This window comes from Lissotriton vulgaris, chromosome 1_1, assembly GCF_964263255.1.
Source record: "Lissotriton vulgaris chromosome 1_1, aLisVul1.2, whole genome shotgun sequence".
In the NCBI taxonomy this organism is placed as follows: Eukaryota; Metazoa; Chordata; class Amphibia; order Caudata; family Salamandridae; genus Lissotriton; species Lissotriton vulgaris.
Window position 1 is genome coordinate 2,011,342,485 of NC_141685.1, and position 72,089 is coordinate 2,011,414,573.

A 72,089-nucleotide genomic window follows, 5' to 3' on the forward strand; every position below is an offset into this window, starting at 1 on the left:
GTCTGTAAAAACAGCGGGGCTCCTTCCGCGGTCCAGGCGGAACCGCTAAACATCCAAAACAACAAGGTGCCTGCTGAGGAAGAGCCCACTACTGGAAGGTATTTGTCTGAATAATCTTTAATGAAGGTACTGCATGCAAAAAAGATCGCTGCTCACACTGAAATTGTCCTGCTCCCCCGACACGTTTCGTGACAAATACCTTCCAGTAGTGGGCTCTTCCTCAGCAGGCACCTTGTTGTTTTGGATATATATATATATATATATATATATATATATATATATATATATATATATATATATATATATACATATATATATATATATATATATATATATATATATATATATATTCACTGAAAAAACCATAGGTTATAGACCATATATAGTTAGGAATTCGCATTTACAAAACCTTATTTTACTCACACAAAACCATTGAAATTCCATATATAGTTAGTTGCACTAACTATATATCGCGCACCCGCAATCCACTGCTGATGATGTCACATATTACATCATTCATGACATGGTCAGTGACATCACTGATGACATCACTGATGACATCTCAAATGACATCACTGATGACATCTCAAATGACATCACTGATGACATCACTGATGACATCTCATTTGACATTACTGATCACATCACTGATGATATCATTCATGTGATAATACGATGAACCTCTTCAGACTCTAATATAACTTTAGATACAATCAGTGTAAACAGACACTCACAGACTGTCACTCATCCATGGAGTTACTCACACACCTAGTCAGTCATGCAAAGAATCAATCACACCTCCATTTCCTCAACTATACAGTTATACAAACTTTACTTATTCAAACATATACTAACACATATTTACTCTCTTATACAATCCCTGATACAAGTTCACAATGATCCATACAGCCACTCACACATTCACTGGCTCTTATGCACAGTTATTTATATATGTCAACTCTCACATGTACTGTGTTTTACATATGTACATTACTTTGACATGTAGCACTGAGATATCCATTCACTCACCAATACACTCATGCACACAGTCAACCGCCCATACAGCTGTTTCCACATGCACTTTTGAAACCATACATCTAGTGAATCAACTGCTCACACATCTATGCACAGAGTCATACACCTCCCAGCCACCCACACACACACTCAGTCTCCCATACAAATACTTGGGCAACCAATCAATAACCCATATAGTTACTCATATAGCTACTTATCAACACATGCAACAGTTTACAGAACAACAGACATACTGATGCACAAATTAAGACGGTTTAGTCACTAACCCATGCACTCAGTGAGACACATTTAATCACTCACTCATACAGTCAGTCATGCACCTACTAAATCCTTCATCCAGACACTTATAAATCCACTCATTCTTCAATATGTAAGACATATTTTAACTTTACAGAAACATACAGTCACTGGATGTTGTCATCAGTGATGTCATCAGTGATGTCATTTGAGATGTCATCAGTGATGTCATCAGTGATGTCACTGACCATGTCATGAATGATGTAATATGTGACATCATCAGCAGTGGATTGCGGGTGCGCGATATATAGTTAGTGCAACTAACTATATATGGAATTTCAATGGTTTTGTGTGAGTAAAATAAGGTTTTGTAAATGCGAATTCCTAACTATATCTGGTCTATAACCTATGGTTTTTTCAGTGAATTTTCAAGGTTTTGTAAATGCTAATTCCTAACTATATATGGTCTATAACCTATGGTTTTTTCAGTGAATTTTCAAGGTTTTGTAAATGCTAATTCCTAACTATATATGGTCTATAGCCTATGGTTTTTTCAGTGAATATATATATATACATACATATATAAACATATATCATCTGTATATCTATATAAATACAAACATAAATGCATGCATGCATATACTTATATGCATACAGATGCATGTTATTTACATGAAAGTTGAAAAAACACTAATAAAAGCAAAGCTAAAAAGCCACCTCATTACAAACAGAATGGCTTTAACTTAAACGAGGGCGAGATCTATTGCATTTTCAATGCTTGTTTACTTTGGTTCCATCAAGAAGGCATTCAGATGTGTCACACATTTGCCATAAATTCTGAATGTTAGCACTCTAGTTGCACATTAGATCACTGTAGTAAAGCTACTGCTCACCAGGGACGTCTGCTGCTGGTATTCAAAGTGCATGTTTCAGTCTGCATGTCAGAATTTTTTTAATGAAATAGAAGAGGATTTGAGAAGTCACTCAAAATGATCCCTAATTTTTCTTTCTGAAGCACTAATCATACTTTCTATGGCAAAATTAACCCCCTCATGTTGTTCCTTTTTAAATTGAGTGTTTTCAGACTTACCACTTCATTCCAATCAAGATGGCTTCTGGTGTGCCATACTTTTGTCATAAGTAAGACTGTTAGCGCTCTAGTTGTTCTTTAGAACACTCTGGGACATTCTGTCATTGGGCTATACTTGGGGTACATCTGGGTGATATTTGGGCTACATTTAGGCTCTTTTGTCTCTGGTGGCCATCTTGGGAGACTGTATGTCAGAATTTTTTAATGAAATTGAAGAGGGTTTGAGAAGTCACTCAAAATGTGGCCTAATTTTTCTTTCTGCAGCACTAATCATAATTCATATGGCAAAATATACCCCCTCATTTTGTTCCTTTTTAAATTAAATGTTTTAAGAGTTACCACTTTATTCCAATCAAGATGGCTTCAGGTGTGCCATACCTTTGTAATAAGTAGGACTGTTAGCGCTCTAGTTGTTCTTTAGAACACTCTGGGACATTCTGTCATTGGGCTATACTTGGGCTACATCTGGGTGATATTTGGGCTACATTTGGGCTCTTTTGTCTCTGGTGGCCATTTTGGGAGACTGCATGTCAGAATGTTTTAATGAAATAGAAAAGGATTTGAGAAGTCACTCAAAATGTGCCCTAATTTTTCATTCTGCAGCACTAATCATACTTTCTATGGCAAAATATACCCCCTCATGTTGTTTCTTTTTAAATTAAATGTTTTAAGAGTTACCACTTTATTCCAATCAAGATGGCTTCAGGTGTGCCATACCTTTGTAATAAGTAGGACTGTTAGCGCTCTAGTTGTTCTTTAGAACACTCTAGGAGGCTGCAGTAGAACACAAAGGAATCAACTGACAGTCTCTGTCCTTGTTGGATGTACATGTTTTACTGAGAATGTCAGACTTCATTTTCACATGACTGAGAAAGATAATGTGAATTTACAGAAAATATGCTTTCAGTTTAGCTTATAGATCCCCTTCCAAACCACTGTGGGAAAATCATGAGATATTAGTTTTCTTTCAAACAATATTCATGATATCACAGCAGAAGGTTTTTTCACATGGTAAAATCACCTTAGAACCCACCACAATTCCTAAAACGAGTATGGTACCATCAACAAATGATTTATAATGTAACTAAAGTCCTAAAACCCTCTATTAACTACAATGCTTTTTAATGAGGTGCTATCATGTATATTGGTCCCAAGATGGCTGCCAACACTTCTTGGATGAAGTGCTGACAGCCAATCAGATCAGATGTGTGGTTAGGCTCCGCCCAGATATATATCTTTTTTTGAACCTAAATTACTCAAAATCCACTGGAGCACATATATTGAGACCTAGCAAAGGCACATCGGGCTAACAGTCCCTACAATTTTGCCAAGTTTCGTGCAAATCCATTCAGCCGTTCGAGCTAAAAGTGAGGCCAACCGCCCTATGGAAATTAACATGGGGAAAACGCGTTTTGGGACCCCCCTTTTTTCTCAGCCCCCCCTTAATGAAACCCCCCCAAATTGTCAGGGGCTGCTCAGAAACAAAATGTTCCATTTTCCTGAAAATTTCAGCCAATTCCGTCCACAAACGCCAAAGTTATTAGACATAGAATTTTCAAAAATCCCATAGAGAAAAAATCCTAACTATATATACCTACTGGCGACCGCCAGTAGGTAATATATATATATATATATATATATATATTACCTACTGGCTATCGCCAGTAGGTATATATAGTTAGGATTAATTCCCTATGGCATTTCTGAAAATTCTATGTCTAATAACTTTGGCGTTTGTGGACGGAATCGGCTGAAATTTTCAGGAAAATGGCACATTTTGTTTCTGAGCAGCCCCTGAAAATTTGGGGGGGTTTCGTCAAGGGGGGGCCAAGAAAAAAGGGGGGTCCCAAAACGCGTTTTTCCCAAGTTAATTTCCATAGGGCGGTTGGACTCACTTTTAGCTCGAACGGCTGAATGGATTTGCACGAAACTTGGCAAAATTGTAGGGACTGTTAGCCCGATGTGCCTTTGCTAGGTCTCAATATATGTGCTTCAGTGGATTTTGAGAAATTAACGTTTAAATCAAGATATATATCTGTAACAGCGCTCCGGGCAGCGATCCGGTCCGCTTACTTTTCGCGTTTCGGAACTTTGCGCGCAGAAAGCTGATTGGCTCTCCGGTGTCTGTCAACATTCTAAACAGTCCGGAGCGGCCGCCATCTTGTCTCTCGGTAGGATCGAGAGAGAAGAAGAGGTGAAAAACGAAGGGGGAATTTAATGAAAGGGGGCAAGGTATCCCCCTCTTGACCCCCTAGGAATGTTGTTGGGGTTATTAAAGGGTCCCGTGGGGAAAAGAAAAAAAAAATGATTTTTCACGGTAGAAGCGCTTCACGGGCCGCGAACTGGGCCGTAAACTGGTAGCGAAACGGGAATTCGCCATTTTGTGCTTCGTTAATTAAATTACTAGGTATAAGGGGGTGCGGGAGACGTATCCTAATCCCCTATGTTTCCTGAGGGTGGCTGAGGAGGCTGATATATGTTGATACATCTCTTCCAGCGGCTGTGCGTGAGCTTTTTTTTTTTTTTGCTGCGTGACAGTCCGGAGCGGCCGCCATCTTGTCTCTCGGTAGGATCGAGAGAGAAGAAGAGGTGAAAAACGAAGGGGGAATTTAATGAAAGGGGGCAAGGTATCACCCTCTTGACCCCCTAGGAATGTTGTTGGGGTTATTAAAGGGTCCCGTGGGGAAAATAAAAAAAAAAATGATTTTTCACGGTAGAAGCGCTTCACGGGCCGCGAACTGGGCCGCAAACTGGTAGCGAAATGGGAATTCGCCATTTTGTGCTTCGTTAATTAAATTACTAGGTATAAGGGGGTGCGGGAGACGTATCCTAATCCCCTATGTTTCCTGAGGGTGGCTGAGGAGGCTGATATATGTTGATACATCTCTTCCAGCGGCTGCGCCATCTTGCCTTTTTTCCAATGCCACAATTTTGTCGTGCACGGCAGCCATTTTAGATGCCAGGCTGGTCCCAGGCTATCACCTACCCCTGCGGATGTAGTTTATGGCCCCAGCTGTAGAGAATTCAGACATGCCAACCCTCCCGATTCAGGCGTGTGACTACTGATTTCAGTGCTAGTCTCCCGCCTCCCGATTTCTGCAAGCAAAAACCCGGGGGCATATCACGAACAACTAGCGATAACTTTTGTCTCTAACTTGTTTAGAGACAAAAATTATCGCCGCACATCGGTGATTTTTATCGCAGATAAACCTTGCTATTATCGCAGAAAAGTCAGCGATATTCATGTATTATCGAGCAAATGCTCTTAGCCATGTTATCCACCTCCCATTGGATAACATGTCTAAGAACTGCTCAGGGCAGGTGTTACATTTTGGAGATATTCGCGCTTAGCGCGAATATCTCCAAAAGTTGGTAATAGGAGATAGCGATGTTAGGGACTGTTTCCAGTCGCTAACATCTTGGCACGCCACTTTGCATGTCATTAGTGATAAGTATCACTGACATGCAAAGCGGGGCCCAAGATGGTCGCTATCTCCTTTTAGCTGTCACTAACTGGTGTTAGCGACAGCTTGGTAATAGGGATATAATTTTATCTCAGCTTTCATGGCTTTTAAAGCCAAAAAAGCGGAGATAAACCCTCTTGATAATATGCCCCACGATTCCTTGGGGGTTTCAGCTGACAGGGCTTGGTATTGTGTTACATGGTAATTTTTCCAGGAAACGTCAGAGGGTCGATGCAGGAGTTCTAGAAGAGGTGATAAACCATTTAAGCCTCATGAACAAGCGCATGGTCTTTTAAAGATTTGTGAAGTACTCGGGGCGGCGGTGTGTGTGTGCCCTCTTTCAGGAGCGGGCGGGGGGGGGCACTGCCAGCAACTTGCCAGGTCAGGTAGTGTTCAACACGTGCATCACCCTTTCTCTGCCTGCTATTGCGCTCCATGCTTCGGAAAGGTAAGAAAAAGAACGTGCATTTGAGTTTGAAATGTCCGATCCTGCAGCAGCACACTTCCAAAGCCCACACATGACAATAACCCGATTCAAGGCCCTATTCACCCGTTTTTTAAAAAATAGATAACACTCCAAGAAAGTAAGATTATAAAACTTTATTAACTTTTAACTATAATGAACGGAACAAAAACTAAAAACATTTAAACATTTTTCAACTCAAAAAGCAACAATGGTTAGAAGCTGTCTTTTGTGCGAATAGTCCCAAGGCAGCACAACGTGCAGAGTTCTGGACGGCACCCAGGTGATGTCGCCTGGGTGCCGCACTGGTTTTGGGATCCTACAATGCAGCACAGAAAAACAGCGTGGGGCGTCCCGGGTGGTGCGGGGGGAGGCCTCGTCAGTAGCGGTCTGTTGTGCGAATAGTCCCAAGGCAGCAGAACGCGTTGAGATGTTGATGGGACTGTGTCCAGTGTCCCATGGCTGACACAACATGTACGACAGGCACCCAGGTGATGTCCAGTAAACTGCCGCACTGGTTTTGGTATCCTACAATGCTGCTCCGAAAATTGGCGTGCGGCGCCCCGGGGGGGGGAGGCGGCGTGAACGGGCCTCCCCAGGTGGCGGCCATCTAGCTGAGTTGCGCCCGCTCTTGCGGCTACAGCGTCTCGCTCACCATGTTGTTGAGTTGCTCCCACTCTTGCAGTGCAGCGATAGACGGCTGCCACATGGCTCTTAAAATGGCGGACGGCTCCTCGGTTTTGGGCCTGGTCCACTGAAATGGCCCTGGGACACCTTGGAACTCGGACGCTTGCCTGCTAGGGCTTGGGCTCCATTCTCGAAAAGCGTCCCCTCAGCCGTGAAGATTCTACAAAAGTCTTGGGGGCCCCCGACTCCCGCAGGCTTCCGGTGGGGAGCGGCTGCCATGATTGCTCGCGGAATGACCACGACGGAGCCACGATATGGTGGTGCTCTCATGCTGACGCCAGCTTCAGTCTGAATGATCCAGAAACAAGGTGGGGCTTTCATCGTTTGGGAAAAAAAAATGTTCTAAACCAATGAAAAGTGTTATTTTTAGGTCATATGACCAAGCCTTCCATCTTTAGGAAACTAAAAGTAAAATGAACCAATGAAAAGTTTTATAAACAAGTCACATGACCTGTTATGCGGCATAGGGCTACAAAAAGCGTAGAAAATCCGTTGGCACGTGAGGCGGCGTCAGTAGCGGACCGATGTGCGAATAGGCCGAAGGCAGCACAACGCGCCGAGATTCGGATGGCACCGAGGTGGTGTCCAGCAAATTGCCGCACTGGTGTGGCCATCCTACAATGCTGCGCCGAAAGACGGCGTGTCCAGCTGAGTTTCTCCCGCTCTTGCGGTACAGTGACTCGAACGCGCCGAGATCCGGATGGCACCGAGGTGGTGTCCAGCAAATTTCCGCACTGGTGTGGCCATCCTACAATGCTGCGCCGAAAGATGGCGTGTCCAGCTGAGTTCCGGTCACTCTTGTGGTACAGTGACTCGAACGCGCCGAGATCCGGATGGCACCGAGGTGGTGTCCAGCAAATTGCCGCACTGGTGTGGCCATCCTACAATGCTGCGCCGAAAGACGGCATGTCCAGCTGAGTTCCGGTCACTCTTGCGGTACAGTGAGTCGAACGCGCCGAGATCTGGATGGCCCCGATGTTGTGTCCAGCAAGTTGCCGCACTGGTGTGGCCATCCTACAATGCTGCGCCGAAAGTCGGCGTGGGGTGCCCCGTTGGCTTATGAGGTGATGTCAGTAGTGGACCGATGTGTGAATAGGTCGGAACCAGCACCAGGCGCCAAGATCCGAATGGCAAGTCCTGGATGTTGAGTGCCTCAGTTGAGAGTTCTGAGCAGTGCTTGTAAGACTGTCTGAAGCTTATTTGCACCTGCTGCAGCTTCACTATTGCCCTGGTGTGGCCAAAGGTGGCACATGACATAGGCGGCCGGCTCCCGAGGTCCGGGGGAACTTTTTTCCTTTTCCTTTCTGCTTCTTTTCCTACAATCCGTTTCATCTGAAGACACGACCAGGTCCCTGAATGTGTGCAGGGGGACGCTATTGATTGAATGAAAATGGCGGCTTGACACAAAGCTGACTCAAGCGTTACTGTTGATGCTATACAGACAAAAATTGGTTTTCAGTGTGTACATTCTTCAGGTTTTTTTTTTCCATCCAAGTCTGATTGAGAGTTTGTAGAAAAATGGCTTCAGATTTTCCACATACTACTCTTCAACATTCTTCCTAAATGTAACAATGTGAAACTCACTAGGAGAACGGCTGTTTCTGTTTCCTTTCAAAATGCTGCCAACAATATTTTCTGAATGGAAGACACCATCTTGTAGCATAAAGGGCCGAAAGGGGTTCTGGTCTGGCCGATGGTTGGTGGAGACATTTTGACTATATCTTGGACCTGCCCGGCCTCGCCCAAAATGGCGCCGGTATAAATGGGACTCGTAACTCCTTGCCCGCAAATGTATATCTAGAAAATGTTATTGTAAGTGGCCCTGTCGTATTTTAATTACAAAATGTACGTCCACCGATTCCGCAACTGTTAGACACCTTTGTTCTTGCAACCTAATGGCCCGCTCGTTACGTTCTTCTACAGTGTAAATGTCTCCTCTTCATATACGATTTCAGTTTGCTCCGTGGCCGGCCCACGTGGTTATAGGCCCGTATTTGTATACTGACATTTTCACAATAAAGGTTTTTAAAACAAAACACGGTAGTAGTATTTACATTGGTAAAGTTTTTACTTTTAGTCACTGTTTTCGAATCAGTAAAGGCAAGTGAAATAAAGCAGTCCAATTACATGACGGATAAAAGGTATAATATGTAGGAACGCAGTAAAGATAAATGCTTAAGGGCAGTTGTGTTTTTCATGTCTGCAATATAAAGTGATCGATAAGAATCTGATAATCAGGCGTATCGGCGACTAAGACAGCAGGCCGAATCTCTTTTACTCAACGGCTCCGTCATGGAAGGAAGAAACGCCCTTTTTCTCGAAAAAGGAATATATTTTACTTACAAGACAGTTGTAAATTTTCCGGGAAAGTACATTAGCCTGGAATATTATAACATATGTTTGAAAAAAAAATATTGTTCGAAAACAATAAAAAGCGTAATTTTTAGGTCATATGACCAAGCTTTTCATCATTAAATTAACAAAAGTAAAATGAACCAATGAAAAGTTTTATTAACAAGTCACATGACCTGTTATGCTTACGTTACGCGCTGCGCGCCGCGCCTCGGATCACTTCCGGGTGCGGTAACGCGGCGTGTCATATAACGCATTACGCGACAACGTAGGTCAAGAATATAGTCAAAATGTCTCCACCAACCAGCGTTCGGAACACAACTCCTTTCAGCAGTCCAAAAAGTTCTGTTAAATGACAACAGAGGGGACAGGCAACAAGAACCATCAGTCAAAGAGGGGAGGGCAAGTTCTTCTCTTCCGGGTCATGTTGGGGCGCTACCGGAACTGATCGAATTGGTAGTCTACAGTGTTTCTGGATGTTTCAGACTAAAGCTGGCGTCAGCATGAGACCACTACCATCTCGTAGCTCCGTCGTGGCCATTCCACGAGCAGACATGGCAGCCGCTCCCCACCAGAAACCTGCGGGAGTCGGGGGCCCCCAAGACTTTTGTAGAATCTTCACGGCTGAGGGGACGCTTTTCGAGAATGGGACCCAAGCCCTATCAGGGAAGCGTCCAAGTTCAAAGGTGTCCCAGGGCCATTTTAGTGGACCAGGCCCAAAACCGAAGAGCCGGCCGCCATTTTGAGAGTCCTGTGGCAGCCGCCTATCGCTGCACCGCAAGAGTGGGCGCAATTCAGCTGGATGGTGGGCAAGACGCTGGAGCCGCAAGAGTGGGCGCAACTCAGCTGGATGGGACAAGGTTCAGAATTGAAGAGTCATCAAAAGGCAAAAAGTTCCGCCGGACCCCGGGAGCCGGCCGCCTATGTCGGGGGCGATCTCAGGCTACACCAGTGCTATAAGACTTGGGGAGGGTGTCGGAGCCAAGCGTCTTCTCCGAGTCCATGGCCATCACACCGCCCCTCAGGGGCCTCCGTCAAGCTGTTTAGGAAGGTAACATATCACATTGTTTTCTAATGCAGTCAGGTCCACAAACGACACTCACTTACTTTGAGAATAGTGAAGTTGCAGTAGGTGGAAATAAGCTTCAGACAGTGTTACAAGCGCTGCTCAGAACTCTTAACTATGGCACCCAACATCCAGAACTTATGCCATTTGAGAATGGCAGTGACATCGAAGCAACTCAGGGACCAAAACCATTAACGTACTTTCACGTATGAAAATCTTACTTGGGGAGGGGGCAGGAGCGAAGCGCCCCCTCCCAGTCAGCGCCACCACACCGTATGTTGAAAATTTGAAGCCATCGTTCTACAAAGTCAACCAAACTTGGATTGAAAAATCTAGAAAAATGTACAAACTGAAAACCAGTTTTGGTCTGCATAGCATCAGTAGCAACGCTTGAGTCAGCTTTGTGTCAAGCCGCCATTTTGATTCAACAAAGCACAGGCATTGAAAAAGGCTCAAAGTCAGAACTTTGAACTATGGCACCCAACATCCAGGAGCTTGCCATCCGGATCTTGGAGCCTTGTGCTGCTTTCGACCTATTCACACATCGGTCCACTACTGACATCATCTTATAAACCAACGTTATGTAAATAGTTTTTTAATAAAATGTTTTACCCTGTTTCTTTGCTGGTGTGTTGTCTATATTTTTAATATTTGCATAGGGTTTGTCGTTATTTTGGGCGGGATGGGTGACGGAGCCGAGCTGTCTTGCAGCCCTCATGGTGTGGAGCTCAGTTCATCTCACTATTTTCGTATTTCTCATGAAGGGTTGTTCCTAATATTTCTATTTTAGCGAGGTCAAAAAGAGATCCAATTAGTGGCCTACTGATTTTGCTCGATTACTTTTATTTTTTTACACGATTTTTCACTATCTGCAAAGACTAAACAGAGTATTGCGACTTTGTGCTTGTTTGTAAATAGAGAATGATCCAAAGAGAACCAATTCTAAAACAGTAAATGCTTGGACAACAATCAATCAAATGGAGAGACAAGCAGGCACGACGGATTACAACGGGGGTAAAGGCCTGCGTTAACTACCCTTCAGTATCTGCAAAGAGAGAGTACTACTAAGACAAAAGAGGGGAGGGGGGGGGGTGCAGCGTTCAAAGCACATCAGCGTGCATAAATACAAAAATGTTTTTATCTATCACGTACTTGACATTTTAAAGCTTTTCATATTTGCTATTAAAAAACCAATGAAATTCACAGAAAAAAACATAGGTTATAGTGGATATATAGTTAGGAATTTGCATTTACAAAACCTTGAAAATTCAATGAAAAAACCATTGGTTTTAGGCCATATATAGTTAGGGATTTGCATTTACAAAACCTTATTTTACTCGCATAAAACCATTGAAATTCCATATATAGTTATAAGCGCTAACTATATATCGCGCACCCGCAATCCACTGCTGATGATGTCACATATTACATCATTCATGACATGGTTAGTGACATCACTGATGACATCACTGATGACATCTCAAATGACATCACTGATGACATCACTGAAAACATCTCATTTGTCATGACTGATAACATCACTGATGATATCATTCATGTGATAATACGATGAACCTTTTCAGACTCTAATATAACCTTAGATACAATCAGTGTAAACAGACACTCACAGACTGTCACTCATCCATGGAGTTACTCACACACCTAGTCAGTCATGCAAAGAATCAATCACACCTCCATTTCCTCAAATATACAGTTATACAAACTTTACTTATTCAAACATATACTAACACATATTTACTCTCTTATACAATCCCTGATACAAGTTCACAATGATCCATACAGCCACTCACACATTCACTGGCTCTTATGCACAGTTATTTATATATGTCAACTCTCACATGTACTGTGTTTTACATATGTACTTACTTTGACATGTAGCACTGAGATATCCATTCACTCACCAATACACTCATGCACACAGTCAACCGCCCATACAGCTGTTTCCACATGCACTTTTGAAACCATACATCTAGTGAATCAACTGCTTACAGATTTATGCACAGACTCACACACCTCCCAGCCACCCACACACACACTCAATATCCCATACAAATACTTGGGCAACCAATCAATAACCCATATAGTTACTCATATAGCTACTTATCAACACATGCAACAGTTTACAGAACAACAGACATAATGATGCACAAATTAAGACAGTTTAGTCACTAACCCATGCACTCAGTGAGACACATTTAATCACTCACTCATACAGTCAGTCATGCACCTACTAAATCCTTCATCCAGACACTTATATATCCACTCATTCTTCAATATGTAAGAGATATTTTAACTTTACAGAAACATACAGTCACTGGATGATGTCATCAGTGATGTCATCAGTGATGTCATTTGAGATGTCATCAGTGATGTCATCAGTGATGTCACTAACCATGTCATGAATGATGTAATATGTGACATCATCAGCAGTGGATTGCGGGTGCGCGCTATATAGTTAGCGCTTATAACTATATATGGAATTTCAATGGTTTTATGCGAGTAAAATAAGGTTTTGTAAATGCAAATCCCTAACTATATATGGCCTAAAACCAATGGTTTTTTCATTGAATTTTCAAGGTTTTGTAAATGCAAATTCCTAACTATATATCCACTATAACCTATGGTTTTTTCTGTGAATATATATATAAGAATATCTCCGAATCCCCTCTGCAGTGCCCAGCCGGAACACAGCCAAAGGAACGAAATACAGACTCCAATTCACGTGGATTTAGCAGGTCTTTATTTTAAGTTGTCAGACGCGTTTCGAATACCTCCGTATTCTTTATCAATTGACAAACAGATAGTCCGCTTTTTATTTTTATACATTTTTGGCGTGATGCTTTCACCTATTCCCAGTGCAAAAAATTGAAGAAATACTACATACAAGTGCATGCTGGGTTTTGTAGTTTCAACACCCAAGATTACCAATTCAATTGCATGGTGTTTTTTTAGAGTTAAAACAATATAACTGCATGAATGCCAGTTCGTTGATGAATAATTACAATGCAATGCACAATTATGTTAATGTATTAGCACAAAGCATATAATACTTTACAACTTAGGTCACATTTGTGTATACTTTCATCGATTTTCATGATTTTCAATATATATATATTTATTTATTCTTCATTTGAGATTATTTAAATCCATTAAGTTTGAAGTGAAGTTAGAGCTCATTTCATATAAATGTGCGATGCTGACTTAAAGAACTTAAAGGCTTTCTCGAAACGCTTTTCCTCTAATGCTGATCTTACCCCTGATATAATACTATGGGTTGTTCTTTGCAAGTGAAGTGTTGCTTATTTGTCCCATACTTGTCTACACCCTGACATTCTTGATTGTTTCTTCAATGGGCACCTTGAAATAGACCTGTAGGAATAGAATTTCAGGTATGCCTATGGATCAACTACTTTGTATCTATTATTTGATACTAGGCTTGTGCGAATTCACAATTTTTCATTTAGCATGACTAGCATGGGAAATCATCTCCATGTTCCAAGTGTTCTAGGTGGCACTATGTGAACATAGACATGTGATAGTCTTTCGATGGTGGTCTTATGCCACCTCACTGGAACAAACTTAAAAATCTAAAAGAAGAAACCCCCAAAAGAGGGAAAACAAAATACTTTTTGTTTTTCTCCTTATATGAGGATACTATGCCGATCGATTTTTGAACTCCCCATTGCGTTTGGACTGCCTGGTTCATTCTACAGTCGGTAGCTGATGGAGTGAACGTTCTTTACTGAACATTTTTCATTTGCCATTTCTTTGTTTATGATAAATTAACTTGCCCTTTCATGGACTTTAATTCTTTTAGGACTTGAAATGTTTGACAACAAACTATCCTTCTGTCTTAATGATGGTAGGACTCTCTATGTATGTAGCTGACTCTGATTTATAACCATGTGAGAAAAGCTTGTATAAATGTTTGCCATTGTTTTGCAAATTGTGATATACTTAACTGAACTTCTCAAGAAATTACTTGTGGCAATAAACTCAGATCTTTAATGCAATAACCTAATTAACCAACACTCTGAGTCTATTTTAGAGTTGTGTTTGATTCTTCCGTTCAGACTGTACTGTGTTGTAATGACTTAATAGGTTGTCAATCAATCAATCATGGGTTTGTTAAGCTCAACTACTCACCCAATAGGGTCTCAAGGTGCTTTGGGGGCCAGGGGGCATAGCTCCCGGGCATTCATGACAATTTGTCGAAGAGCCAGGTCTTGAGGTCCTTCATGAACTTGTAGAGTGTTGGCGTCTGTCGGAGGTGGCGAGGGAGGGAGATCCATGCCTTAGTCACGAGGAACATGAAGGAACAAAACAACCTCCTGTTCTGATCTTCTTGATGTGCGGCACTGTAGCAAGGGAGAGCTGGGCTGAGCAGAGGAATGCGTGGAACGAGAGGCGGTGGTTCAGGTAGGCAGGTCCAGTGTTGTGGAGGGCTTTTTGGGCGTGAGTGAGAAGCTTGAGGGTGAATCTCTTCTTGAACAGGAGCCAATGTAGTGTCCGCAAGTGTTGAGTGATGTAGCAGCGGCGCCGCAAGTTGAGGACTAGTATGGTGGAGGCGTTCTGGACATTATTGAGTTTGCCGGTGAGGTTATTTTAATTCCGGCGTAGAGTGGATTGCCGTAGTCCAGTCTGCCGCTGATGATGGCGTGGGTGACGGTTTTCCTGTTTTTGAGGGGAATCCAGTTGCAGGTAATTTGTAGGAGAAAGAGGGTGTGGAGAGAGGAAGAGACAGTGTTGATTTGGTGGTCCATTTTGAGTTCCGAGTCCAGGATGATTCCGAGGTTGCATGCGTGGTTTGTGGGTGGGTTCCTCAGTGTGGAGGGCCACCAGGAGTTATTCCAGGCATTGGGGTGTGGGACCATGATGAGTACTTCGGTTTTGTCCGTGTTTAGTTGTAGGAAGCTGTTCCTCATCTCCCTGGGGACTGATTCCATTCCTTCTTGAAAGTTGTGTTTGGAGATGTTGGGTGTGTTGGATAGGGAGAGGATGAGTTGGGTGTTGCCTGTGTAGGATACAATGTTGAGTCTGTGGGATCAGACGATGGGTGCGAGCCGAGCCATGTAAATGTAGAACAGGGTGGGGCTGAAGGAGGATCTTTGAGGAACTCCGCAGGTGGTAGGTGTGAGATCCGAGAGGAAAGGTGGGAATTTGACCCGCTGTGTTCTGATGGATAGGAAGGAGCCGATCCAGTCGAGGGCATTGTTACGGATTCCTGCGACATGAAGTCTGCGGGCTAGTGTGCAGGGTGAGACTGTATTGAAGGCTGCAGAGAGTTCCTGGAGGATGAGGGCCACTGTCTCTCTTCTGTCGAGGAGGGAGCAGTTGTCGTCTGTCGCACTGAGTAGGGCAGTTTCAGTGCTGTGTTTTTTTTCTGAAACCAGATTGGGAGGGGTCGAGGATGTTGTTTTCTTTTATGAAGGAGTCGAGCTGGCAGTTGATGGCTTTTTTGATGACTTTTGCCGGGTATGGGAATAAGGAGATCGGTCTGAAGCTTTTGTGGTCAGTGGAGTCCGCTGAGGGTTTCTTCAGGAGTGGGTTGATCTCAGCTTGTTTCCAATCGTTGGGGATGGAGGCAGTCTGGAATGAGCGGTTCATGATTTGTCGGAGCTCGGGGCGATGCTGTCAGCTGCTCTGTGGTAGATATGATGGGGCAGGGGCTGCATGGGGTTCACAGAGAAGGTTGACTTCATAGTCTTCAGGGTGTCTTCGATGGTGAGGGGGGTCCAGCTGTCAAGAGTAGGCTGCGTGGTGTAGGTAATTGTGGGGGTAAATTCCACGTGTAGGTTGTTGTTGTCGAAATTGCCATAGATGGTCTTGATTTTTTGATGGAAGAAGGCGCTGAGTCTGTTGCAGAGGTCCTGAGAGGGGGGGAATGTCAGTTGTCTTGCTGTTGGGTTGGGCAAGCTTTTTGAAGATACTGAAGAGTTCATTGCTGTTGTGTGCATGGAAGGAGATCCTGTCTTGGTGTGCTTTCTTCTTTGTGTATCTGACGAACTTGTGGTGGGTAGCGGTGGCTGCTTTGAAGTTGTCAAGGTCTGCTGTGGTTTTGTTCCTCCATATCTTTTCGAGGCATTTGCAGGTTCGTCTAGATTCTCAGAGTTAGGTGGAGAACCAGCTGGCTCTCTTGGCATCTGGGTTGGTGGTTTTCTTGAGGGGGCGATGGTGTGGTGCAGTCAGTGATCCAAATGAGCAGGGTTCGGGTGGCGGTGGTTGGGTCATCGTCCATGGCGGTGGGAGCGGAATTGCTGAGGGAAGCAGTGAGCTGGTCGGCGGAAATCTTGTTCCAATTCCTGCGCTAGAGCTGGTATGGGTATGGAAGTTTGCGGGTGATGGTTGTTTTGTAGGTGAAGTGGACGCAACAATGGCCCATCCATGGGAGTTTGGAGGTGTGGTTGAAGGTGGTTTTCCAAGTTTGGCAAAGATCCACGCAAAGATCCACACAAGGGTGTGGACAAGGCTTGGTCCACCTGCCAGGACAAATTGTTGGACGTGGTTAGTACTCTAGCCCGTATTTTCTACCTGGCTGAATCTGCCTGTTTGGATGGCACAGACATGGATCCTCAGGACATTTCTCTGTGGGTTCAACTGGCCTTTTGTCTTTTGGGCAATGCCAACTCTGCCATTACTCATGAGCTACGTAAGGGCCTCCTGATTAAGCTGGACCCCAAATTGTCTAATTTGGCTTCTTTGGATCCTGGTATCAAAGCAGATGGTCTCCTGCTCAGAGATTCTCTTGTCAAAGATCTTAGTAAATTCGGTTCAACTTTTGCATCCTTAGACAAAGCCCAGCAGCCTATCAAAAAGGTGTTTTCCCCACATGTTTTTGGGCGGACCGGCAGAAGCAGGAGTCGCTTTGCCGGCCATTCCTACCTCACTCAAGGCTCCAGAGGTTCCTTCAACTCGGGCAATAGTTACCAAGAATTCAAGCCCCAGTTCAATCCACAAAGGGGCTGAGGTTTCCATGGCCAGAAAACCTTTAGAAACTATTTCCAACAAGGTAAGTCATCCAGTTACTCCCTCTTTGGCAACTTCAAAATGGAGACCATCATTCATCTCAGAGATTCTCTTTGCTTAAATGATTGGATGGTCTGAATAGATCTCCAGGACGCCTACCTCACGGGTCCTATTCACCATCTCCCCAGAAAATTCCTCCAATTTCAATGGTTAGGAGTGTCTTACCATTTTTGTTCTCTCCCCTTCGGGCTGTCTCCAGCCCCATGGTGTTTCACTAAGATCATGAAACCTGTAGTGACTTATCTGAAGTCCTTCGGGATCCGATTGATTATTTATCTCAACGACATCCTATTGCTGAATCTGGACAGGCCAACTCTGTTATCGCACTTGCACATTACTCAGTCTCTTCTTTCCGATTTGGGTTTCCTTCTAGACCCCAAAAATTCAATGCTTGTTCCTTCCCAACAAATCGATTTTCTAGGTTTTCTGGTGGTCTACTCCACTGCTTCCCTTCATCTCCCTCAATCAAAGGTTTCCACTATAAAGTCATAGATTTCGCATGTGCCTTGAAGCGACTTTATTTCTCTCAGATCTCTCGCAAGAGTTGTGGGTCTGCTGTCCATTTATATCCAGGCTATCTTCCCCGGTCCGCTCCACTATCGGGCCCTCCAGTGCTTAAAAATTCAACATCTGCGTTGAGGTCTGGCATATTCCAATCTCATTTCTTTGGATCAAGAGTCCAGCTTGGAACTTCAATGGTGGATATACCATTTAGATGTATAAACAAATGGGGTCGGGAGGGAATGTTTATTGACCGGGCATTGCTATCGTCCCTAACGTATTACAAAATGAATAATGAAATAGCAACGGGTCAGAGAACTTAGAACTATCTAAGGAACTGTGTTATCTCAACAAGGGTCCAATCACGAAATCCACAGCGAGTAATTCGTGGTGAAGAAATTATATTTCCCATCAGATACCCATCCTGTACCGCCCTACATCATTTGGGATCCTTCACCCGAAGGAAGTGGTAAACTACCACTATGGATTAGGTAGATTGTAGTCTAATCTGGTAAAAGGAAGCAAAGGTGTAGTGACAAGATTGTGTGGCATCAGGGGATAGTCTGACTAGCAGTGCAAAAATAAGTGAAGAGAGTAACAGTGCTGTGTGCAAGCTAAATAATTAAGATTGGGTTGTGGAAGTGGAAGAGAGCAATTTTAATGAGATCCTATCCACACCCAAGGATAAAATCAGTGCACAGTAGTATTCAACAAATGACTACTGAGATGGATAGTAGGTCAACATGTTTCTGCAGTTGGTGTAGAGTCCAAAGATCTCCTCCTGCTTCATCAGGACCTTAACATAATGATACTGCTTAATGTGAAAAAGTAAAGAAAACGAAGTTCATATCACCTGGAATTCGCCCATGTAGATGATCCAGATGGTCACATAATGACAATGGACGAACAAACAAAGAGAAACACACAGTTAATAGCGATAGTCTATGAAACACACTCTTTTCATGATAGATTACATTTGCCAATGCTTTTTTTGATCAGTAGTTTCATATTAGTAAACATCATCATATTGAGGACAATGGATCAATATATCCACTCACCCAGTTTTATGGGGATACGCTCACCACCTCACCTGGCTACAGCTCAGGTAGAAATGGAGCAACGCTCTGTGGGAAAGGGAAGAGGAAGAAAAATAAAGGAAGGACTAGAAAGCTGTATATAGGATATGTATATCTAATTTTTCGTTAGACCTATGTACACATGGTAATAAGTGTATAGCCGATTTAGCCTACTACTTAAACAAATATATGTTGCATTATTGGTATTTACGATGTCACAAGGCATCGTACATCATGCCCTGTGAGGGTCGCATCACGCGGACCTGCCAAATGTTAGTGTGAGGCAAAGATTACAATTGATTTCTTTTTTTGTCGTATGCGCTAGTTCTTTAGAAGAAAATATAATCAAAGGAAACCGCACTCGTGGTAAAGGGTCTCAGAGTGGTCGCGTGCCTCTAGCAAGTACGTCAGTTCAAAACCGCCAGTCGTTCACGTGTGGCGTTTCCGATTAGAAGACACGAGCCCTTTCCAACTAAGGAAATAAGAGTCTAGTGTTGGAAAGGGGCCCGAGGGCAGTATGAAGCCATTACTATGTAGCGAGCTTGAGACGGGGCACTGACCTACATATACGTGAAGTGGCGTTGCGCGTTCCCTCGGCTTGCTTCCCTGTCCATCGGTACTCCGGACATCCGTCTAGGCTGTCTATGTGGGAGGTACCTGGACGGACAGGAAGCGGCCATAAGAACGCTGTAATTGTATGTCATCAGATCACGTGATCGCGTAAGAGCGTCAGAGACTGATGGGATTTGTAGTTTGTACGAACCTTTTTGCACTTTACTAAAGAGTTTTTTCGAAGGTACGAAAAATATCTTACTTGCAAAGAGATAATTATAGAAAGTGCTATGCATGCTTAATAACAAGTAACCCTTGCCTTTACAGAAAGCTCGGTTGGATTGCATGCGCGCATAATGTAAACAGCTGTTTCCATTCCGGATGGACTCGCGTCTCCATGGTAACCCGAGACTCGTGCGTCGACCCGTGGTGTCATGAGAAGGGGGGTCGATCTGACTGGTAGTCATTGGTGTAATAGAAGTTTCGGGTTTACTCAAATCTCGAAAAACAATATTATGAAGGAAGGGCCAAATAAGCCAACCTGTTGTCACTACTGTTGACCATGTTCACACAGTGGTAGGATTTTATTATAACAGTTAGGACCCACAGATTGTGTTGGAGAACAGTATGGTCTATATGTAACTAATGTTTATGCTATATGTATAAACGAGTATTATTGGTCAATGTATGTTGACCTAAGTAGTAGTTACAATACAAATTTTCACGAATGATTTCATGTCATAAAACTTTAAATATAAATTGTGCTGACCTTGTTGGTCTTACCATGGCCGATTCAGAAAAGGGGGTGGTGATGAACAGAGTGTCTGAATTAAGCAGACCACTCTTACCCAGTCCAAAGATCAGGGCTTGATCCATCACCGTTATTTATCTCACTGCCCCATCCCAGCTCAGAACCTGGCTATATGCAAATCAGTCTGTCCCTGGCCCAGTGCATCATGGGAACAGGGCAGACTAAACTACCAAGCCAATTCTTCACCAGAAAGGAGACAAGCTACCGGGGACCGGTTTCTGGCATTTCAGCCGTCTTCGGCCCGGCTTGCTTGAATCCTGATGGAGCAGTGAGAAAGGGACTCATGTCTGAGTATACCCTGCCACACCTATAGTGGCCAAAAACGATTCAGAAAAGGGGGTGGTGATGAACAGAGTGTCTGAATTAAGCAGACCACTCTTACCCAGTCCAAAGATACCATGGCGGCATGTTATGTTTTGACAGGGTTACAATGACATACACGGGATATCTTCATTCACTCCCGTTTTATCCGTCTTTAATTTGTACACCGATCTTTGTTCTCGCTTAAAGAGAAATGTACTGATGTCCAAGATATGTTTGGGGATCACTGGTTGTTCCAAGACTGTCCAGCATAAATCAGTGGGTAAATGGTGGACTGATATAAAATGATTGGTAAGTTTAGTTGCCTGTTTGTTACAACGTATCGAGCTCTTGTGTTCCGATATCCTTACCTTCACTTTTCTAGTGGTCATACCCACATATCTCATCTCACATGGGCAACTGATTAGATAGATTAGGTTTGCACTATTGCAGTTAGTAAACCTGCGTTGTTCCCATGCTTGTTCAGTACCTATATCAATAGTTGTAGACCTTGATGTTTAGGGACATGCTGCACATTGGCCGCAAGAATGATGGTCAGTGACTGCAGGCATATCCCATAAGGTACCTATTGCTCTGGGGATTTCTCCTCTTGGTCTTGTGTGGACTAATTTGTCCTTCAAATTTTGTCCCCGTTTAAAAGCAAAGAGCGGGGGAGGCAGTGTGTCCTTGTCTGTATTAAGAATGCCCCAATGTCTCTTAACAATTTTGGTGATTTGATTTGAGAGCACGCTGAATGTAGTGACGCATGTCATGCGTCCCGTCTTCTGTTTAGGAGGCAGGATTTCTAGTAAGCTTGCTCTGTTGTTGTTAGCTGCTCGTTTTTTGGACTGTTGAAACAGTTTCTTAGGGTATTCTTTGTTTGACAGATCTTGTGCCAAACCTTTAGCATGTGTCTCAAATGATGAGCGGGTAGTGCAGTTTCTTTGTATGCGTAAAAACTGCCCATAGGGCAAGTTATCGCGCAAGGATTTAGGATGGCAACTATGGTAATTGAGCAATGAGTTCCGTGCCATTGGTTTTTGGTAAAGTTCTGAAACCAGACCATCTGGCGTGCTTACGATCAATAGGTCCAGGAAGGCCAATCTATGGGTGTTGTATTCCATGGTAAACTTCAGGAATCGATTTCTCTTATTAAGCCAATCGTGGAATTCCTTTAGCTGTATCTCATCTCCTCGCCACACGACGAAGATATCGTCTATGTAGCGTTTCCATGCCCGCAGACACCTGAGATGGGGGTTGGTGTCCGCGAGCACGTGCTCCTGTTCAAAATGGTGCACGTACAGATTAGCGAGACTAGGGGCAAAAACGCTGCCCATACTAGTCCGCTAATCTGCAAATACAAGGAGTCCTCAAAGGCAAAGAAATTCTCTGTCATTGCCAAAGTAGCTAGTGTCATGATGAGTCTGACAGGAGTTATGGAATTCAGTTCTCTGGCAAACAACAGTTCCTCTATGACCTCTAGTGTCTCATTTTGTGGTATCGAGGTATACAAACTTTCAACGTCAAATGACACCAAGATGTCAGTTTGCATGTCAAACTCGATGTTGGGCAGTAGCCTCAAGATATCTTTGGTGTCCTTTAAAAACGTCGGCATTTCTCGCACCGTTGGTTGTAAAAAGACATAAACAAAAGTCGATAGAGGTTCCAGGAGTGAACCTATCCCAGATATTATGGGACGTCCTGGAGGGGGGCGTTGGGTCTTGTGGATTTTTGGTAATTGATAGAAATATGGTGTTACTGGGTTGGATGTCCGTAGATATTGTCCTTCCTTTGGGGTTATCCACCCTTCCATGAGAGCCTCTTCGACAATATGTCCTAATACGCTCGTTAATCTCTCTGTTGGATCTACTGAGAGTATTTTATATGATCTTGTATCATTAAGTTGGCGCAGGCACTCAGTCCGATAAGTTTCCACATCCAGGATTACTACTGCTCCCCCCTTATCTGCAGGTTTAACTACAATAAGTGGATTTTCAGCCAATTCCTTGATTGCATCTTGTTCCTTTCTGGATAAGTTAAAGAAGGTCTTCTGCCTGGTTTTGAAGAGTTCTTGCATGTCATGGTTTACAGCCTCCTCAAAGGTAAGAACCTTGGGTGGCATACCTATGGTCGTAGGATTGAAGGTCGAAGGTTTTTTCAAACCAGTATTCTCCGCATAGCTGGTATTTTCCATTCCTATTGTCTTATTGGCAAACAAGTAGTGGAGTCTGATCTTACGATAAAATTTGCCCATTTCAATTTGGGCCTGAAAAGGGTCAGTTCTGTTTGTGGAAACAAAGCCTAACCCTTTGTTTAATACTTGTTCTTGGGTAACTGTGATTTGATATAAGCTCAAGTTAATGACTAGACTGGTGCCGCTGAGGTCCCTGCTTGATCTTGTGGGATCCTCTTCCCACTCCTCGGATCCATCGTCTGGGGTGGGAGGTTCCAATGGACCTGTCCTTGGCGGGGTAGTCTTTGGCGGCCTCGGCTTCGCCTGCCTGACCCTAAAAAAGGTTGCTGGCTGTAGTCTCCATAAAACTGTTATGGACCATATGGATTCATCATGGGCGGGAATGGAGGTGGTCCCCATGGTGAAGGCTGCCACCAAGGAGGAACCTGGGGTTGGGCAAAACCTTGGTTGTACCCTCTCCAGCCTCTCCTATTCATGCCTCTCCCTTTTTGTTTGAATGACGAGTTACTAGTGCTGGAACCGTCTGAATCGCTGGAAACACGATCTGAGCTGGAGCTTCCATAGTTAGATCCTCCTTTTTGCCCATTTTTGGTGTTCACGGAGGAAGAAAAGTCATCATCTGTGTATGGGTAGATTTTGTCCATCGCAAATCTAGCCAGGTCTTTTTTAAATTTCTCAAGTTTCGTGAACAATATAGAGTCCCTAAACTCTTTGCTAGATTTGTTGCCATCCTCTTAGTGTTTAGAGAATACTTTGCTCGATGAAATGGTTGTTCTAATTTGACCCTGTAAAACTTGGATCTCCACTAATATTTTGTCTGCTGTCTTCTTGGCCGTTTTAATGATGAGCACTAGCCAATCGCGTGTGCACTTCCACGCTATAAGCGACCAATCATGTAGGAAGTCTTTGTCGTCTAAAAAGAGACAAGGGACATTTCTAACAATGAGGCCACTCGGGGCACAATTGCCTCTCAAATATTCTGCCATCACTATTCCATGCACGCAGACCCTTGCTTGTTTTTTTTTAAGAATTAAAATTTTTGCCCAACCTTCCTCGGTATTAGTTGAATTGGTGGGAATCATGTCAAGCATGCTTGGATTCTCTGAAAGTAGCGCCTGAATCTCATTCTCGTCAAATGCTAGGCCTAGATTTGTGGCCATAGTGTTAGGTGTTTTTGTCTAGTGCTTAACAGCGAAAGTCCCTCAACTAAATTAAACCTCTTACTTCACAACACACACAGACTTTGGTTGGAGAATTAAAACCTGCAGTCATAGAAACTGCTCTTAAACATGTATAAACAAATGGGGTCAGGAGGGAATGTTTATTGACCGGGCATTGCTATCGTCCCTCACATATTACAAAATGAATAATGAAATAGCAACGGGTCAGAGAACTTAGAACTATCTAAGGAACTGTGTTATCTCAACAAGGGTCCAATCACGAAATCCACAGCGAGTAATTCGTGGTGAAGAAATTATATTTTTCATCAGATACCCATCCTGTACCGCCCTACATCATTTGGGATCCTTCACCCGAAGGAAGTGGTAAACTACCACTATGGATTAGGTAGATTGTAGCCTAATCTGGTAAAAGGAAGCAAAGGTGTAGTGTCAAGATTGTGTGGCATCAGGGGGTAGTCTGACTAGCAGTGCAAAAATAAGTGAAGAGAGTAACAGTGCTGTGTGCAAGCTAAATAATTAAGATTGGGTTGTGGAAGTGGAAAAGAGCAATTTTAATGAGATCCTATCCACACCCAAGGTTAAAAACAGTGCACAGTAGTATTCAACAAATGACTACTGAGATGGATAGTAGGTCAACATGTTTCTGCAGTTGGTGTAGAATCCAAAGATCTCCTCCTGCTTCATCAGGACCTTAACATAATGCTACTGCTTAATGTGAAAAAGTAAAGAAAACAAAGTTCATATCACCTGGAATTCGCCCATGTAGATGATCCAGATGGTCACATAATGACAATGGACAAATTAGTCCACACAAGACCAAGAGGAGAAATCCCCAGAGCAATAGGTACCCTATGGGATATGCCTGCAGTCACTGGCCATCATCCTTGCGGCCAATGTGCAGCATGTCCCCAAACATCAAGGTCTACAACTATTGATATAGGTACCGAACGAGCATGGGAACAACGCAGGTTTACTAACTGCAATAGTGCAAACCTAATCTATCTAATCAGTTGCCCATGTGAGATGAGATATGTGGGTATGACCACTAGAAAAGTGAAGGTAAGGATATCGGAACATAAGAGCTCGATACGTTGTAACAAACAGGCAACTAAACGTACCAATCATTTTATATCAGTCCGCCATTTACCCACTGATTTACGCTGGACAGTCTTGGAACAACCAGTGATCCCCAAACATATCTTGGACATCAGTACATTTCTCTTTAAGCGAGAACAAAGATGGGTGTACAAATTAAAGACGGATAAAACGGGACTGAATGAAGATATCCCGTGGATGTCATTGTAACCCTGTCAAAACATAACATGCCGCCATGGTAAGACCAACAAGGTCAGCACAATTTATATTTAAATTGTTATGACATGAAATCATTCGTGAAAATTTGTATTGTAACTACTACTTACGTCAACATACATTGACCAATAATACTCGTTTATACATATAGCATAAACATTAGTTACATATAGACCATACTGTTCTCCAACACAATCTCTGGGTCCTAACTGTTATAATAATATCCTACCACTGTGTGAACATGGTCAACAGTAGTGACAACGGGTTGGCTTATTTGGCCCTTCCTTCATAATATTGTTTTTCGAGATTTGAGTAAACCCGAAACTTCTACTACACCAATGACTACCAGTCAGATCGACCCCCCTTCTCATGACACCACGGGTCGACGCACGAGTCTTGGGTTACCATGGAGTAGAGTCCATCCGGAATGGGAACAGCTGTTTACATTATGCGCGCAGGCAATCCAACCGAGCTTTCTGTAAAGGCAAGGGTTACTTGTTATTAAGCATGCACAGCACTTTCTATAATTATCTCTTTGCAAGTAAGATATTTTTCGTACCTTCGAAAAAACTCTTTAGTAAAGTGCAAAAAGGTTCGTACAAACTACAAATCCCATCAGTCTCTGACGCTCTAACGCGATCACGTGATCTGACGACATACAATTACAGCGTTCTTATGGCCGCTTCCTATCCTTCTAGGTACCTCCCACATAGACAGCCTAGACGGATGTCCGGAGTACCGACGGACAGGTAAGCAAGCCGAGGGAACGCGCAAAGCCACTTCACGTATATGTAGGTCAGTGCCCCGTCTCAAGCTCGCTACATAGTAATGGCTTCATACTGCCCTCGGGCCCCTTTCCAACACTAGACTCTTATTTCCTTAGTTGGAAAGGGCTCGTGTCTTCCAATCGGAAACGCCACACGTGAACGACTGGCGGTTTTGAACTGACGTACTTGCTAGAGGCACGCGACCACTCTGAGACCCTTTACTACGAGTGCGGTTTTCATTTGATTATATTTTCTTCTAAAGAACTAGCGCATACGACAAAAAAAGAAATCAATTGTAATCTTTGCCTTACACTAACATTTGGCAGGTAAGCGTGATGCGACCCTCACAGGGCATAATGTACTAAGCCTTGTGACATCGTAAATACCAATAATGCAACATATATTTGTTTAAGTAGTAGGCTAAATCGGCTATACACTTATTACCATGTGTACATAGGTCTAACGAATAATTAGATATACATATCCTATATACAGCTTTCTAGTCCTTCCTTTATTTTTCTTCCTCTTCCCTTTCCCACAGAGCGGTGCTCCATTTCTACCTGAGCTGTAGCCAGGTGAGGTGGTGAGCGTATCCCCATAAAACTGGGTGAGTGGATGTATCGATCCATTGTCCTCAATATGATGATGTTTACTAGTATGAAACTACTGATCAAAAAAGCATTGGCAAATGTAATCTATCATGAAAAGAGTGTGTTTCATAGACTAAAGCTATTAACTGTGTGTTTCTCTTTGTTTGTTCGTCCATTGTCATTATGTGACCATCTGGATCATCTACATGGGCGAATTCCAGGTGATATGAACTTCGTTTAATTTACTTTTTCACATTAAGCAGTAGCATTATGTTAAGTTCCTGATGAAGCAGGAGGAGATCTTTGGACTCTACACCAACTGCAGAAACATGTTGACCTACTAACCATCTCAGTAGTCATTTGTTGAATACTACTGTGCACTGTTTTTATCCTTGGGTGTGTATAGGATCTCATTAAACTTGCTCTCTTCCACTTCCACAACCCAATCTTAATTATTTAGCTTGCACACAGCACTGTTACTCTCTCCACTTATTTTTGCACTGCTAGTCAGACTACCCCCTGATGCCACACAATCTTGACACTACACCTTTGCTTCCTTTTACCAGATTAGGCTACAATCTACCTAATCCATAATGGTAGTTTACCACTTCCTTCGGGTGAAGGATCCCAAATGATGTAGGGCGGTACAGGATGGGTATCTGATGGGAAATATAATTTCTTCACCACGAATTACTCGCTGTGGATTTCGTGATTGGACCCTTGTTGAGATAACACAGTTCCTTAGATAGTTCTAAGTTCTCTGACCCGTTGCTATTTCATTATTCATTTTGTAATACGTTAGGGACGATAGCAATGCCCGGTCAATAAACATTCCCTCCCGACCCCATTTGTTTATACATGTTTAAGAGCAGTTTCTATGACTGCGGGTTTTAATTCTCCAACCAAAGTCTGTGTGTGTTGTGAAGTAAGAGGTTTAATTTAGTTGAGGGACTTTCGCTGTTAAGCACTAGACAAAAACACCTAACACTATGGCCACAAATCTAGGCCTAGCATTTGACGAGAATGAGATTCAGGCGCTACTTTCAGAGAATCCAAGCATGCTTGACATGATACTGTGGTATCTCCCTCTTCGTGACTCCCTCGGCGGCTCTGCGTGTGATGGTGCTGCTCGCGGTGACATCACTCAGAATGTCACCGCGACCTGCGTTCCAAGGCGAGCGCCGGGGACACTGAGGCAGGCAGCGTTACTGAGGTCGCAGGTGTTTTGTACTTTATAAATAAACAATCCTGTTTACTTACGTGACGGCTCCGTCTGTCATTTGAAGCCGTCACTACACTGGCGACGAGGGTGACTTCTGCGACCTCAACACGCCAGAAGGAAGATAAGCAAGACAGCTGACTCGTGAAAACCAGCTGAGAGACTGAAGAGAGTATCGGGTTACCATGCGGTGTACGGAATAGCCAACCCAGCGTCGATGGTGTTTGTCGAACACACAAAGAAGGTGCGAAGTATGTGTGAAGACATCTACAGGTCGGTGTGAAACCCCAAGACGCGAAGTACGCCTGTGTGCCAGCACTGCGCGCTACCCCAGACCCTGACGAGCTACGTTTTGACAGCTGCCAAAGTGGGAGAGACGCCCGGTTTGTGTGAGAACCTGACCAGCGCGCAATCTAAACGCAGATGCGCTGTGTCGCAATCAGATAAAAGTATAATCTGAACTGAGTGCTGTTTTTGATGGCTCTGTGAGTGGTCGGCCAAAGCGTTGACAGGAATAGTGCAGAAATAAGGTGGCGCACGCACTGCATTTGCGAGTGAAGGCCTTGTGTATCAACGTGAAGAGACTCGAACTGTACCGCGTTGAAAAGAGTCAGAGCATACCACGACTGCGTGGGTTAAAAGATTGCCTTGCATGCAGCTGTCGAACTTTGTCTGTCTTTCGACCCGTTTGGTGAGGAGCTCTTCATGCCGTGACCCTGCTGGATTAAGGAGGTATCGCCGCTAGCGCGTGGGTCTGGCAGCATCCTCTCACACCACTGTGAACAGGCGCCACAGGGAGCAACAGGGGAGCTGTGTTTGTGGAAGTAGGCGCGCCGCATGTGGTTTGACGGAGGATTTTCCTGCGCATGTAAAGAACTGTTGGCGATTTTGACCCCATTGAGCAGACGCACATGGATGTGAATTGACAACTTATGAGGCCCTTGGAGTACTGTCCTGACCGATGTCATTAAGAAAGGAGAACTGCACCTTAGCAAAACATTGACTTTTCTTAGCGCAGGTTTAGCGCGGAGCACATTCTGCCCCAGAGTGAATGTCTGTACAAATAAGGGGAGTGTATTCATTTTGTAATTGGGTCTTTCACCTCCCCACTGCTGACCTATTCATATGTTAAATAACTTCTGAAGCTCCAGCATTTAAGGGCCCCTAGCAGTATTTCCAGGCATACCTTTTTAGTACAGGCTCATAGTGTCCACCTTTTCAAGTCTCACAGGGGGGTTGGTGCAGGCTTCCAGGTTCCTAGCTCATACCTAGACCGTTGTGGATTGAAACATGCAAAGTGTAACCCCTCCACCCTTTTTCTTAACAAACCCAGGTGACCCCACCATCTTATGGAAAAAATGGAAAAAAGTTTTTTTAAATTACGCTACTGTGTGTGGGCCTAACTTAGGGTTAGAAAGGAAAGTTGCTTTGTTAGCTTGTTACCTGGGCGCAGAAGGGGAGGAAGTTCTGGACCATCTCCCGGATTTAGGGGCACAGGAGGCAAGAGGGCTGAATGAGTTTGAAATTAGCCTAAAGAAGGTAGATCTGCACTACCTCCCTAAGACAAGCACAATCATGGAGAGGTACCACTTTGGGAAAAGAGCACAGAAGGAAGGAGAGTCTATAGAAGATTTTGTGTCTGAATTGAGGAAATTGGCCGCCACGTGCAAGTTTGGGGGAGCGAGTGAGGAGAGAATTAGGGACCAATTTGTCTTGACCTGCAGGATGGAACGAGTGCGTGAAGAGCTATGACTTAAAGATGACCCACCGTTGAGAGAAGTTCTCATCATAGCCAAGCAGGTAGAGCACATGTTGCAGTGCGTCAAGGAGATTAAGCAGGATGCAGGGGAGAAGAAGAACGATGACAAGGTCAATGTCAGTGAGGTGGTGTCTGAATGCGAGACTGTGTCTGTAGTTAAAGGTCAGAAGGCAGCGGGTAAGGAACAGAAGGAAGGCAGGCCAGGAGGTTTATTCAAAGGTACCTGCTACAGGTGTGGTAAACAAGGGCACTTAGCCAACGACAAGGAGTGTCCCGCCCTCAGATTCACATGTAACAAGTGTGGTAAGAAAGGCCATTTTAAGCAATACTGCAAGAGTGGGCAGGGGGCCAGTAGGCAGAGTAGAGACAGAACGAATGTGGTGTGCGACGAGTTTGTGGTGCAAGTAAAAGAGTTGAAGGCGCCTGGACCCAGAAGCCCCATGTGTGCAGAAATTACAGCACAGGTTGAAGAAGATCAAGTCGATAGTCCCAAAGATACCATAAGAGTAGGAGAGGTTGACCTAGAAGCGTTGTTTGACTCCTGTTCCAGAATAACTATTATCGATGCCAAGGAGTTCTTACGCGTGTCTAAAGGAAAGATAATCTTGAAGAGGTTAGACCTGAGGCCAGGAGGGTATGCGGGCGCCCTATCTCCATGAAAGGGTACTTTCTGAGCAAAATTGAGTACAGGAACAGGACTACTGTGTCTAAAGTATATGTATCCACTGTAGGAGACCACATTTTGGGGTGGCGAGCTCGGAAGGGTTTGGGTGTGTATCTCAATCCCAACAGCAATCCCCAGATTTTGATACAGGAGATACAAGAATGTGAGTCAGACATCACCAAAGAATTTGAAGAGGTGTTTAGGGAAGGGCTTGGATGTTTGAAGAACTACTGTCACAAAATAAAATTGAAGACGAATGCCAAGCCCGTGGTGGCAAAAGTTAGAAGACTCCCCATAGCCATTCAGGAAGAGGTCAGAGCCGAATTGGAGAAACTGTGTAAGGCTGGAGTCATTGAACCTGTGGAAGCGACCGAATGGTTGGCGCCCATCGTGGCAGCGAAGAAGAAGGATGGGTCAGTCCGGTTCTGCATTGATTTGAGGGCCCTCAATAAAGAGGTCGTCGTTGACCGATACCCCTTGCCGAACATCACCCAGATGATGAGCATGCTGGAGGGTGCCAAAGTGTTCTCAACCCTTGATCTCGCCTCGGCCTATTTCCAGATAAAACTTCATGAGGAGTCTCAGGAACTCACTGCTTTTGTGACACCTATGGGCGCTTACAAGTTCAAAAGGATGCCGTTCGGTTTGGTCTTGGCGGCTGCCGTGTTCCAAAGAATCATGGGCAACATCCTGAAAGGCATCCCAGGCGTCATGTGTTACCAGGACGACGTGCTTGTTTTCGCTAAGAACCAAGTTGAGCACGATGAGAGACTGAGATGTGTGCTGAGGAGGTTTTTGTCCCAAGGCCTTACCGTAAAGAAGAACAAATGTGTCTTCAGTTGTGCTGAGTTGGATTTCCTGGGTCACAAGATAACGACAGAAGGCATACGTCCCAAGGCAGAACTGCAAAACACCATCGTGAACCTGTCACCCCCCAAAAGCAAAGACGAGATCAAATCGTTCATGGGGATGTTAGAGTTCTATGGAAAGTTCATAAGAAACTTGTCAGGCAGGACTTACGCCATCAGGTTATTGCTAAAAAAGGATAACGAATTCAAATGGAGCCAGGAATGCCAGAGCGAGTTCGAGGATGTAAGGAGAGCTCTTGCAGAAGCCCCTAGTTTGAAGTCGTACCTGCCCGGCCGGGCAACGATCCTCACCACTGATGCAAGTGCAAAAGGGTTGGGAGCTGTCCTCACCCAGAAAAGCGTGGAAGGAGAAGAGACCGTAGCCTTCGCCTCGAGGTCACTCCAGAAGTCTGAGAACAACTACTCAGTCATCGAAAAAGAGGCATTGGCGGTATCATGGGCTGTAGGAAAATTCAGAGACTTCCTGTGGGGTACGCAGTTCACCCTCCGAACCGACCACAAACCGTTGGTAGAAGTGTTCAGCAAAAAGGGTTTGGATGCCATCTCCAGCAGGATAAGGCGTTGGGTGGTCAGTCTCCAGGAGTACACATTCCATGTCGAGTACGTCCCAGGAACGCAAAACCTTGCAGCTGACTGCCTGTCCAGACTCGTCAGCGGTGTAGAAGCAAATGAAATGCGAGAGAAAACTGATGAAGAAGATCAAGGAGAGCATCCAGCTGGCCAAAGCCAGTGGCATAAGTTGGAAAGAAGAAGTGTGGAGGCGTCTGGAAGCATACAGGTTCACACCGCATCAGACGACGGGCGTCACCCCGTTCGAATTGCTCCGCGCAAGGACACCCAACATTAAGCTCACTCCGGGGTGGATGGAATGGCATAAGGGGTGGTCAGACCGCACCAAAGAAAAGGATAGTCTGAGGAGGCAAGAACGAGCCATGAAATCGAGGAAAGAAGGTTATGACCAACGCAAGGCCACACGGGAGGTTGAGTTCAAAGTAGGTGACAATATCAAGATCAAAGCTCCCACAGGGAAGGCAAGCTGGTCAGAGTACAGCAGTCCCACGAAAATCACAAAACTTTTCAAGAATGCAGTCAAAACCCAAGAAGGGAAAATATGGAACCTAGGGAGAGTTGTAAAGTACCACCCTCCAGTAGAAGTCACTGAAGGTGCAAGGGAGGGGGAGTGGTGTCCTAGACTGGATAGTGGTTTCACCGCTAGGAGGCCGTCAGGTGTCCCTCACCCGGGCCACAGCCCCAACAGGAGAGTGACCAGACCTCCCAGGCGCTTTGACCAATATGTAATGATGTAACTATTGCCTTTCCGCCTAATGTAAGTTTTAACCCTATTTCTGGTTTCTGCACATTTGTTATATCTAATGTTTTCAATTTCCGCAGGGAAGGGGGATGTGTGGTATCTCCCTCTTCGTGACTCCCCCGGCGGCTCTGCGTGTGATGGTGCTGCTCGCGGTGACATCACTCAGAATGTCACCGCGACCAGCGTTCCAAGGCGAGCGCCGGGGACACTGAGGCGGGCAGCGTTACTGAGAGGCTGTGGCTGAGGTCGCAGGTGTTTTGTACTTTATAAATAAACAATCCTGTTTACTTACGTGACGGCTCCGTCTGTCATTTGAAGCCGTCACTACAGATACCCACCAATTCAACTAATACAGAGGAAGGTTGGGCAAAAATATTAATTCTTAAAAAAAACCAAGCAAGGGTCTGCGTGCATGGAATAGTGATGGCAGAATATTTGAGAGGCAATTGTGCCCCGAGTGGCCTCATTGTTGGAAATGCCCCTCGTCTCTTTTTAGACGACAAAGACTTCCTACATGATTGGTCGCTTATAGCGTGGAAGTGCACACGCGATTGGCTAGTGCTCATCATTAAAACGGCCAAGAAGACAGCAGACAAAATATTAGTGGAGATCCAAGTTTTAGAGGGTCAAATTAGAACAACCATTTCATCGAGCAAAGTATTCTCTAAACACCAAGAGGATGGCAACAAATCTAGCAAAGAGTTTAGGGACTCTATATTGTTCACGAAACTTGAGAAATTTAAAAAAGACCTGGCTAGATTTGCGATGGACAAAATCTACCCATACACAAGTGATGACTTTTCTTCCTCCGTGAACACCAAAAATGGGCAAAAAGGAGGATCTAACTATGGAAGCTCCAGCTCTGATGGTGTTTCCAGCGATTCAGACGGTTCCAGCATTAGTAACTCATCATTCAAACAAAAAGGGAGAGGCATGAATAGGAGAGGCTGGAGAGGGTACAACCACGGTTTTGCCCAACCCCAGGTTCCTCCTTGGTGGCAGCCTTCACCATGGGGACCACCTCCATTCCCGCCCATGATGAATTAATATGGTCCATCACAGTTTTATGGAGACTACAGCTAGCAACCTTTTTTAGGGTCGGGCAGGCGAAGCCGAGGCGGCCAAAGACTACCCCGCCAAGGACAGGTCCGTTGGAACCTCCCACCCGAGACGATGGATCTGAGGAGTGGGAAGAGGATCCCACAAGATCAAGCAGGGACCTCAGCGGCACCAGTCTAGTCATTAACTTGAGCTCATATCAAATCACAGATACCCAAGAACAAGTACTAAACAAAGGGTTAGGCTTTGTTTCCACGAACAGAACTGACCCTTTTCAGGCCCAAATTGAAATGGGCAAATTTTATCGTAAGATCAGACTCCACTACTTGTTTGCCAATAAGACAATAGGAATGGAAAATACCAGCTATGTGGAGAATACTGGTTTGAAAAAACCTTCGACCTTCAATCCTACGACCATAGGTATGCCACCCAAGGTTCTTACCTTTGAGGAGGCTGTAAACCATGACATGCAAGAACTCTTCAAAACCAGGCAGAAGACCTTCTTTAATTCATCCAGAAAGGAACAAGATGCAATCAAGGAATTGGCTGAAAATCCACTTATTGTAGTTAAACCTGCAGATAAGGGGGGAGCAGTAGTAATCCTGGATGTGGAAACTTATCGGACTGAGTGCCTGCGCCAACTTAATGATACAAGATCATATAAAAAACTCTCAGTAGATCCAACAGAGAGATTAACGAGCGTAATAGGACATATTGTCAAAGAGGCTCTCATGGAAGGGTGGATAACCCCAAAGGAAGGACAATATCTTCGGACATCCAACCCAGTAACACCATATTTCTCTCAATTACCAAAAATCCACAAGACCCAATGCCCCCCTCCAGGACGTCCCATAATATCTGGGATAGGTTCACTCCTGGAACCTCTATCGACTTTTGTCGATGTCTTTTTACAACCAATGGTACGAGAAATGCCAACGTTTTGAAAGGACACCAAAGATATCTTGAGGCTACTGCCCAACATCGAGTTTGACATGCAAACCAACATCTTGGTGTCATTTGACGTTGAAAGTTTGTATACCTCGATACCACAAACTGAGACACTAGAGGTCATAGAGGAACTGTTGTTTGCCAGAGAACTGAATTCCATAACTCCTGTCAGACTCATCATGACACTAGCTACTTTGGCAATGACAGAGAATTTCTTTGCCTTTGAGGACTCATTGTCTTTGCAGATTAGCGGGACTAGTATGGGCAGCGTTTTTGCCCCTAGTCTCGCTAATCTGTACGTGCACCATTTTGAACAGGAGCACGTGCTCGCGGACACCAACCCCCATCTCAGGTGTCTGCGGGCATGGAAACGCTACATAGACGATATCTTAGTCGTGTGGCGAGGAGATGAGATACAGCTAACGGAATTCCACGATTGGCTTAATCAGAGAAATAGATTCCTGAAGTTTACCATGGAATACAACACCCATAGATTGGCCTTCCTGGACCTATTGATCGTCAGCACGCCAGATGGTCTGGTTTCGGAACTTTACCGAAAACCAATGGCACGGAACTCATTGTTCAATTACCATAGCTGCCATCCTAAATCCTTGCGCGATAACTTGCCCTATGGGCAGTTTTTACGCATACAAAGAAACTGCACTACCCGCTCATCATTTGAGACACATGCTAAAGGTTTGGCACAAGATCTGTCAAACAAAGAATACCCTAAGAAACTGATTCAACAGTCCAAAAAACGAGCAGCTAACAACAACAGAGCAAGCTTACTAGAAATCCTGCCTCCTAAACAGAAGACGGAACGCATGACATGCGTCACTACATTCAGCGTGCTCTCAAATCAAATCACCAAAATTGTTAAGAGACATTGGGGCATTCTTAATACAGGCAAGGACACACTGCCTCCCCCGCTCTTTGCTTTTAAACGGGGACAAAATTTGAAGGACAAATTAGTCCACACAAGACCAAGAGGAGAAATCCCCAGAGCAATAGGTACCTTATGGGATATGCCTGCAGTCACTGGCCATCATTCTTGCGGCCAATGTGCAGCATGTCCCTAAACATCAAGGTCTACAACTATTGATATAGGTACCGAACGAGCATGGGAACAACGCAGGTTTACTAACTGCAATAGTGCAAACCTAATCTATCTAATCAGTTGCCCATGTGAGATGAGATATGTGGGTATGACCACTAGAAAAGTGAAGGTAAGGATATCGGAACATAAGAGCTCGATACTTTGTAACAAACAGTCAAATAAACTTACCAATCATTTTATATCAGTCCACCATTTACCCACTGATTTACGCTGGACAGTCTTGGAACAACCAGTGATCCCCAAACATATCTTGGACATCAGTACATTTCTCTTTAAGCGAGAACAAAGATGGGTGTACAAATTAAAGACGGATAAAACGGGACTGAATGAAGATATCCCGTGGATGTCATTGTAACCCTGTCAAAACATAACATGCCGCCATGGTAAGACCAACAAGGTCAGCACAATTTATATTTATATTGTTATGACATGAAATCATTCGTGAAAATTTGTATTGTAACTACTACATAGGTCAACATACATTGACCAATAATACTCGTTTATACATATAGCATAAACATTAGTTACATATAGACCATACTGTTTTCCAAAACAATCTGTGGGTCCTAACTGGTATAATAATATCCTACCACTGTGTGAACATGGTCAACAGTAGTGACAACGGGTTGGCTTATTTGGCCCTTCCTTCATAATATTGTTTTTCGAGATTTGAGTAAACCCAAAACTTCTATTACACCAATGACTACCAGTCAGATCGACCCCCCTTCTCATGACACCACGGGTCGACGCACGAGTCTCGGGTTAACATGGAGACGCGAGTCCATCCGGAATGGAAACAGCTGTTTACATTATGCGCGCATGCAATCCAACCGAGCTTTCTGTAAAGGCAAGGGTTACTTGTTATTAAGCATGCACAGCACTTTCTATAATTATCTCTTTGCAAGTAAGATATTTTTCGTACCTTCGAAAAAACTCTTTAGTAAAGTGCAAAAAGGTTCGTACAAACTACAAATCCCATCAGTCTCTGACGCTATTACGCGATCACGTGATCTGACGACATACAATGACAGCGTTCTTATGGCCGCTTCCTGTCCGTCCAGGTACCTCCCACATAGACAGCCTAGACGGATGTCCGGAGTACCGACGGACAGGTAAAAAGGCTGTGAAGGGTTTTTTGAGAAATTCAGAAATTTGGGGCGCTCTGCCTGGAGTTAACGTTAAGTTCCGTTGGGAAAAAGTGTGTGGGCGCGGTGCGTAAAGAGCGAACGGGGAAGCCCTTAACCGTTCATAAGAAAATCACAAGACTTTCACAACTTATAGAAAACAATGCTCTTGCAACCACATACCAATGTAAATTTAAGAAATTGTATCGCTATGAAGTTATAACAAGCAGGTAGTAAACAAAAGCAAATCTTTGTGTTTATATTCCTTATGGAAAGATGTTTATTAGGTCCACATTCAGCCGACACGTGTTTCGTCGTGTTCAAAGTTGAGTCAACACGACTCTTCAGGGCTGGTGGAGAGACCCAAATGTCTCTGGGTCGACAAGGAAAATTATTATTTTGGGTAGATGAATCCTGATGTAATAATTGCTGTGTATTCAGTATTAATACTTGAAAAACCCTGCTCCGGGTTCGGAGCAAAAGGTTAGTCTTCTACGGATATCCTTCAAGCCAAGTATGGCTAGTTAGTATCAAAACAGACTAGACACGTGTTTGTGTCTGACTGTACCGGGAGGGGATCCAAAGGAACGTGTTATAACTGGTTAGTAGTTCGATCCATCTGTGGATTTACGAACTGTGGATTGGTATCCCTACTCTGTGTGTTCCCGGTCGCCGTGTTCCAAGGACGGACCTTGAACACGACGAAACACGTGTCGGCTGAATGTGGATCTAATAAACATCATTCCATAAGGAATATAAACACAAAGATTTGCTTTTGTTTACTACCTGCTTGTTATAACTTCATAGCGATACAATTTCTTAAATTTACATTGTTATGTGGTTGCGAGAGCAGTGTTTTCTACCGACGGACAGGTAAGCAAGCCGAGGGAACGCGTAACGCCACTTCACGTATATGTAGGTCAGTGCCCCATCTCAAGCTCGCTACATAGTAATGGCTTCATCCTGCCCTCGGGCCCCTTTCCAACACTAGACTCTTATTTCCTTAGTTGGAAAGGGCTCGTGTCTTCTAATCGGAACGCCACACGTGAACGACTGGCGGTTTTGAACTGACATACTTGCTAGAGGCACGCGACCACTCTGAGACCCTTTACCACGAGTGCGGTTTCATTTGATTATATTTTCTTGTAAAGAACTAGCGCATACGTCAAAAAAAGAAATCAATTGTAATCTTTGCCTTACACTAACATTTGGCAGGTCCGCGTGATGCGACCCTCACAGGGCATGATGTACGATGCCTTGTGACATCGTAAATACCAATAATGCAACATATATTTGTTTAAGTAGTAGGCTAAATCGGCTATACAATTATTACCATGTGTACATAGGTCTAACGAAAAATGAGATATACATATCCTATATACAGCTTTCTAGTCCTTCCTTTATTTTTCTTCCTCTTCCCTTTCCTACAGAGCGGTGCTCCATTTCTACCTGAGCTGTAGCCAGGTGAGGTGGTGAGCGTATCCCCATAAAACTGGGTGAGTGGATATATTGATCCATTGTCCTCAATATGATGATGTTTACTAATATGAAACTACTGATAAAAAAGCATTGGCAAATGTAATCTATCATGAAAAGAGTGTGTTTCATAGACTATCGCTATTAACTGTGTGTTTCTCTTTGTTTGTTCGTCCATTGTCATTATGTGACCATCTTGATCATCTACATGGGCGAATTCCAGGTGATATGAACTTCGTTTTCTTTACTTTTTCACATTAAGCAGTAGCATTATATTAAGGTCCTGATGAAGCAGGAGGAGATCTTTGGACTCTACCCCAACTGCAGAAACATGTTGACCTACTTGTTGAATACTACTGTGCACTGTTTTTATCCTTGGGTGTGGATAGGATCTCATTAAAATTGCTCTCTTCCACTTCCACAACCCAATCTTAATTATTTAGCTTGCACACAGCATGTTACTCTCTTAACTTATTTTTGCACTGCTAGTCAGACTACCCCCTGATGCCACACAATCTTGACACTACACCTTTGCTTCCTTTTACCAGATTAGGCTACAACCTACCTAATCCATAGTGGTAGTTTACCACTTCCTTCGGGTGAAGGATCCCAAATGATGTAGGGCGGTACAGGATGGGTATCTGATGGGAAATATAATTTCTTCACCACGAATTACTCGCTGTGGATTTCGTGATTGGACCCTTGTTGAGATAACACAGTTCCTTAGATAGTTCTAAGTTCTCTGACCCGTTGCTATTTCATTATTCATTTTGTATACCATTTAGATGCCTGGAATGGCAGAACCATTTTCGCCTCAGTCCCCGATCTTGTGTTAGAATCCGATGCAAGCCTGACAGGTTGGGGGGCCCAGTGTGGCACAATATTCACTTGAAGTAGTTGGTCTCTAGAGGAGTCGAGATTGCACATAAATTGTTTAGAGATGCTTGCAGGCTCCTTTGCGATCAGAAGCCCCGCCAAAAACAAGGTATGTTGTTCTATCCTCCTTCGCATGGACAATGTTTCTGCAGTCTAGGTGGCATCTAGGTGGCACCAAGTCCAAACCCCTGGCGGAGTTAGCAAAGTACCTGTGGGAGTTTTGCCTCCCCAACACAGACTCAGTCAAAGCAGAATACCTTCCAGGCAATCTCAACTTCATAGCCGATTGGCACTCTCATTTCCTACGAGACTCCAGTGATTGGAGGCTTCTTCCTTCCATTTTTGACTCTCTCTTTCAAAAGTGGGGCACTTTCATATTTACCTCTTTGCCTCTCAATTCACAACTTCCACGGTTCTTCAGTTGGCGTCTGGATCCTTCGGCCTTTGCTACAGACGGCTTTCTCCAGGACTGGTCTACTCATCTCCATTATGCCTTTCCTCCTTTTCTCATGATAAGCGGGGTGTTTGCTCAAACATCCCGGCAACAAGCCGCACTGGTTCTGGATGTTCCCTTCTGGCAATCCCAGGTCTGGTTCCCATCTCTCCTGGAGATGGCAATGGATTTCCCGGTCCTTCTTCCCTCCTTCAATGACCTTCTCTAGAACCCCTTGGGTCATCCTCACCCTCTGATTCTAGAAAATGTTCTGACCCTGTCCGCATGGAAGATTTCGGGTTAATCCAATCTGACAGTGTCATTTTGCAAGAGGCTTCTCTCTTGATTAGCAGGGCTTGGGCCCCAGGAACAACTAAGGCTTACAAATCAGCATGGTCTTACATTGACCAGTACTGGTTTGCTATTTCACTCAATCACTCCCCTATTGATGGCAAACCTGTTGGCGAACACCCCCTTATTTGTTGCCTCCTGAAGGGTGTTAGGTTCTCCAAACCTCCTTTACCAAAATACTAAAGATTATGGGATGTGAACTTGGTTCTCAAACTCTTTGTAGATTGGCCCGATAATGCAGATCTTTCCTTAAAAATGTTTTCTGCCAAGCTTACCATGCTCGTGTGTCTGGTTTCTATTAAACGAGTATCCGATGTCAAAGCGATGGATGTGTCCTCTCGTCAATTCACCCTTTCTCGTGTGTTGTTTCATATTAATAGACATACCAAAACTAATTTGAATTCAGTTTTTTACGCTTATTTTCCTGACCAGCCTAAACTGTGTGTAGGGCTATGCCTCAAAGTTTATGAACAACATACCTTTGATCTCAGAACGTCCTCCCATTCCCATCGTCTCATTTCTTTCCGTTAACCTCACAACCCTGTCTCCTCTGCTACTCTTGCCTGCTGGGTTCGTTGGGTCATGTAGCTAGCTGGCCTTGGCATTTCTGTCTTTGGGGCCCATTCTGAAAGGGGAGCCATGGTTTCCAAAGATTTTTGGGCAGTGTCCTGGTTGGAGGACATTTAGCGATCAGCAAATTGGTCCAATTACAAGTTTTTTTTGTATTTTCTATTGTTAATCTGTGATTTCTGCTGTTTCTTCTGTAATTGCTTTGCTTTGAACAAGCAAAACATAAGCCTCGGTCTTGTCATAAAATGTAGATTTTCCTAATAAGTTAAGATGGAAAGTCTTAATTTTATTAAAGACACAGAGGCAAGTATTATCCCACCTCAACACTTCTAACTTGTGTTTGTCTCCCTCCCTGCAGGGACTCAAGCTTTGTCACCAGCTTCTTCATAATGCTTTCCAGTGTTCTCATTGGGATGGTGCTCCGCTTCTTGGTGTCTCCTCTGGTTCTGTGGATCCTGCTCTTGCTGATGTTTCCAAGACTTCACTGATGGACTTCTATCAAGACCTGTTTACTTGGACTTTGGCTGTATGCATTGTTTTTTCAATTGTTCCTCTCATTATGAACTCTTCTTAACTTGCTCGCTGAAGAAAAGAGGGCTGTTCGCAGTCTGGCCCTACGTTATATCCAAGGCTACCTGTTCATTGATTGATACTGTTGGTTCTTTTGTCTCCCATTGGCCACTATGTCGCTTGGGCTGTTGAGTTTTGTTTGTTTATCTTGGCTGCTATTCATATAAAGCAAGATAAGAAAATCATAATACTCTCCTCCGTGTCTTTAATAAAATTAAGACTTTCCGTCATAACTTATTAGTAAAATCTACATTTCCTCTAACTAAGGGTCTCATTACGATGTAAGTCGGAGAGGCGCCGAACGGCATTCGGATTTTCCTAACCTGAGCCGGAACCCATGTTTCCGACCAACTTGGAAACCTTTCCCACTGAACGATTACGATGGAAGGTAATCGTTCGGACTGTCTGACTCTGTTCCGATCAGCATTCTGAGACTCTGAATCGTTTGTAGCGGAATCATACAACTCTATGGACCCTGTTTCTGACCGATGTATTATGATGTCGAATTTGGACAGCCTTTCCAAATCGGTTTGCCTGGCATGAAAAGGCTGTTGGAAACTGACTTTAGGGGCCCGGAGAAGGCCCCCCTTCACCCAGAGGCCTCCAGTTGGGGCCCATGGGACTCCTCTGTGCAACCACCCATAGTGTGGCAGGCAGCATGGGGTGCCTGCCACAGGTTGCAAGGTTTTCCGTGACCATCCCTTTCTTCAATGGGAGCCTGTGTTGCGGGTCGGAACACAGGCTCCCATTGAAGTCAGTGTTCAGAACCATCGTAATCGGTTGGTCGGACTCCCCAAACCAGAGTCGGTTAGAAAGGATTCCGACAAGGAGTCAGTCAGAATGCTTTCTGACTGACATCATAATGAGGCCCCAAATGTCTTCTTGTAGGCTATAATTTGTTTTATTTTGCTGTACACCTGTGTTGAATTATATCTGCGCTTTGTTTCTGACATCCTATGCATAACAGAGTACTCTGGTTGCAATGGAAAGGCAAAGGATATTCTTCTGACCTGCAGGTGAGTACCAATCAATATTTTAAATATTTAATTAATTAATGTTGCTCAGACACTTGCAGAGAACAATTTACAACCTCAGAGGTAAAATACAATAAAAGCAGCTACTTTTGCTAAATACCAAGGCTACCAAGTGCCCCTGTCACAAGCTGGCACCTAAAACAAAGTAGCATAATAAATACCACAGAGCACATAAAGTATATTTTTTGTGGACCTGCTGCGATGGCAGAGAATAGAATGCTGCGAAGTACAGTGTATTGATCTGTGGTTAAGTCAATTTTAACTGAAGATGACAATGCTTATATAAAACCAGAGTGGTTTTAAACTGTTGTGTATCACAAAATGTACCAGTGGTTAATTTTGGGAATTTTAAAATGATTTTCATTGCAAATAATTAGAAATTAAGAGTTAAAATGTGTCCACAGAGCATCGTGCTTTCTAAAATATTTATAGGAATTAGAAATGATGGTTGTTTTATCTAATAAACCATTATAATAACTTTCTCCACTTACACTCCCGGTGTCCAAGCGAGCTTGTTTTTCAATTTCATGTAAAACTAAGGTGCTTCTGTTTTGCTTTAATAATTGTAGTAGTTTATATGGAAACGTTATTGGGCATTTATGAATTACTGGTTTGTGCCTGACTATTGTTTTTTCTAGATACGTCTGTAGAAACAAATGCTGCATAACAAATAGTCTAAAAGGCAGCTATACCTGTCCGATGAGCCCTAATAAGGGCATAGCCGGTCCTGGGTTGCTTGTGTTCCGGTTCAGGGAGAATCTAGCCTAGTAATTCGGGCTGCACTGTTCCCATTGGAGTTGAGTCAAGACTGGCTGGCATATGACTGGTTCCAAACTGAGGTGGCATGGTGGGCAAAAAACAAAGGAATGGCATGCGGCCCGAGCGATTGCCAGTGGCTAAGATTAATTCAAGCCTACCATCCAGCCCTTTTTTTATGCTGTAACTTTCTAAAAGGGACATTTTCAGAATTGTGTCTTAAAATTAGATTGACCATTAAAGAGTCTAAACTGCAAGGGCCCAATTCACAAAGGTAAACTTACATTTTTGTCAAAGTTTTTTTGTTTTGTGATTTACAAACTATGAGATAATATGAAGTTTACGACTGGGAGACCTTTCCACTTAAAAAGATGGGCCTCACCTGTATCTATCTCTCTATCTTGTGGAGAAGTGTGGCTCACTGGTTAGAGGAGGCATACCCTGAAGCAGAGGTCAGACCCGGGACCAGAGTTCGATTCCCAATGCGGCAGGGTCCTGAGCCCAATTGTCCACGGACTCGATAATTCTCGCTTCGGTGCACACTCTAAGCACGGGTTCACACTTTGCAGCTCTGGGCAATAAGCTTGCTTAATCTCCACAACGGCCCCCCGTGGCGGGATGCCTGGCTTTCACCTTGGGGATGCCCAGGATGGGTTATCTCACAGGGAAAAGCCAGGACGGGTTCCCAATGCAAGCGCCGAGATGCCCTAGGGTAAGTCGAGCGCTATATAAGAACACACATACATACATACATACATATCTGCTCCCAGTCCAAAATTAGCACTTATTAAATGTAACAAGGCAACCCAGTGTTAGTTATTTGGAGAGATAGGCCTTGCATCAGCGAAAAACGATTTTAGATGTTTTTCACAGCTATGACATGTAATACATAAACCCACAGGTCATACTTATTAAAAACAATGCACCCTGCCCTATGAGCCTTTAAGGCGTACCTTAGGCGTAACTTATATGTATGAAAAAGGAAGGTTCAGGCCTGTAAAAGGTGTATTTTGACAGGTCGAAAAATTAGTTTATAACTGCACTTCAGGATGCAGTAGCAGGTCTAAGACATGCTTTAAAAGGCTATTTTAGTGGGTGGCACAATGAGTGTTACAGGCCCATTGGTAGCATGTAATGTACAGGCCCTGAATATAATTAGTACCATTTACTAGAGACTTACAAGTAAATTAAATGTACCAATCAGGTAAATGCCAATTGTACCATTTGTTAGGTTAACACAAGTCTGCAGGAAAAACGAGCACAGCGGCCTAATGGCAACAAAAACGAGTTCGGCAACTGAAGGCAGAAATCTAGGGATTACCCTGTGTGAAAAATTGGGTTGGTAGTAGAGGAGGTGGGGTGTGAACTCTTCTCAAGAGACAGCCACAGTCCCTGTCAGGGTGAACTACAAAAGTCACTAAATTAACCTGTGCTTAACCTTCTGGTGGCTTGGCATAAAAAGAGTCAGGCTTAACTTAGAGGCAATGTGTAAAGTATTTATACAGAACTTAAACAGTAATAAAGTGACAACACAACACTAGAAAAATCCTACACCAATTTAGAAAAAAAGAGTAAAATTGTATAATTATTTCACAGTAAATCAGTAAAAATTCCATCAGTAGAACCAGAGATATGCAATTTAAAAGATTTGACACAAAGATATTGCCTAAAAGCATAAAGTGCCACTCACTGTTTTCTGGTTGTGCAAGACTGAGTGAAATTCACAAGTTCTGGCAGACCACAATGGAGTGTGGGCCAGATACTGAGACCAGGTTAGTCCCAGTGAAAAAGTTACCGTCTCAAAGTCCAGCGTGAAAGGTCCAATTCGTGGTGGAGGCGGACACTAGGAAGAATGTCTTGGTTTGTCATAGCTGTAGTGCGAAGAGCAGGCCGGGCATCATGGATGGTTGTCGCTATGGTGCAAAGAGTCTGCTGGACGTCATGAACAGTTGATGCTGGAGTTTTGCATTGGCAGTCACTGCTGGCTGTTACTGCTGTAGCATGAAGTACAGATCTCGAGCTTCCAGTCGTCGCGGCCAGTCGCTGTAGCAAAGAGTTGGGTCCACTGGAGCTTTTTGTTGGCGGTCATCGCAGGGGGAAGATCTCAGCACGACTTGGCCCCAAACTTCAGGAATTCTCATTCAGAGGAGTGCACTATGATTTCAAGGGCCCAGGACCTGGGGAAGCATGTCTTGGAGATCTGGGACTAATTCTTGCAGAGGCCATCATGGCTCAGCCAAATCAAATTGCAGCAGGTCAGATGGGCTGTTGCAGGAAGGCCTCTGGAGCTTGTTATGTCTCTGTAGCTCTGAACAGGATGTTAGAAAGCTGACACTTTGAGTCACTTCAGGTAACCTGTGATAAAGTGCACAGGCCCAAACCTCCTTCTCAGACAGCAGGGCAGGCCTCAGACAGAAGGGCTGTCCTCTGGTAGCTGGGAAGTGCTTCATCTGTAGTAACCACAGGTCAAGGAATGGACAAAAGTGTGGGTCTCAGGGTCCAATATTTATACCTGTTGCCATCTTTGAAGTAGGTGAAAATTCTAGAGTTTTCCCTCTACAGATGGTTCTGGAATTTCCTTCCTCCCCGCGCTGGTGCTGAGGCAGCTCCATTGAAATGTAAGTGTGGTAAGTGACTGCTACGCACCACCCATCTTGTCAGGATCTCCCATCCTGCTGACACCCAGTCCCCCTATGGAACACTCTTGGAGGGAATACACAAAGTCCAACTGTCAACTACACCTAGTCATATGGCCCAGGACACTGGCACCAAATGGTTAGGGCAGGGAAATGGCAGCTTTCTAAAAGTACAAAGCCACACAAATGCCAGTACTGACTCTGCTTCTTGACACCTATCTTTTCCTTTGGACCGCCGCATTCAATAGCAGTGATCACCATTTATTCTTTCAATTAATTGATCATATACATTTTTCAGAAATATTTGTTTAAAATTGCAATACACAAAAGCAAAACAGGAACATATCACAAAGATACATTACATTACATTGCATCCACCCAACATAACTGCAAATAAAGCACATTGACTATCAATACATGACATCACGTCAAATACAACTAACAACAAAATCAGTTTTGAATTTGGCTGCCCAAGAAGAAGTGATATTTTTTACACAATACATCAGTTACTGTGAACTCCTCCTTAATGGGCCAATCAGCCAAACAGTGGATGAGACCAGGGGAGTGACTATTTTCCACTAGATTACATACAACCCTGGGTCCGAGCACCTTGTATTTGTTTTTGCAAACATTGGTTGGTAACTTGCCACCGCATTTCGAATCCCTAACCTTTTCCAGGTTCTCCTCAGGACTCAAAAGTGTAGACTACCCATGTCCACTCAATGGTAGATGATATCACAGTGAGAAAACCTTCCTTAGTAGTTCAATGGATTGGCTGTAGTCCATCTTACTCGTCACTTTACACCCAAATTGTGAAGAGATTCTACTAACAATGCAATCCTTTGTTTGACCTGGAAGGGAAACAGTTATTTTTCCTGTGGCACTGGGCACTTCTGATATAGCATAGCAATTCAAACTACCTTTCCCCCTGGTTTTAGCTTTCTAAAATTGTGACTTAAAATTTGACTTTACCAATAAAAAGCATTTTAAATTCCAATTCTTTAGAGACCAAGGTTGACATTTCTACATGTTCCCAAGCAAACGTTATCACTTATTAAATGTAATAAAGTAAGCCAATATTATCCTTTGGCAGAGGCAGGCCTTGCATTTGTAAAAAACAAATGTAAGAGATTTTTACTACCAGGACATGTGAAACTTTTTAAATACAATGCACCCTGCCCTATTGGCTGTTTTCGGCCCACCCTTGGGGTGACATTTATATATTGAAAAGAAAGGTTTAGGCCTTGCAAAAGGTTCAATTTGCCAAGTCAAAATGGCATTTTAAAACTATACGCAGGTCACAATGGAAGGCCTGAGACATGTTTTAAAAGAGCTATATAGGTGTGTGGCACAATCAGTGCTGCAGGCCCACTAGTAGCATTTAATTTACTGGCTCGGGTACAAGTAGTACCATGTACTAGAGACCTTTAAGTACATTAAATATGCCAGGAATAAGCCAATTGTACCATGGTACCATGTGTAAGGAGAGGAGATCAAGCACTTTAGGACTGGGTAGCAGTGCTAGAGTGCACAGAGTACTAATGCCAACAAAACTAAATTCCAAAAACAAGAGGGGTGAAGGCAAAAGGTTTGTTAATGACCCTGCAGAAAGGGTCAAGTACTCTTCTGCTACAGCAAATGCCAGGGACCACTGGCAACATGAGAACTGCACTTTGTGCTGCAGCAATACAGACTGCAGTGACTGCCAACGTGAAACTTCAACAACGAACATCTGCAACACCCGACCGGATCTTAAAGCGAAAGCGACAATTGCCTACAGTGTCAAGTCTGCTATTTGTGCTACAATGAGGACCATCCTCGATGCTCTCCCCCCACTCTCCACAGCGAACTGGACTCTTCACAGGAAGAGAAGTTAACATTTTCAGTGGACTAACCTGGTCCCGGTATCTGGGCTGCAACATGGTAGACTTGAACTTGTGAATTCTCCCAATTTAGCATGACCAGATGATCGCGAGTGGCGATTTGTGCTTTTAGGTGATATACTTACCTTAAAACTTTAAACGGCATATCTCTGGTACTATTGATTGGATTTTTTGAATTGGTTTGAGATTCTTCTTGTGTTATGTTTTCACTTTAATTATGGTTGTGTGCTGCATAAATACTTTACACTTTGTCTCTGAGTTAAGCCTGACTGCTTTTGTGCCAAGATCCTAGAGGGTTAAGCACAAGTTAATTTAGTGACTTTTGTGGTTCGTCCTAACAAGGAATTGTTGTGTCAATAACCCTGTTTCTTGCACATGTGACTGATTTAATCCTTTTGATACCTCACTTTTCATCTGAATTGGCTGCTCATTTCAATCCTCAGGGAGAGAGGTTCAATGAGCACAGTGGTTGTGCTAAGGAAAATCAATGTTAACAAGGCAAGCAAAAACATAAGTCTGGCCCTGTGAAAGATAGAACTCAGGATTCAAGCTACCATAACTGACAATTGTTTTGCACAGGCTTTAGTCTCCTGTTTTTATTGGGCTCAACACAATTGTTGCATCACTTGTCTGCAAAAAAAATAATCTATTAATTTGTGCAATGCATTTGCTTTAGATTACTCCACACCAAAGCTCCCATAAATTGTGGTTGATCTAGCTAAGGGAGAAATACATTTTTTGTAATAGTTAGCACTGCCGAGGAATTCCTGAATTTCTTGGTTGTTATATAAAAGCACCTCTTTCACAGTTCACTTATCCATGAAAATAGTTTCTTTTTCAGTAAATTTGTCAGCAATTCAAAACTCTGCACATAAAACACACATTTCACCTATTTTACATATGATTGTTCTTTTGCAACAGCCATATGATGACTTCAAGATGTTCCTTCACGTCCTTGTAGTATATTAATGTCTCAATGCATGATGACACATATAAACAAAGGTATTTCTGCCCATAAAGGTATGTTTACAGCTGCAGATACCTCCATGAGTGTTGAGACATTCGCAGTAGTAAAACCCACTCCAGTTTGGGAACACCCATAAACATGCATGTTTGTGAGCACTCCCAGAGTCTAATCTGACTCTCCAACCATTAGCTGGAGAAACTACCCGTTCAAGATGGAAAGGACAATGGATGTCCCCCGCACTTAGAGGGAGAGGGAGGTGGAGGGGAAGATCTTTTTACACAGGGCATTTGCACCTGGGGCTCCTTTCTCACTATGTGCAATTCATTGTTAAATAAAATACTGCACAAGGGGAATAGAACCCCATAGGATATTTCAAGTGACGTTCCTAGAAATTAACCTTAAAACCTTCGCATGCTGCAGCTTTCCAGGTGTACTTCTGGGAATCTATGCAAATAGAAAAAATGTTTAAAGTACGCTTCGGTAGAAATGTAAACCTCTGTCTGTACTTTTATGTTTTTTCACGAATCGCCCCATACGATTTAAAATAGCAAAACGTTAAAATAATGCCAAAACAATGTTCAAGCTGAAAGGCATCTTGCTGTACTTATAAAGTCACAAACGGGTCATAAATACAATCTTTCCTCATCACAGAAAATATTTTGCCTCCAATAAATGATCCAAAGCTAATCGAGCACTGGTTCAGGATAGCTTTGGGCCCTAATATATAATATAATTAAAATCTCAGTAGGTAATGATAGGCCTTTAACCTCCAGACTTTAGTGCTGTCTCCTTCCTTCTCAATACCTTGTTTTAAATTTGCTTGTTCATTTATAGTCAATAGATATATTTTATCCTGGCCTTTTTGACTGGGATGCAGCAATTGCTCCTGCAACCTGTGGTTAAACATGTCACCGTTTTCACAGTAATCCATATTTGTACCTTCTGTTTAATTCCTGGAACCCTTGAATCCACAAGAACCAGCACACTCTTTAATGGAGTGTTTTGGTTAAGCTGAACTTCAGCAAAGAGTTTATTAGGTCAACAAATGAATAGATTCACAAGATCAGACTATCATCAGTTCAAGGCTTAACCATCTGAACTGTCTTATCATTGATCCTTTTTATTTTTATGCAATGAGCTGCACAGGTTTCCACAAAACATCCCTTTTATCCATATTATATAGACAACAATAAGTCACAATATCTTGTCTTTTTATAATAATATTAATAAGAATATCAGCAGTGAATAGCCATTTGATCCCCCTTTTTAAGTTACTTTCTTACTGTGATCTACAAAATGTTTTGTTGTTATCATATGTAAGAAAGTAGATTATCATTTAGGGTAGGCGACTACCCAACTCAAGGAATATTAACACTTCTTTTCAGCATGAACCCTCAAAGTCACTAAATGAACCTGAGATCAACCCCCTAGTAGCTAGTAGGGCAGAGAGCAGACAGTATTAATTTAGGGCAATGCATAAAGTATTTCTGCAGTAGCAAAACAGTAAGAAACGCAAAACACCAAACAGTAAAAATCTAAGGCCACATTTTAAAAATAGCATACAATGTATTAAATAAATATGAAAGAAAATTCAATATGGAGAACCAGAGATATGACTTTTTAATTCTTTATGTAAAAATATCGTCAAGGAGCACTAAGCACCAACAATAGTCTACGGAAACAAAAGAACAGGACCTAGGTGGAATTTGAGTTGATCTTCTTGATTTGGTCCCGGTGGATATCAAAATGTAAAAAAAAGTCAGAATAAGAATCAGAAAGTACTTTATTCGGCTAAAATCATTAACCATGAAAGTAACAACAACGTAAACAGCATACTACATAAAGAAACTGACTTAAAAATAGACATACTGTTATATTTCATTTTCACTAATAGTTTCCTTAATTTCAAAACATGTTTAAAATAGTTTAAAAGAACCGCAACAGTAAAAACAGTATCCATTCTCTGACATTCAAGGAATGCTAAACGACATCTTTTTAAATTCGTATCTTTGATAAAGGGGATTAAAAATTTTCGACGGGGAATAGAATAAAATTTACAGAAAAGTAAATGTGAATGTCGGATTGGGAGGAGGAATCATCACAGGGGCAGGTAGGTAAAGTCTGTGACCATAAATTCATCTTTGGGAAAGATAAAAGTCTAAAAACAAGATTCAATCTAAAGCGGGTTAAAAGAAATCTATCATAATTTGACATTAACAGGGTCAAATAGGGCTGTACTTTTACTCCAGTCAGTATCTGGTTATGCCAAGCAACTGTCTTTTTACTGGCCTCTGCTCTTCTTCTTTTATCCATGAGGTATTCCAGACTCAGTTTTTTCAAAGATCTTCTGGGTATAGTTCCCATGGATAATGGATCCTCGTAGTATTCGCAGTGACCAATATCAAACATAAATTGTTTAATATATGCTAACCATTCGACCCTAGCCGAATTTTCCATATTCAAAATATCCTGTATCACAGCCCGGTTAACTGCACATTCATTAGTAGTCCACACCCTGTGCCTCACAAGAATGGGCTGTATTCTAATTAAATCTGATAAATAAGATTGTCCCAACTCCACATGGCAAATGTAAGTAGAAACACTCTGTGGTACAGATAAAACATCCCGTAGAAAGTTGTTTTCTGCAATTTGCAGTGGATCAATATTACAAAAGCCCCAAAGTCCCGCACCATAGAGGGCAACTGATATACATGTGGCATTGTAAATGGTCAAGATTTCTTTTATTGGTTTTTTCCCCAGCTTTTTCATGAAAGTCCTAACGGCCATTAAAGTTTTTTGGAACAGAAGAGTTTTGGCCTTTATGGCAGTTACCCATCCTCCCCGTTCATGAAACAGAATACCCAAATAGGGAAAAAACGAAATATTTTCCAAGGGAACGTTATTTAAAAACATGGTTTTAGATTTTTTACCATATTTTGTGCCGCAGTTCATGGAATATGTTTTACCACAGTTAATTTTCAGATCTAAACTTAACATGAACTTTTCAAAGGATACTAACAGTTTCTGTAAGGCCAAGGGGGTTCGAGCCATTAGGACAGCATCGTCCGCGTACATGAGCGCAGGGATCGACCTCTTCCCCACTCTAGGCATGTCCCTGCACTCTTGCAGAAGACGATGTTCAAGTCCATTAATATAAAGAAGAAATAGGAACGGGGCCAGAACGCAGCCCTGGCGTACTCCGCGCCCCACTCCAAATCTTCTAGTACATTCTCCTCCGCGGCCATAGCGGACTGATGCTGTAGCACCTGAGTATAAATCTCTCAAGAAGCAAATTATGGCATCGTCAACGCCCAACCATTGCAAAATATCCCACAATTTGGTATGCGATACGCAATCAAATGCTGAAGACAAATCCACAAATGTAAAATATAACCGTTCCCCTTTAACCCTAATATATTTTTGTTGGATGATCATTAAATTTAGGCATTGTTCCACGGTTCCTAAACCTTTCCGGAAGCCGTACTGTAGGTCACTCAAAATTTCGTTATCATCAGCCCAATTCTGAAGTCTTGCCAGAATTATTCTCCCAACATTTTTTACAGATGAATCAAGAAGGGAAATTGGCCTATAACAAGCACAATTTTGTCTCTCGCTCTTCTTGAAAATTGGCACGATTATCGAAGTAAACCAGGAAGAATGCATACCGTTGGCTAGCGTGGCATTAAAAAGCTGTGCCAACATGAGACCCCAAATCTCCACGTTTGCTTTATATAAATCAGCAGGGATCCCATCCGGGCCAGCGGCCTTTCCACCCTTAGTTGCATTTAATCTGATTAAAACTTCCTCCAGGGATATCACCAACTTTTCCTCGCCCATTACACCATTCACAGATTTAAGAACATTAGTCGAACATGGGGCATCCTGCGAGCTATATAAAGTTGAGAAGTGTTCCACCCATTCCTTTTCGGTAATCGCCGTCTCAATACGAGCCTTATGACTGTCGAAGAGAAAAGGGGCATTAACTGCCTTCCAAAATGCAGATGAATCTTTAGACTGTACAGCCTCACAGAGTTCTTCAAGGGCCTCCTTTTTTATAACATTTTTCCTATCTTTCAGGGCCTTATTATAGGAATTCCTTAACCCTCTTATTACTAAGTGATCCCGGGGTGATCTATGAATGGCATTTTTCAAGTCACTTAGTGCCCTGGTACAGGCGGTATCAAACCAGCTTTTAGTACGCCTAGTTTTAATTCCTAGCCCCACCCACAAACTTTTCTTAATTTCTAGGGCTATTTTATCAAAATGCTCTAAGATCTGTCTGGAGCAGGCCGATCCCCCTAGGCAAATAGAAAAACTATCTGAACAGGTATTTAACAATTTTGCCAGAAACTTTTCTGGCATAACCTTACCCCATTTTAGAGTATACCCATTTTGTCTACCTAAAATCAAATCAGAGGCTATGTCTCGAGTGACGGTATATTCAGGACATTCATAAAAAAGGTTCTCGTCCTCTAATGATAAGGGCAGATGATCACTTAGGGGCAACTCTAAAATCGTTAAGCTATTGATTTTGTTACCACAACTATTTGATATGAGAACAAAATCAATAGTGGACATTGCTCCTCTGCCAACAAATGTCGGTTTAAATGAAGTGGGGTTCTGAGCTATTTCATTTGCAAAACCCAAATCATACATAAATACTAGTTCATTAAGTAGATCCCCAATCAGGGAGTGTTCAAAATGTGTTAGATGTGTATCTTGTTCTAACATTAGGCCACAAATCCCCTTTTTTCCCCTTGTACAAAGTGGACAGTTAAAATCACCCCCCCAAAAAATTACAGTTTCCTTATTTGATTTTTCTGTTTCATGTTGTATGTTTTCTCTTAGTGCTCTTAAGGTAATCAGTATTTCAGTTTTCGGGATATTATTGTAAAAGTTAATCACAATTACAATAAGTCCCTTGGTACATATGGTTATAAGTTGAAAGTAATTCGAATTAGGTTTAAAAGTTACTTTCTCCTATTTAAGCTTGTTCGAGAGGAATGTTGTTAAACCTCCCTTCGCACGGCCATGTAGACCGCCCTCAGCTGAGGTAAAGAAAGTTCTATACCCACTCAAATAGACGGGCTCTGTGGTCCGTGTTTTTTGAAGGACCACAACATCCCGCTCATTTAGGATTAGGTCCAATGATGGATTGTCTATCTTATTGTTTAAACCAGCTACATTCCAGGATAGGAATGTACAGGGATCCTGTTTTTTATTTCTTCCTACCTCTTGCTCCATAGAGATATCACATTCTATCTCCTTACATTGAGGTCTCACTTCCCCACTGTTATTCCCGGTGTCATCCTTCTGAGCTAGAAGGAGGAGGAGGCTCCTCGCCAGCACCAAAATTTATATTACTGGACAGTTCTGAGAGAAAGATTATTTGACTTTCCTCCCCTAAGGAGGGCATTATAGGGTTACTTTTCGGTATGTCATCCTCTACCAGACTCCGAGAATTTGTGTAATCGGCACCTTTTTCATGTCAATCCACATAATCAAGGCCCGAAAACAAATCAAATCTATTATAGGTTGGAAGGTTATAGGCTGGGCGCATAACATCTCTATTCTCCCGGAAAAGATTGTTAGTCCTATAATCCATTCTAGGGGTAATTGGGAAGAATTGCCTCTGAGCAGTACCAAGGTGTTCCCCAAATTGGGGTAATGCATTCGAACCGAATTGATTTGACGAAAACCAATCTGCAGAATGTCCTACTCTATCCCTACCTCCAGGCTTTTGTCCTGGGCAGTATGGATAGAAATAGCTGAGGTAATGAGTAGAGATAGAGTCACTGTCATGTGACTCATACCAGTCTCCTATATGACGAACCACTCTGTGGTCTTTAAAGTTTACAATAATAACATCACCTTTCTTATCTTTGGGTCCTGAGCCCACCTAGACAGATCGCCTCACTGTCAGAATTTCACCATTAATGTGCGCTGGCAAGGGTCTGTTATTATGTAACTAATATGTTACTTTATTTCTTAATGCACGGTGGTCTTCCCTAGCATACATAGGTAACTCGGGGACGCCTGCCATAACTATAGTATAGGGCACTGCTTCAGGCGGTAGGTCAACCATTCTCCTTTGGTGCCGTTTTCCATTATGTGGATTTGCGGTACCATTCTCCTTACTGGCCTTACATTGGAGTATCTGTGGCCTTTCTTCTACCGGTGTTTTGTCCTCACCTTGGGCGCCTACACTACTCGCAAGTTTACTGACAGGTTTATTTTTCAACGAGGTTACAGGCAGGTCACTTTTGGGTATAGGACCAGTTAATTTTATCCCATCATGACCGGATTTTACAGGGAGGATTGGACAAGGTGATGCTAGTTTAGGGGCAGTAACAGTGGCCGGTGGCACAGGTAAACCACTAGATTTCATTAAATTCACCCCTTGTATCAGGTCAGCTAGCAGTTGCGTATTTCTCCCAACTTTTCCATCTAGCTGATCAAGTCTAGTATTACACAAAGTCATTCTTTCCAACAGTGGCTGAATTAGATCTTTTAACAAACTTTCTAACTTCACAAATAAAGCAGTCTCGCCAGGGGTACAAAAATCAGTTATGGATTGAGGCAAAATTGGGAAAGATGGTAAAGTGACCTCCTCAGTCACAGCTGGGGTCGAACTCCTCTTCTGTACTTTAGCCTCCCTAGTAGGCATAGAACAACCCCCTCTTTTTTTAATATTAGTAGTAATTTTCAATGGTGATAGCTGGGTTAAATTAGTAGATAGAGTAGGTGAACATCTTGGTGAGTCAGATAGCCCTTCGTCATCATAAGTACTACATGGACTCATGTGATGAGATTTCAAACTAACCAGAGTTATTAGTATGGAAAGTTCATTTGTTGAATGATCAGAAACGACAATTTTATCCTCCCTTTTGCCCAAATTGAGATGCCTGTTGTCTTCCACACTACTATGTACGTGTAATCCCAATGGGGCTGACTCTATATTGCCCACACAAGTAGCTACTTGTGAGCTTTTTCTAGGTGCTTGTAATTGTTTTCTGTGCATTTTCTTCCCCCTTCTCTTTCGTGTTTTTGCCTTTTTAAATATTCTTGCAGGTGGGGTGTGAATTTGTTTTTCCACGATAAGCGGATAGTCAGAAGATTTACTAGCATGGACCTGTGCGGTGGCAATAACTACCCTACCACAGGGAATAGGAGTTTTTTTAGGCGAGGATATATCAATTAAAGTAGCCTCCTCCTGCGATGTTAAAAGATTTCCCTGTCCAAGAGAGGCACGTCTATTAGAATTAATCTGAGTGATTTTTTGGATTAAGTAATTATCCATAGGCCCTTTATCTAATTTTTCCTTATTCATTTTACTAGCTTAAATTTAAACAGATTCTGAACTATTTTTACAAGTAATTAGGATAAATAAAAATAAAAACTAAACAAAGCAAAACAACGCGGCTACAGCACTCACAGTCCGCGCTATTGTCCAACGTAAATATGACAATCAATGTCAGTAACAGTACCTAGCTCTCAGGAATCCCAAGTCCCAGGAGCACCAGCATTTAGTGCCCACTCAGGCACTGTTACCAATAAGGTGCGCGGCTGCGCGCCCGCCCATGGAAGTCCCCTCAAGCGCGCAGTGTCCCATTTTTAGCGCGCACATACCACACAAAGCACATTGTGACCGTTCGCGCCGCCGCTTTCAAAATGCGAGAGGCACGAAAATCGGTAATTTCAAGTGGCTCCAGTTACTGTACTTCCTGCAATTGTTTTGCTAATAGTGGGCTGCTGCGGGGCTGATTGTTTGCCTTTGAAAGAGTACTCATTTTAATTGCAGTGCGCCACATGGGCGCTGCATTTAACATGAGTACTCTTTCAAAGGCAAACAATCACCCCGCAGCAGCCCACTATTAGGGAAAAGAATGCAGCACATCTCAAGCACAACGTGTGCTTTCAGAATATGATCCACGGGATCCGTGGCAAAGTGTGGAAAGGAAGGCGAGGAAGGGTGGTGCGCCTGTCTTCCCTGTTAAAGCATTTATACTTGAGCCTAACCTCCGCAAGGTGTGAGGTCACCACAACACCAGACACAAACAGCCCAGCGGCGGGTTCACGCTGTGGGAGCGAGTGAAGGCAGCGGGGAAGGCACAAGGCAGGTACACCTGCACCGACCAGGCTGCTCCTGTGTGTATGTCTGTGCAGTTCGTTTGGGTGTCCTGTGTGCTTGTATATGTGTGGGACGGCGTCTGTGTGTGAGTTTGTCTGGTTTGCTCTTTGTGAGCAGGTGTCAGTGCACCTGTGTGCACTTCTGTCTGCATGTCTCTGTATGTGTGTGCTTTGATATGTGTTTTTCTGCGATTCCGTCGCCTCGCTCACTCTCCCTCTCTTCCAGTTATCAAACACTCAATGTTTTACAGCTGACAGCGAAAACTGTGTACCCATTGCTCCATTTCTGGTTTCATATGTGATGCCCTTGATAGTCGGACTAGCTGCAGCAACAATGTGGCAGTCAGAATATGACAGTTCACTGCTTGTGGTGACATCGTAGTAAACAGTCTTAACATGCAGCCTTTAAACAGCTGCACAACCCTATATATCTTTCATTTTACAACAGAAAGCACGTAACTGACAGAAAGCTCGAAACTGCTTTCATTAGTCCCTAATACTGCTGTATTTTTTTCCGAGTAACATTCACTGCTGCTTTCGTGGAAGAAATGCTCTCTTCGGAGCGATCACATCTGAGTGCAGCATTTGTTTAATATTACCCCGGTCACCACCTAGCCATGATAGTAAAGCTGAATATGTTTCCTAATTGTAGACGTTGTTGTGTCCATGGCAGGTGTGCTGTATTTTATTCTGGGATTTAACATTCCAAAGTAAAGTTTCTTATTTGATCAGATCTGGCATATAGCCAGGGTTAACACTTTGTCTGAGTCATTGTGGTGTGCTCAAAACTTGAAGTGAAAAGAAGCACATTTACAACCCATGTTTACCAACTTTTACCAAGTTGGTCTGTGTAAGGCTTGTATGCGGGATAGGGTAGGTGCCTATTCATTATAAGACAATAGAATGCTCGTGAGTTTAGTGGGCCTTAATAGTTTTGGAAAAGCTTGTGGTTTGCTTGTACTCATGTTAAAATGTAGGTGATTACATTCAGATTTTAGACTCAACAATTATTATCAACAATATACGTAGTGGTTGAAGGCCATCTTATAATGTGTAACGAAAAACTAGAAAAGCTAACCAGAGACAAAACACACAGACACTAACAAGCCATGTTCACTTTCAATTTCCTTCTTTGAAAGGGTGAGAACAAAAAAAGAACATATCAAAGGTTACACGGTCTCAGAAATGTCCTTAAATAACAAAACACATTATCATATAACATAACATGTGTATTTGTAAAGTGCATGTTCACCACTACGGGTGGCTTGGCGCTGGATAGCAGATGTTTTATGTTACTCAACACAGTAGTACTGATTTTATGGACCACAGATGGATGAAAGGCTGAGTGGACCCACCAGGATTTGAACCTGTGACCATGAGGTAAAACACAGGCCCCTGCAGTACACGCATTAGTCCACTGAGCCACCAGACCCAGCTGGTCAAAAAAGTAAAAAAAGGAGACACTCCTACTGTTTCATCTACCTCTGCAAGGTTCGCACGGCTGTGTTAAAACCAGGAAGTAGAATTCTGAATACCTAACATTTATCGGACAGTGCATCTTTAATGTTTAGAGAGTCTACTTTAATGTAGTGATTTAGATGCTTAGGGCCTGATTCTCAAACTTTACTATGTAGCACCACAAAACATACTACAAAATGTAAGGCTTGCCTATACTTATATGTGCAGAGTTCTCCGCCCCAACTGTGGAGTCTACGCACATATAAGTGCAGATTTTAGTAGTAAATGTGGGAGGGACACCGGAGAGTGGGTGGTGGGAAAAATGGCTGACTTACTACTAACGAGGATGGGATTACAAATAATTATTAGAGATGTTCAAGGCCAGGTTTAAAGAAGTAAGGCACTCACCCACACAAAAGTACACCAATTGCATAACTCTGGGGTGGAGGCATGTAACTTACACTTTTGCATTAAGTTTGAGAGTTTATGAATACTGAATGTGCTAAACTTATTACAAAGTGTCAACTTACTACAAATGTATAAATATACTACAAAGTGTGACATACCATTGTGAATCAGGCCATTAGAATTTTTAATATACCTTGAAAAACCCTCATGAAGAAGACAAAAAGCTTCTTGTTTTTAAGTCGAGCCAACCAGAGAGCACAAGCTGTTTGGTAGTCAAAGACATTTTGTGGGCTTACCAAGACTTACAGTGGCTTGCAGGCTGTCCATTGCTTACCATTGGTTGGATTTACTGTCACACTTATTGGCTTGTTTTCTCTTGGATGTCTTTCCTTGTTTCCTCCAACTCATCTTGTGTTTGTCCCTCCCATGCAGCACAGTCTTTTTACCATTTATTTGATTGGCTGGCCTCTGTGCTTCCTCTGCTCACTTTTAGGAAAATACTTTTCGATTTTTTTTTTAAATACTCCATGGGAGTGCATATGTTTTCCATCTGTCTTGCTTTTGTGCTTTTTTACCCATCTCCAAATTGCTCCTTCTTGCCTATGTGCTTCTTCCACGTGCCAAGCTGCTCTCTTTTGCCCATGTGTTTCACCTTTTGCCTCTGTCTCTCCCTCGTGTCACTTCTCCTCTTGCCTTTCAGCCATGCTTCACAGCTGCCGCGATCCTGTACAACATGGCTATTAACATTGGCAAAGTCAATATGTCTCATAGACCTATTGGCTTTACCAATTCTTGTTTATCTTTTAATTTAAACTAGGCCCAACTAGTCTGCAGCTTCTGCTACTGCATGCTCCTTTCTAGGTTCCTCCACCCATAGGACTTCTCCCTGGGGCAGGGTAACACAAGGCAGCGACTTGTGCCGCCTTGCATTACTCCACATTTACCAAGCCGCGCAAGGCCACGCAAGGTTGCGTTGCTTGGTGACTGTCATACTAGGTTTTGTGTCACCATTGTGCCCCCATGCGTGGTGCAAGTAGAACATAAACCATGATAATTATAACTTCAATTGTTAGAATGCTGGCGATTGAAAAAATTGATAATTTTTACCCAGGAATAAATTGTGTTGGATTCAGTGAGACCTCCAACAGATAGCAAATTTATATTATGATTAATCAGGTTTATCTATCATCATTTTTTAATTTTGCATACATGACACATCAAACACTGGTATAAATGCATGACTGGATGGAAGACAGTTCCATTAATGTTGGGTAGATGAATGATCTAATTTCATGAACTACATTACCTTTGGGACGGCTAAAATGCAATGAGATACTCTCGTGTCAGCACACTGGACAAAACAACGCATTACTTTCAGGTGTTCAGATAGGAATTGTTGAGTTTTTGGCTATGGGCTGAAGTGGGACTCAGTCATTCTATGTCTGACATCCCACACAGGGGTGCAAAACGATTTTGCAAGGTGAAGGTGGCAATAGGGCTGTTAGATTAATTTCAGGCTAGAAGTAAGCATTGAGCTTCCCTTGGTTGGGGGGTTGACGAAGCAGAATGTTGGTAGAAGAAACCCATGAGAGAGAGGCATACATCTTATCTCGTTGGATCTATATATGTAGTCTAAATGATGTAACAAAGTTTAACAGTCCAGGTTTTGAAAAATTGACCACTACACACTACCACTAAGCAAACGTTTGAAGTGATATTTGGCACTGCACCCACACACGCGGTCTGGTTTCCGGCGCACATAGCCTTGGTTTCAGTGCACAGAGACCTTACACTGCCGCACACAGAGGAAAAAAATTAGAGGGAACATTAGTGCCCAGTCCAGTCTCTGCGGTCCTCGGAGGGCCTCAGAGGGCCCGCCCTTTACCCGGGCTTCACACCGCGCTTTGCTCCGCGCGCGTCCCGCTAGCGCGTCAGGGGCTGTCTTTAAATAGCTGGAGGGGTCGGGAAGAGGACCAGCAGCGGCGAGTTAGGTACCGCAGCGCCCGCTGGTCCTCGCAGTCCCTGAAGCTGTAAATGTCCCTCGATGGTCACCTCGTTGGTCAGGCAATCCTGTACTTTTACTGCCTCCAGCGGCCCCCGCGAAGCGGGGGCCGCGAGGCGCGGGGCGAAAAGCGGCAAAGAACAAAGGCACCCGCTGACGATTATCAGAGTCTCTGTATGCTGGTACAACACGGAGCACACTCAGCCCTCCGCTCTTCAAGACCAGGTGGGAGGGGTCGGGAAGAGGACCAGCTGCGGCGAGTTAGGTACCGCAGCGCCCGCTGGTCCTCGCAGTCCCTGAAGCTGTAAATGTCCCTCGACCTTCACCTCGTTGGTCAGGCAATCCGGCACTATTACTGCCTCGAGCGGCTTCCGCGAACTTTAAACTTTCTAAATGTCACATTTCCAATGAAGTTAATAAAAATACAACTTAATTATTAGACTAAATATTTAATAAATATAAAAATAAGTCATTGAATTAAGTCTGTAGCTAGTGCAGGTGAAAATTTACAGATTCAAGTGAATAATTGATACTTTGACTTTTCCTATTTGCCTGTTACAGCCCGACCAGAGACAATATTGCTTTGGGCCTAGTCAATGGGGGAACTTCCCATTTCTAACGTCACACTTGTTCCACACTTACTTAGTATGCACCCTACCTTGTGGGCAGCAAGGTGTGACCTATTTAATATTAGAAATCATGTTTTCCTACCTGTGAAAAGGGTGATTATGGCAGGTATGTGCAGCAGATTTCAGGTTGAAACTGTCAAATTGCAGAGATTTTGCCTGAAGCATTGAGCCAAGTTTTTATTACCACTGTGGTGGATGGCACAATATGTGCTGCAAAACACAGGTGGCATTCAATTTTCCAGGGCATTAGTGGTTTTCTGTACCACATACCATGGTCTTCTTGGAAAGTTACTTATACCAATCAGGTTTCTGACAATTTCTAAATGTTTAAAGGTGTAGCACAGGCATTTTACTCCTGTTTTGCAGGGATACACTGCACATAGTTCTAATGCCAGCAAAACAGAGAGGGAAAATATTGGAGAGAAATCAATGAAAAGATGGTAATTTCCTACTTCACAGTACAACAAAAAAAACTCTGATCCCCCTAGTACAATCGTCTGATAATCTCCACATATTTTTAAATGGGCAACTAAATTAACAACTTTGACACCATGGAAAAGCTGCAATTATAATAATTCATCATCACCTACCATTCGTGGGATTAGGTCAGAAAAACAACTAAAAACCACATTACAGAAATACTTCACAGCAGGGGGCAAAGGTCAACAAGAAGATATCCTTTTAGAATTCTAAGTTGGTAAATCACATAGGCACAGCAACACGTAAAATAGCCAAACTGAGGGGGATACTTACAAAGGAGTGGCCGAGGGAGGCATTAGCCGTCATAGCATAACGCCTCACTCCGCCACTTCAGAAAAGCAAGGCTGCACCATATTTAGTGGGCATCCATTTTTTTTGTTGCATATTTATATTGCCCGAAGGAATTGGAGTGCTTTACATGAGCACTGGTTATTTTACACAAGGACACATTCATTTTTTTGGTAGGTACGAGGAGATGACGTGATTTGCCCAGAATCACAGGATGTGAACGCGACCCTAAGGCTCGAACCTTGGTTTCCCAGCTCCATAGTCCGCAATCTAGCCATCAGACCACATCCTCTCCCCTTGTGTTGCATTTCCCCCTGCGCTGGACTACACTTAGTGGTATAGCGGTAGAAAAGGGGGTGGTGATGGACGAAGCATCAGAACCAATCAAACACTCACAGCCAGTCAAAAGATCTGGGTTTAATCCATCACCGTTCTTTAGCCCACTTTTCCACCACAGTTCAGACATGGCCATATGCAAATCAGTCTGACCCTGTCTGACCCTGTGCCTCATGGGAACATTCCAGCCCGAACTGCCAAGCCATGCCTTCCCTGGACCGGAAACAATCTTTCTAGGACTGGCTTCTGGCATTTCAGCCGTCTTCAGCCAGGCTTGCTTGAATCCAGTGGCAAAGTGAGCAAGGGACTCACGTCTGAGCATACCCTGCCAACACAGGCAACCATGCACCATAGTGCAAGGGTGTCTGCATGGGGAAGATTGTTTATGTACAGGAAGGTCTCCCTTCTTGCACATAAACAATCTTGAAATGCCATTTTGTCACTTCCATGTGTGCTGCCTAATGCAGCAAACATGGAAGTTACAAAATGGCATTTTTTTAAGGATTTTTTATGTGCAGCAAAGGTCACCTTCCTGAACATAAAAAATCCAAGGCGTTTTGCTTTTTCCATGTGTGCTGCACAAGGCAGTACACATGGAAAATGCAAAAACGGGGAGAAATAAAGCATTTCTCCTTGTTTCCCCAAATTAAGACCAGGGGCCCGATTCACAAAACTAACTTAAGACAAAATCCTGAACTTACTACTTTCGGTATTCACAGAAGGCATTTAGTAGTAATAAGGTTAGGATTTTGTCTTAAGTCTGTTTTAAGTTGGGGGGCGTGGCCGGACGAGCAGCGAGATGGCCGCCTGAATAGCGAGCTCCGCCGGCTGCATCAGTAATCCTGCTTAAATCCTCCTATTTCAAAACAGACACCCACGCAACCAGTTTGAACCGGCGGCGGAAGACCTGTGATGCCGCCGCCTGAAATCCTGGCGCCCATGAACGCTCGATTCACATCTTTCTAGAGCCGGATGTGTTGACCGGAGGTAACCCGAGCCGTCACCAGGCGACACTAGTGAGCAGTGCGGGAGAAGCGAGCTACGCGAGAGCGCGGCTTCGGAGGCCCAACCAAGTGGGCGCGGAGCAACCCGACACAACCACGACTGCTGGTGGGGTTAGGCGCCACTGCAGAGACTACTGCCGATACATCCACGGGGGGCCTGGAGGTGCCGGTGCGCACATAGCGGAGACCACACAATGCCTCAGCCAAATCCGGCGGCGGTCGCGGCCGCCATTTTAGACCAGGCTAGAGCTGCCCTGCTGGCTGAACCGGCCGAGTCCGTTAAAAGATCGTCTGTTGTCCTCCTGTTCAGGGCTGTAATAGGAGCGCGCCTGCTGGGGGGCTGCCTTGTGGTGTGGCCCTCGGCACACTGTGGTACCCTGGTGCATTGTCGGCCCCCTGCTGCTGTGACTGTGATCGTGCCTGCTGCCCGGACGGGCCGCCGATGTGCGCCGGCGGCCTAGAATCCCCTTGACGGCCCGCTGTGTAAGGGTGTAGCAGCGGGCCCCTGGGGGTCCACCCTGTCCCGGCCGCCCCGGCGAGGTGGTTTTGACCCTGAGGTTGGAGCAGGCCGTCTACTGCTTTCGGCCCATCGTCCGGCCCGCGCCGGGTCGCTGGCTGAAGTGCGTTTTTCCTAAGGCTGCATCTGTTACTTCTTGTGCGCTGGCCAATGTTGGCGGACCGGCGGCGCCTAGTGGGTCCCTCATCCTACAACCTGCGAACATCTGTAGGCGCTCCTGCTTGCCTGCTAGTTGAAGGGGAGACTTGAGACCTGTTTGGCCCAGGCGAGACCGGGTTACGAGCGCCTAAACATGGGGAAAGGCGACGTCTGCCAGCCAAGGCTCACGTTTGAGCAAAAAAAGACATCGAAGCAGGCTGAACTGGACGCCGGGGCACCTGACGGCATGCCACAGCGGACAAATCCGGACGTTGATGTCGTGGCCCTGATGCTGGAGGTGCGCTCTGGCCTGAAAAACATAGATGCAAAACTAGACAACATGGCTGCCCAGCTGGAAGGGGTGAGAACGCAGGTGGCTGCCCATGAAACCGGCCTGGACAGCCTCGAGAACAGGCACACAGAATGCTGCGAGTTTCAGCAAGGCACGAAATCTCACATCGCCAACCTGGAAAAAACCATTGAGACACTATGCGCTAAAGCAGATGGCCTTGAAGCACGTTCCCAGAGATGTAATGTCCGTATTACGGGCATACCGGAGACAACAGCGATGGGGAAAATGGAGGCATTTGTGTCTGATCTTCTACATGAACTATTTGATCCACACCTGTCCCCGGTCTTCACTGTGGAGCATGCACACAGATCCCTGGGGAAGCGACCCCCGCCTGGCACCCCACCGAGACCAATTCTTGCTAAACTACTCAACTACCAGGACAGGGATTTGGTTCTTCATTTGGCAAGGGAGAAAGGAAAGATATCGCACAAAGGGAATAATATATCCTTCTTTCCAGATTTCACACCGCTTGTACAAGCCGCATGCAAGGATTTTTTGCCTGCTAAGAAGCTGCTGCTCCAGGCTCAGATCCCATACTCCCTCATGTACCCAGCCAAACTGCGGGTTGTGCATGAAGGCACGACTCATCACATTCTGGATGCGGGGTCGGCCTTAAAATTTGCAAAACACATCTGCCATCCCAGGGCCAAAAGACAAACTAACGTTGGAGCGGAAACGGATAATCAATTGAGTGATGTTGAGTAAAATTGCGAACAGGTTACCTATTGGGAGAAACATGGCTGAGTGCTAGTACCAGTTGTAAACGCATGGCAAGTTAGCGACTTTCTGCCTTCTCTGTCACTCCCTGACCGTAGCAGCAATAGACACACTGTCTGGTTGCAAAGTTGACCTACATTTTTGACCGCATTTTGTCTGTTTGGAGAAAAGTCATTCCTGTATGCGGCCACCCTGTGTAAACAGGGTTGTACGCTCGAGATGTCATGCCTCCAAGGGACGACTCCCATATTCATGTTGTTCTGTTGTTTGTGCGCCCTTGGCGCATTAGGGGGGGTATTGACACAACCTGTTTGGGGGGTTGATGTGGGTGGAGGGTGGCATTGGGCTGAGGGTTCTTTGGTGTATCGTCAGATGTACTACACTAAGCATGTTACATTGACAATTAGAATGCTCGTTTTGGGTCGGGTGGTATACAGGCATGCAGTTTGTTACTGCAATCAATGGGGGTGACCAGAGTTCTTACATGGAACATAAGGGGCCTGGGGGACCACAGAAAATCCAGACTCATGCATAGCTACCTACTTAGACACAGCATAGTGTTGTAAATAAGATGGTAAGTGATGACAGGATATTTGTTTACTGCAGGAAACACACATCAACTCCTCATGCTCTCCCAGGCTTTGAAACTCAAAGTGGGGATCTGTGTACTCAGCCATTTATTCCAACTATGCCAGGGGTGTGGCCATTCTTATACGCCGCGGTGTGGATTGGAGGGAGGAATCCGCACTAATGGATGAGGCAGGCAGATATGTCATACTACATGGTGTTTTGATGGACAAAGAGGTGGTGCTGGTTGCTATATACGGGCCAAATGTTGACGACCCAGAGTTTTTCCAGAGAGGTTTGGGCAAAGATTACTGTTAATGGCTGTTCCACTATCATATGGGGTGGTGACTTTAACGTGGTACTAGAGGACGAAATTGACAGAAAGGGCACATCTAGACAACGGCACCCACATGCACGCCAGGCATTGAAGGATGTCATATGCGAGGGTTCCCTTATTGACGTATGGAGGGCCCGCAACGTAGATGCGAGAGTGGGCACATGTATATCCGCTCACCATGCTGCCTGGTCCAGACTGGATTACTGGTTGGTCTCAGCGGACATGGCCACTTGGACCACGCGCGTAGATATACTGGCTCATTCCCTGTCTGAACGTGCCCCCTGCTTACTAGAACTAGACATCCCAGGCATCCCGAGCAGTGCCTTCACTTGGCGTCTTCCTCCAGATGCATTTCAAGATGCCGCTTTCACCGAAGAGATCAGACAAGACATTGTTGACTATTTTGCCACTAATACGGGCTCGGTTTACACCGATGCTGTCCTCTGGGACACATTTAAGGTGGTGATACGAGGGCAGTGTATTGCGCGCAGGGCAGGGGTCTTGAAGTCTATCAGGAACACACTGGCAGCGATTGAGGGTGAACTGAAAGTCCTAGAACAGACATTCTGTGAGGCTCTGACACCTGTACTGGCAGCGCAGATTAAGGCCAAGTTGCTGGATTTTGCGGAGGAGGCGCAGCGCGAACTAAAATTTCTGGGGAAACAAGCTGAGGCCCGCAGATATGGTGAAGGTGATAGACCAAGCCGCACACTAGCCAGAATGATTAAATCCACTCCTACTCCCACACAGGTGCACACTATAGTTGACAACACGGGGAGGACGCTGACAGACCGGCAGGAGATACTACAGTCCTTCGCCACTTACTATGCTACACTGTACAAATCCACACATAGCTCTTCGGAGGAGGCACTGGAGGCATTTTTGGAATCTATAGCGCTTGTGTGGTTCAATAACGCACACAGGCGTTATATGGACCGCCCCGTAAAAGTGCAGGAGATTGCAACCACCATCAAAGCTCTACCCCTAAACAAGGCGCCGGGGCCGGATGGACTCACGGCAGCCTTTTATAAAACGTATGCAGAAGAGCTAGCTCCTCGCCTGCACGCCGTGTTTGTTGAGGCGCAGGAAGTAGGGATATTGCCGGACTCGATGAGGGAGGCCCTAGTTGTCACACTGCCGAAACCTGACAAAGACGATAAATGTATGGACTCTTATCTCCCCCTATCTTTAATTATTGTAGATGTCAAGATATACGCCAAGATAATAGCAGATCGCCTCCAGCCTCTACTCCCGATCGTGGCCTTATCAAATCAGTCGGGGTTCATACCGGGCCGTTCCACCACAGATAATCTACGCCCGTTTTTTTCTGCATTACATTATCTACACCCGGACACACAGGCGGGTGTGGTGTTTCTTGATGCAACAAAAGCCTTTGATTCCCTTGAGTGGTCGTTCCTGTTTACCATACTGGTACGCATGGGATTCAGTCCACTATTCATAAATCTGATTTGCTTACTGTATACCGCCCCCAGAGCCAGGATAAGAATAAATGGCATGAATTCTGACTCACTGCCAATCTCCAGGGGGACCAGGCAGGGCTGTCCACTATCCCCCCTCCTATTCGCCATCGCTATGGAGCCCCTTGCTGCTAGGATTAGACAGCACCACACAGCAAGAGGCATTGCATTGAGCTCCCGCAGCCTACTCATTTCCCTATACGCTGATGATGTAACTTTATATGTAAATAATCCCAATGAGAACCTCAATCCGTTGCTACGAGAGTTTGTTAAATTTGGGGGGTTATCTGGTATCTCCATAAACTGGTCTAAGTCGGTTATATATAGCACCACAGAGGTACACTCAGATTATCCCCTCAGATGGGAAGCAGATGAAGTGAAATACTTGGGAGTTTGGATTAGCAGAAAGATACAGGAGATCTGGAACCTCAACTTTGGCAGAGCCGTTACCTGGCTGGAGGGCAAAGTAGCGATCTGGTCCAAGCTGGTAGACCAGCTGGAATTGAGCTGGCAAAAATGATTGTGTTGCCCAAGTTCCTCTACTTATTTGCCAATGTGCCAATTCCACTGACGCAGCATTTCTTTGCACGTCTACGCTCCAATTTGTTGGCACTTTTTTGGGCAGGGAGTCAGGCCAGATTATCATGGGCACTTCTAACACTTCCATTGCGCCAGGGAGGATTGGGAGCACCAGACATGCATCTATATGCACTCTGCGCGCAGGCCCAATACCTACATTTCTGGGCTTACCCCACGCCTTACCAACCGCATGTGGCAGTGGAGATCGACATGGTCTCTCCGCTTCCGCTCAGCGTGGCCCTATACCACAAAGCTCCTAGGCCCTCACAAGATATTACCACAGCGGACATGCTTCGCTGGTCATGGAGAGAGCTGTTGAAACGTAAATCCATGCCCCTGCTTTATGCGCCGGTGGTGCCCCTCAGACAGTACCCCATGCTTCCAGGCCTGGAGGTCAGCGGCGGCGAGATCTCCATTGCTGGCAACGCCTTGCGCACATTCGCAGACATATACCCGGAAGGTACATTCCTGGAATTTCCCACCGAGACGGTGGACAACCCGGTGTCTTTTACTGACAAATTTACACACCACAGGCTCAAATCTGCATGCTTTTGTAGTTTGGTTTGCCCTGTTCCCATCATGCACTGGGACAGGAACAGACTAATTTGCATACAGTCAGGTTCTGAAACTGGGATGGTGCAGTGAGCTAAAAAACGGTGTTGGATCTAGCCCTGATCTCTTGACTGGGTGAGAGTATTCTGTTTAATTCAGAGACTCTGTCCCTCACCACCCCTTGTTGTAAATATTTTTGTCCACCCTAAGCGTGGAAGGGTATACTCAGATGTGAGTCCCTTGCTCATTGCACCATCAGGATTCAAGCAAGCCGGGCCGAAGAGGCTGAAATGCCAGAAACCGGTCCCCGGTAGCTTGTTTCCTTCCCAGTGTAAGAATTGGCTTTTGTAGTTTGGTTTGCCCTGTTCCCATCATGCACTGGGACAGGAACAGACTAATTTGCATACAGTCAGGTTCTGAAACTGGGATGGTGCAGTGAGCTAAAAAACGGTGTTGGATCTAGCCCTGATCTCTTGACTGGGTGAGAGTATTCTGTTTAATTCAGAGACTCTGTCCCTCACCACCCCTTGTTGTAAATATTTTTGTCCACCCTAAGCGTGGAAGGGTATACTCAGATGTGAGTCCCTTGCTCATTGCACCATCAGGATTCAAGCAAGCTGGGCCGAAGAGGCTGAAATGCCAGAAACCGGTCCCCGGTAGCTTGTTTCCTTCCCAGTGTAAGAATTGGCTTTTGTAGTTTGGTTTGCCCTGTTCCCATCATGCACTGGGACAGGAACAGACTAATTTGCATACAGTCAGGTTCTGAAACAGGGATGGTGCAGTGAGCTAAAAAACGGTGTTGGATCTAGCCCTGATCTCTTGACTGGGTGAGAGTATTCTGTTTAATTCAGAGACTCTGTCCCTCACCACCCCTTGTTGTAAATATTTTTGTCCACCCTAAGCGTGGAAGGGTATACTCAGATGTGAGTCCCTTGCTCATTGCACCATCAGGATTCAAGCAAGCCGGGCCGAAGAGGCTGAAATGACAGAAACCGGTCCCCGGTAGCTTGTTTCCTTCCCAGTGTAAGAATTGGCTTTTGTAGTTTGGTTTGCCCTGTTCCCATCATGCACTGGGACAGGAACAGACTAATTTGCATACAGTCAGGTTCTGAAACTGGGATGGTGCAGTGAGCTAAAAAACGGTGTTGGATCTAGCCCTGATCTCTTGACTGGGTGAGAGTATTCTGTTTAATTCAGAGACTCTGTCCCTCACCACCCCTTGTTGTAAATATTTTTGTCCACCCTAAGCGTGGAAGGGTATACTCAGATGTGAGTCCCTTGCTCATTGCACCATCAGGATTCAAGCAAGCCGGGCCGAAGAGGCTGAAATGCCAGAAACCGGTCCCCGGTAGCTTGTTTCCTTCCCAGTGTAAGAATTGGCTTTTGTAGTTTGGTTTGCCCTGTTCCCATCATGCACTGGGACAGGAACAGACTAATTTGCATACAGTCAGGTTCTGAAACTGGGATGGTGCAGTGAGCTAAAAAACGGTGTTGGATCTAGCCCTGATCTCTTGACTGGGTGAGAGTATTCTGTTTAATTCAGAGACTCTGTTCCTCACCACCCCTTGTTGTAAATATTTTTGTCCACCCTAAGCGTGGAAGGGTATACTCAGATGTGAGTCCCTTGCTCATTGCACCATCAGGATTCAAGCAAGCCGGGCCGAAGAGGCTGAAATGCCAGAAACCGGTCCCCGGTAGCTTGTTTCCTTCCCAGTGTAAGAATTGGCTTTTGTAGTTTGGTTTGCCCTGTTCCCATCATGCACTGGGACAGGAACAGACTAATTTGCATACAGTCAGGTTCTGAAACTGGGATGGTGCAGTGAGCTAAAAAACGGTGTTGGATCTAGCCCTGATCTCTTGACTGGGTGAGAGTATTCTGTTTAATTCAGAGACTCTGTCCCTCACCACCCCTTGTTGTAAATATTTTTGTCCACCCTAAGCGTGGAAGGGTATACTCAGATGTGAGTCCCTTGCTCATTGCACCATCAGGATTCAAGCAAGCCGGGCCGAAGAGGCTGAAATGCCAGAAACCGGTCCCCGGTAGCTTGTTTCCTTCCCAGTGTAAGAATTGGCTTTTGTAGTTTGGTTTGCCCTGTTCCCATCATGCACTGGGACAGGAACAGACTAATTTGCATACAGTCAGGTTCTGAAACTGGGATGGTGCAGTGAGCTAAAAAACGGTGTTGGATCTAGCCCTGATCTCTTGACTGGGTGAGAGTATTCTGTTTAATTCAGAGACTCTGTCCCTCACCACCCCTTGTTGTAAATATTTTTGTCCACCCTAAGCGTGGAAGGGTATACTCAGATGTGAGTCCCTTGCTCATTGCACCATCAGGATTCAAGCAAGCCGGGCCGAAGAGGCTGAAATGCCAGAAACCGGTCCCCGGTAGCTTGTTTCCTTCCCAGTGTAAGAATTGGCTTTTGTAGTTTGGTTTGCCCTGTTCCCATCATGCACTGGGACAGGAACAGACTAATTTGCATACAGTCAGGTTCTGAAACTGGGATGGTGCAGTGAGCTAAAAAACGGTGTTGGATCTAGCCCTGATCTCTTGACTGGGTGAGAGTATTCTGTTTAATTCAGAGACTCTGTCCCTCACCACCCCTTGTTGTAAATACAAATCTGCATGCAAGGCACTCTGGGATTGCTTCCCTGAGGAGCCACCACATTTGCTTGCGCTACAAAACATATTAGCTAGAACATCCCATAAAAAAACTTATGTCAAGGCTGTACAACTCCATGCAGGAGCAGTCCCCTTTAGTGGTGCCCAGGTCACAGCAATTATGGAGTGGCGAGCTGGAGGTACCTCTGACTGACGAGCAGTGGTCTTTCTGCTATGGGCAACTGTTGGCGCTCTCCCCAAACTATAAACTCAGACTCAGGCTTGTACACTTCAAGTTCCTCCATAGATTCTACCGCACACCGACCTCTCTCCAACGCATGGGCCTCAGGGACGATGACAAATGTTGGAAGTGTGGTGCAGAAGGTGCTTCATTTTTGCATGTGGCTTGGCACTGCCCGGCGCTCTTTAAATACTGGACCTCAATATTCGATGCTATTAATCAGATCCTAGGCAGGGATGATGCTCCATCTTCCCTCCTGGGGGTTCTAGGCTGGGTAGCGGACACTGCGCCTAAGAGCCGAAAGCTCCATGCACTGCTGCTGCTATATGCCAAGAGGCGTGTGGCTATGATTTGGGGGCGCAAAACTAAACCAAAATTCAATGACTGGCTGTCTGATGTGACGCACGGACACGCACAGCTGGGTTCCTACTGGGAATTGATGCCGTCAAATGCACGCCCAAGAGACATTTGGGAACCCTTCCTGCAATGGTCACGTGACAGACTGTCTTCACCTGGGACTGCTCCTGGGAGCCCAGCTGTGCACTCCTAACCTGCTGTTGTACTTCTGTCTGTGCTTTAATGGGACTGAGAGACACTGTCGTGGCTTGTGCAGATGCCGTGGTAATCAGGATTTCTGGTGTGTAACCCTAAAGTACTAAAGGTCGCTACACAAACTGAGTTGCGGTCCTCCCTCAAACTGGGGACACCGTGCTTTAGCCTTGCCTGATTGCCAGTCCTGACCATGTAGAATGCAATGATGTATTTCCGTTTTCTCATACTAATGCTGCTGAGATTGATTTCCTTAATAATCACACTGACGAACACCTATGTTATTGTTAGTAATGTTAAAAAAAAAAGAAAATTGCATCCTTTTTGTACTATCAAGCAACATCGCCGCATTGCCCTTGCCTACTGTAATTTTTCATTGT